At 36.3% G+C, this 72,089-nt stretch overlaps 3 protein-coding genes and 1 pseudogene across 9 annotated transcripts; 2 read left to right on the top strand and 2 right to left on the bottom strand.

Annotated features, from left to right (window-relative positions):
- Positions 1-14,476: 14,476 nt before the first annotated feature.
- LOC140771258 (dihydrolipoyllysine-residue acetyltransferase component 2 of pyruvate dehydrogenase complex, mitochondrial-like) lies at positions 14,477-26,933 on the bottom strand. The gene is made up of 20 exons (XM_073112721.1): positions 26,855-26,933; positions 26,670-26,747; positions 25,365-25,467; positions 22,549-22,682; positions 22,360-22,457; positions 22,245-22,285; positions 19,830-19,885; positions 19,663-19,737; positions 19,479-19,571; positions 18,334-18,573; positions 18,149-18,221; positions 16,703-16,791; positions 16,531-16,616; positions 16,332-16,407; positions 15,905-15,972; positions 15,734-15,800; positions 15,566-15,661; positions 15,390-15,492; positions 14,919-15,008; positions 14,477-14,824 (listed from the first exon to the last, which is right to left on the bottom strand). Exons 2-20 carry the CDS (start codon positions 26,706-26,708, stop codon positions 14,754-14,756), a joined length of 1,698 nt encoding a protein of 565 aa, XP_072968822.1. The 5' UTR covers positions 26,709-26,747; positions 26,855-26,933; the 3' UTR covers positions 14,477-14,753.
- An 11,989-nt stretch (positions 26,934-38,922) lies between these two features.
- LOC140770334 (conserved oligomeric Golgi complex subunit 7) lies at positions 38,923-53,562 on the top strand. The gene is made up of 10 exons (XM_073111483.1): positions 38,923-39,279; positions 40,023-40,112; positions 40,240-40,359; positions 40,451-40,552; positions 40,680-40,927; positions 44,923-45,068; positions 48,017-48,215; positions 48,385-49,042; positions 52,337-52,669; positions 52,999-53,562. The coding sequence occupies exons 1-10, from the start codon at positions 38,992-38,994 to the stop codon at positions 53,278-53,280; spliced, it is 2,466 nt and encodes an 821-aa protein (XP_072967584.1). The 5' UTR covers positions 38,923-38,991; the 3' UTR covers positions 53,281-53,562.
- Positions 53,563-55,083: 1,521 nt separating this feature from the next.
- Positions 55,084-57,286, top strand: LOC140769893 (ATP-dependent zinc metalloprotease FTSH 2, chloroplastic-like; annotated as a pseudogene).
- A 1,151-nt stretch (positions 57,287-58,437) lies between these two features.
- Positions 58,438-65,882, bottom strand: LOC140770298 (uncharacterized). Of its 7 annotated transcripts, none has more exons than XM_073111413.1 (5): positions 62,989-65,882; positions 62,437-62,506; positions 61,341-61,533; positions 60,675-60,753; positions 58,438-59,200 (listed from the first exon to the last, which is right to left on the bottom strand). In XM_073111413.1, exon 1 carries the CDS (start codon positions 65,738-65,740, stop codon positions 63,521-63,523), a length of 2,220 nt encoding a protein of 739 aa, XP_072967514.1. In that variant the 5' UTR covers positions 65,741-65,882; the 3' UTR covers positions 58,438-59,200; positions 60,675-60,753; positions 61,341-61,533; positions 62,437-62,506; positions 62,989-63,520. The 7 variants fall into 7 exon arrangements, with proteins under 7 accessions (XP_072967514.1, XP_072967517.1, XP_072967516.1 ...); XM_073111416.1 differs by lacking the exon at positions 60,675-60,753 and having other exon boundaries at positions 58,438-58,892; positions 59,029-59,200; positions 61,398-61,533; XM_073111415.1 differs by lacking the exon at positions 60,675-60,753 and having other exon boundaries at positions 61,398-61,541.
- Positions 65,883-72,089: the final 6,207 nt, after the last annotated feature.

The following is a 72,089-nucleotide window of genomic DNA, read 5'->3' as shown; positions in this document are numbered from 1 at the left end:
CTGATTCTCCCGCTGAGAGCGGTGATGATTTAGAGAGAGTGAGATATGGGCTTACGACTGGGGTCCTTAGTCTGATGGCCACAGACAACCGGTCACATGTAGTATCGCCATACACGTGTAGGTGACATTACCGCTAGAGGTGTATATATCCCCCCCTCGATGTATGAGATGATGGATGATTGTTTCTTAAGAGTATTCACCCTGTGTGGTGAATAGCTCGGTGAGCGATGATAAGTATGGTTAATGCTTTGGTAGACCTGAGATGACTAAACTGCTATTTTATTGCTATGCATAAACATATAAAACCTATGATTGAGATGTGTACGAATAAGATATTGTATCAAGCTTATTATCTGTATGAACTTATCATGATACGTTTAGGAACTAGCATGTTCTAGGATAGTGATTAGTAATCTTTATCAATTGCATTGACTTAGTAAATTGTGGTAAGCCATTTAAATAAACATATCGTTATCGTTAGCAAATATAGACATACATTGGATATACACATGTGATGTCATTATTTTAGATTGTATGGATCCTATTCGCTAGGCTGTAAGCTCACCCCTCGTGGCGGTATTATTTCAGAGCTAGGGGACGCAGGTGCGGGTAGCGAGGAGTAGCTGCTTTTCCTTTTTAGTACGTATGTTATATTAAGCCCCTGCGAGGGTGTGATGATGACGTTGTATTTTTGGGCTTTAGCATAGTATTTTGGATGTATATTTGGAAGGCTTGTTGTGGCCTGTGAAACTTGTATCCGGACTCTTTTAGTTGAGTTTATTTATGGTGAAATTGTGCTGTTGTGTGCCTTGTGAAATCCTTGTACTGATAGGTCATGTGATGCACTGCGTGGAAAGATTTACTCACGCGGTTTACACGTGTATTTGGAGGTTTAGGTATTTCAGTACCCTTATAGGAAACGGATCCAAAATCCTAGAAATAAGCTTCCTTTGCGGGGTAATGAATTATTCTGGGAATGTATATTCTGCTCCAGAAATCTTTATGGAATGTAACAATAATCTTAATTAGAGAAACTTCATAGTGGTTAAGTAATTATTCAGTAAAATTACAACACCTCTATTGAAAAGTATACCTTCCTGTACAGGTTCATCAGGCTGCGATCATCGAATGGTAGATAACCAGCGAGCAGTTCGAAAAGAATCACTCTACAAGACCATAAAGCAGCAGCTGCGCCCACATATGCTTCTCTGAATTCATCTATCAGCATTATTCCTCCGATATTGTTGACAACCGATGAGCAAAATGAATGAAATAATCTGCACAAAAAGATGAGTAGTACTGTAAGCATGTTATCAAGATGACCGATCAATAAACAAATAAGCAATAGCAAATAATTTCATGATACTCAAAACTGAAATTTTACCAAGAGAAGCACAGAGCTGTAAATGGTCGAAAGATTTTTGAAAAAAAGAAAAAGAAAAGAAAAACCAACGGACACCAAGAATAATAACTAATTATATCTGTATAAGTATTACTTGTCTGATGAACCTTGAATCTTAAGATGTTTTACATACATATAAGCACAATGCATTCAGCTATTAGTACTTTTCTGTTTATATATTTTTTCTAATTTTATGGCAGATTTTTGTATATACCAACTATAATAGTGTCCAGATCACACATATATGTCCATCTCCTAGAAAAACATTATAAAGACATAAACCAATATGACTAGTAGATGCATTTGGATTCAGAAATAAGGTAAAGTACACATATATGTCCATCTCCTAAAAAACCGGCATAAAGACATAAACCAAGGAAATACCTATAAAAAAAGGTGATGAGGTCTTGGCAGGCACACAGTGACGATAGTGAAAGCGTTAGGCAACGGTGGCGGTGAGGCTTAGGGTAGATGGGGAAGAGTTCCGACGAGGGTGAGGGGGTTGGAGAGATTTGGACAAAGATGAGGTGTATGTGGGAGGCACCCGGACAGAGACGGAGATAGGGGTGGGAACCGAGAGGTATCGCGATTGGAGAGATTTAGAGAGAGGAGGTGTGGAGGCATAGCAAACGGACGCCGACAAACTCTCGGGATAGACAGTAGGTGGAGGCGCAATGAGGTGACTGGACTTCTGGAGAGTGAGGAGGCAGGCAGCGGCGGCCGAAGAGATTGGACAGAGAGGAGGCAGACTCAGCAAAATTTTTTGCCCTTTTGGTGAGATAAGGCGGCTGGAGAGTGGAGAGTGGAGAGAACTGATTTAGATTTTAGAGTTAAATTACCTTATATATATGGGTTAACGGATTGGCGGGTTCACCTGACCCAATTTGACCCGATCCAACCCGTATACTTAAACGGGTTAAACGGGTCAAAATGGGGTCAGCCATATAAACCCGAACACGACCTGATTATTAAATGTGTTAGGCAAGTAAAGATTTGCCACCCCTACCACTCACTAACCAACCTCCTCTCCTCTTCTCCCTCTATTCCTCTCTTCTCCTTGCTCACAATAAGTGCCTCTGCTATGTAGACTTTGGCCATCGACCTTTTTCTTGTCGAAACCTAGTGTGTTGCTTCTAGTGCGAGCATCTCGATCACTAGAGTTTCTTCTGAAGGAGGACTTCAATGGACCAATTAGTTCCCGAGCTGGTGGATGAGGGGACAGTCTTCTCTCGCCTCCTCCAACTGCGAAGAAGACTTATTTCAAGCTCTATTGCTCTCCAATGGTGACTTTATTTTGAAACTTCGATCCGTTGAGCAAGGTGCATCTAAAGTATCTCTTTCCTTTTGCACTTGGATCACTCTTTGTAACCTCCCTCTAGGTTTTTGGAGAGGGAAGGTTGTCTCGGGGATAGATGGAACTGTCGGGTTCCCTATGAGGATCTCTCCTACGATCCTAAGCAGGTTTAAGCGACTATCAATGGCTTCGGACACCCAATTGACATCCTTATCACCGGCTTGATATAGGTGTCTTCCCAATAGACTAGTATTTTTTTTAAAAAAAAAAGTTAAGTTAAAAGACTAAGAATACAATTTGGAGTCAGCCCAAGCAAGATTATGATGACATGCCAACAAAGCCTAACAATGTGGCTGACCTTATCAACCTATCAGCAACAAAATTTGAAGATCTATCAATTAAAAAAAAAAGATAAATGCCTAACCTTAGTTGACTCCCACAAAATCTCTTTTATTAGCTACTCCATATCAGAAAGTAAAGTCATATTTCCATTCAAAATAGTCTCCACATCATTGGCGTTAATTTTAATAGTAATATCAAGTAATCCCCGCCTTTTTTTGCTTCCTGGACAGCTCGTAAAATAGACTTGAATTCTTTAAAAACTTAGTTTGTTGAAATGAAACCCTACAATGACAAATCACCTGAAGATGTAGAAGTAGAGAAGTCAATTTCTACTGCACCAGAATGTTGACAAAAAGCCACATTTGTTTGAAATATACACTAGAACACCAAATTCTTTTTACACGGCTTGCTGGGCTGAAGAATTTGGGACTCTTTAGCTTGAAATTAATAAGATGAGCTAAAAGAGAGATGAGCTAGATCTTCTATTGGACAAGTTGGCCGACCATGCACCAAAGAGCACCGTTCCTTCCAAAGCCCCTAAATGGTAAAATCAGCAACTATTTTCTATTGCTTGTGTCCTTTTTTACAAGGATAATATAACAAAATCCCATAAGAATTGCTTTATACGTGGTCCACAAGGTATCCTCCAAATATTATTCCACCTTTCTAATGTTGATAATATGATAAATTTGATTATTATAAATGCCAATAATATAGAGATGATATTTTCATATTTCCTTGCTTTGCACAACATCATATCGGATCATCACAACTCTTATCCAACCTGATAAGAATATGAATCATTTCAAAAACTAAGTCATCGTTACACCAACTACCAATGCCTTTGTATCTCACATATCTTTAGGAGTTATAAAATTCACCAAACTTCATATTAGTAACTCCCAAATATACCAATAAAAATGTAAAAGAGCAAGATAAAGCCATATCTAAACATTATGCATCCTCATAAAAATTTAGTTGGTATCTGCTATCAATTGTCATATAATAATACTCGGCCGTAATTTCTTAAAGGCTTTACAAATCAATCTCAACATGATAGAACACACTAGAGTACATGTCAAAGGTAAAGTACCTTTATATTTGGCACACACCACTGATGTCCAAATAGTGTCATCATGGTGAGCAGCTAACATGCTCGTTTCATCCTCAATGCTAATTGTTAAAAATCTAATTTGCGTAAATCGAGTCCTCCCCACTCCTTTGGAGTACAAACTCGATCCCAACGCACCACAGAAAGCCCAAAAGAACACCCTCCCAAGAAAGTTATAATTAAACTTTTAAATCTTTCAAAGAATAGAAATATGAACATGGGTACAAAAGCACCACCCTACCAACCTTAGAAATGGGTCTTAGCTACCTGCACACAGCTAAAAAAGCTCTCATGGGCAAGCATGTTCTTAGTGTGCTCCGGGGTCGGTCAACACCATGGGTGAATATCATCAAGTCAAAGTATGGACATTTAAACTCATGGGAGGCGAGACCAACAACAAAATCATCGTGATTCTAGAGAGCAATCTATCATACTGCAAAGGAGCTGAGGGAGGGGTTCCAGAAGAGTATTAGCAACAAACAAGATACTAGTGTGCCGGAAGAGCTATGCGTGTCAGTGATCCCGTTCTGCCGCCTGCCAAGCGTTATGGACATGGGCAGCTTAATGGATTGTCCACGAGTAGTTGACCTCCTCATGAATGGTAGATGGTATGTAGATATGATTCGGGGCTGCTTTAATAGGGAAGTTGCCTTCGATATTGTCACGATGGAGATAGGTGGGGCGGAGGTGGATGACATCTGGGTTTGGGACCTGGAGGCCACCGGCGAGGCTAGAGAAAAATCGGTATACAACTACTTGAGAGGTGGAGAAAATCTAGAATGGGAAGGTTGGCCGACTTTGTGGAAGTTACCCCTGGCACCTCAAATCAAGGTTTTCCTATGGAAGCTCTTTTGGAATCAGGTTCCAACCCGTGAGCATCTTCACGAGATGAAGTGTGGTTGAAGCTTGAGTGTGAGATGTGTGGACTATTTCCAGAGACTGGAACTCATTTGTTCTACTGAGGTGTGGGCAAGCTTGGCTATGGAGATCAAGGAAACGAGGTGGCAAAGCTGGTTGGTGGGGTATAGACCCGACAAATGATACAAGGATCAAGTCTGCAATAGCGTCTACAATATGAGGAATTTGGAAGGAGAGGAATGCAAGGATTTTTCATGGTAAGCAGTCAACAACCAAGGTGATTGCTAGGAAAGCCACCTTACTGGCACAGGAGTACTAGATGGAGCTTGATGGAGTATAAAGACCAAAATAGCTAACAATCAAGGTGTGCTAGGAAAGGCCTCCAACAGGCTAGGTCAAAATCAATGTAGATGGATCTTTCAAGACGAGTGAGTGCCAGGGTGGTGCTGGGTTCATCATTTGTGATGAGGATGGGCAACTTCTTCATGCGGCTACAGACCCGATAAGAAGTGCCTTAGCAAGCTACTGCAAAGTATGGGCCATGCAAATGGGCTTGGAAGCGGCCTATGGTAGATGGGATAGAGTGATTGTGGAGTCAAATGCTCTAGCATTGATTAGAATATTTAGAGGAGAGGATAATGGCCCTTGTCGTTTGAGAGGAATCACTCAAAAATGTTTTACTATCTTATCTTCCTTCTGAAAGGTTAAATTTAGTCATACCTATCGAGAAGGAAATAAAGTAGCTGACTGGTCAGCGAAGTTAGGAATGAAATCAATTGTGGGAAGCTATTGGTGTAGGTCCGATAAGCTGCTGCTGGATTTGACAACAATTCTATATTTGGATAGGTTGGGGTCCGGTCGGACCCATGATGCAACAACTTGCTAAGTTCTCAGCTCTTGATATCAACAAAAAAAAGAACCTCAGAAATGTGTTTTGATCCCTACTTAGAAAGCCTGAGCTAGACTTTTCAATAATAGAATTAAAATTCATAGCTTTTAACTAACTACTACTAGTAGGAACACCCAAATATTTCTGTGGAAGTAGATTTTCAATCTAAAAGATTATGACAAATTAACAAATTGGGAGAGATATTATCCGCTTACCTCTGCCTCTATTGTGTAGAAAATCAATCTTTTACCTCTCCATTAGTAATGAATGAGTTGCAAAGTGATGACACACAAACCATAATCCATTTAATACACATACAAAATTAGAACCTGATGAAGAAAGGACCAACAAACCCAATCATAAGCCGACCTCAAATCCACCTCAAGAGTCGTTAAGGATTTAGTTTTCGATGCCGTCAGTTTATAGACTGCAATTTAGGCTTATTGTGATCAGCTTGTACCCATCTGATTGCCAAATGCCTCTTCCCTTGGCTAGACAGTTGTTGCTTCTCCATGGATTCAATTGATGGCATGGATCCAAGTGAGACTAGGGCAAACTATTACATGCAAATCCCTTCATCTTCTAGTGTTCCACTCACCACCTTCCAAGATCCACTCATCAGTCTCCATTGAAATCTTGTCTTGGAATCTATTACGGATCCAATTCTTAAGGAGATCATGGTAAACAATTGCAAAGGTAGAAAATTTTACGAGATCTCTCAAGTTACCTTTCCAAAAATTCTCTATTCAATTATTTGCCCCACCCCCCCCCCCCCCCCCCCCCCCTCCTCCACACACACAGTTTTCTTTCAAAAGGACAAGTTGATTGTGACCTAATAGGTGTTGGCAAATCAGTGCTTGATGAAAATGTGGTTGACTCTAATCATGCTCCAAGTTTTTGTTTTTCGTAACTCAACCTCTTGCCCCTTAGGTCTATCACAATTGGGCCTAACCCTTCTAGTCCTACTGCAATATAGATGTCGATCAAGCTCGACACGTCTAGCCCCCTACCCTTTAGACGCTTATCATGTTAAGCTAGGTGGCTTCAAGCCCATCCTCTTCTAATCCATTTAGATTGAGCCCTATCCTAGGTAGACAAGTCCATGGGAAGGTTGCTCAAGTCTACTCCAAAAGATCTTAGGTCTAAGCCCTAAACTTTAGGTCTTTTGTGGCCACTTCTAAGCTGAACTCTATTTTTTGTTAGAAGCCTTCTTTAGTCCTTTGCCCTATACTCTATTAATTTGTTAAGCATGGCAGCTAACAAAACATGGGAATCATCATCCCAAATTTTGAGCTTCAATAAGTTGAGGAGCCGCAAGACAGTCCTACTCATGGTTAACTGATTATTTGTTGTTCCTTTTGAGGTTTTATATATTTGAACTTTGCTTCTTAGAACATCATATGCTTGGGCTCATCTTATAAAAAGCACCACCTTAGAGACATTGTGTTTGACTCTAAATGCAATGCTCTTTGTATCTAAGAGTCCAAATTATCTTAACATTCAGAGAAAAAAAATTCACTTCTTGAGGACTAACTTGCTAGATTCTTGGACTTCTATCAATGTAGAGGGCTCTAAAAGTGGGATTCTCATTGGCTAGTTTTCTCACTCCTTTTTTAAGATCTCGAGGAGTGGCAGGCGTCTCTCTCTCTCTCTCACACACACACACACACACAATTCTTCTCAACCTGTCTTCCAAGATCAAGCAAAATGCTTAATACTAACATGTATGGTCCTATGGACTTGGACCTCAAGGCTACCTTCTCACACGAGCTTGCTTTCCCATCTCCGAATGAGAATTCCTTAGTGCATTTGTGATGATTTTAACTTTTCCTACACTAGCCAAGAAAAAAATAATATTTTCTTTTTTGGCCATGACGTTGACCTTTTCAACTCCTTGACAGATCAAAGCTTCTTTGATATTCCAATCAAAAGATCTGCACTCATAGCAACAAGCAACTTACCTTGATTCTATCCAAGCTTGATCGTTCCCTTATTTAGGTTCACTAAGACTTCGTCTTCTTTAATTCAGCTCTGGACACGCTTTGCAGCCCTGCATCTAATCATACTGTAATCAAGCTGGACATCAATGCTATCAAACCCAAGGTCTGGACTAGGCAAGCTAGTTTTGACTCTTTCATCAATAACTATTGAGTAGAAGCTCCCTTCTGCCTTAATCTCATGACTAACTTCATTTTGTTCCTTAATGATTATTGCAAATCTAGTTTTTATAGTATCAAAAAGTAGAACAGTAATCCCGTAGGACATCTCTACGACAAAGTTGAAAGATAAAGTTAGACTTTTGCCCCTTGAGGACTTCTTTACACCTCTTACAATAAAATTCTCTCTGATGAAGAAGTCTTTTTGGGTACGACGCTCAAGACAATCTAAGATAAAGGAAGATGATAATAATAGTAGGAGAAGAAGGAACCATATTTCCACCATTTCTTCGAACAATGTGGAATATAATAATTAAAAGAAAATTCTCACTCTCTTTAAAGATCACTATAAAAATTTTCTTCAAGCTTCATGGAAAACCCAATTTGCATATTCACCGAAATCTTCTATATAGGCTGCCCTCTATGGATCTGTAGTGTTTATGGCAACCATTCTGTGAAGAAGAAATCATAAAGAACAGTCCTCTATCTAACTACTAAGAAGGCCCTAGACTAGATAGTTTTTCTATCATCTTTTCACAGAGATATTGGGGCAAAATCAAACTCGACCTCTTCAAGTTTTTAGTAGTATTTGTAAATCAAATTATTCTCTCAAGTGGTGGGCTAAGGCCTTCATTGTTCTTATTTTGAAATTTAAAGAGGCAAGGCTAGTGGATGACTGCAGACTGATTAGCCTTATTAATTGCTCTTTTTAGGTCATCTCAAAGATGCTAGCCAATCATTGATGCGGATATCATTGATAGGATTTGATGGCATGTATACCAACGTAGGAGGTACTGATAGTTGATGATCCCTCTTATAGGAATTTGGTTATGATTTTGATTTATTTAGGGTGTTTTTTATTTTATTTCCTATGTAAGGTATTTTTTTGTTTAATTCTATTATAAGTCTATATATAGACCCGTTATATTATTTTTTTAGGTTAATGAGAGTTTATGCGATTTTGCTCTCTAGAGAATTTTGGTATAAAACCGTTTCTTAGGGTGGAGGTGTGAAACCCCATTCCTTCTCTTCTTATTTTCCTCTCCGATCTTTCTCTATCACGTTTTGCATCAATCATCTTGCTCCTTATATGAATGATCTGATTTTGCCTTCTTAGTCTAGTTTTATCAAACGCAAACATATATTGGCCCACAAGCTCATTCATTGGATAGCTAAAGCAAAATGCAAGAATTCTATTCTTAAAACTAGACTTCAATAAGGCATTTGTTGGTATTAATCATAACCTCTTCGTAAACCTCTTCACTACGAGAGGATTCCCTCCATTTGAGATCAAATGGATTTTCAGTGTTATTTTCTGCCACTAATACTTTGTTGGTCAATGGCAGAGTATCTGACTTGTTTGAGATGTTGGACCCTTATCCCTCATTCTTTTTATTCTTCTAGTTGATCTTATTTCCATAGTGAATTCCCTCCATAGCCATAATTCCATTCTCAAAGGATCAAACCTCTAATCAAATCTTTATCCTTTAGCATGTGGATGATGCAATTCTCTATAAAAAGTCAGTAACAACTCTCTAAGTTAATTCTCCATCTCTTTAAAATTGTCACAAGTTTGAAGATTAATTTTCCAAAATGATGCCTTTGTTCCACAGTTGACATATTCCTTAGCCTTACTCTCAAAGTGGACTCACTGTCGGTGGATGACTAGGAATCAGTCCTTAAATAGTTTAAGGACTTTAGGAGATTAAGGACATGTTCCTTACCTTAAGTCTGAAGGTCCATCAAGTTGCGAGATGGCTCAATTGCTCTATCTTTGTGGACTTTAGGAGATCAAGCCGAATGGACCTTATTACCATCTTCTCATTGCAAGAGGCAACCCTGGAGTAGATACAAGAGCTGAGATCTCAAATTCACCACCTCTCTTTCTCTCTCCAACCCCTGATAGGATTATCTAGCAATTCAATTCATAGGGTCTCTTTTCAGTCAAATCTTTCTATGACTTCATTAACTTCTCTAACCAGTGGTTTATAGTCCTTTCTATGATCAAATGGAAGATTTGGAAACAGCACAATGACAAAATCTTCAATTTTAAATCTCTAACTCTTGCGGGCTTTATACCCATATATATATATATATATGATCATTTCTTTGGAGGATTCTTTCACAACGGGATCTTATTATATATCCGAGGAAATGATTTGTTCAAGTACAATGAAGAATCTTGAATCTTGTTCCATTTGTTCGAACACATTAGTGCTTCAGAGTTATTCTTTTCCAATCTTTTTCCTTCTTCCTTCAAGAGAGGGTGTCTTTTTTTCAAGTGATTCAAGTGTACCATTCCAAATTTTGTTGTGATCAAATAATCTGTAGTATATTTTATCTAAACAAATAAAAAATAATGAGTTCGATTGAGCAGAATAAATTCTTATTAGTTGTTTTCTCATACCAGATCAACTAAATCATTGTCTGAACTGTAAGTTTCGCTATCATATTAACTCAAAATATACCTACTTGTTCGACGAATTTATGACCAATCTAGTCATCCTCGTAAACTAATTTACTCAAATAATCTACCCTCCCAACTTAATACCACAAGGACTCTATTTAGAATGCGCCAATTCCGTTCTCTGTCGATGCAAACGTGATGCAGGCGTTCGAACGCAGTCCTTGCGTTCGAATGCACCCTAGCAAAAATAGATTTTATTGATTCTACTTACTCAATTAGATAAATAGGCTTATTCCCATGAACCCAATGTCCCGCATGAAGCCAATATGGATCGAATTGTATCACTCCACCACACTTCTGACCACCTTGTCCTCAAGGTGTTCATGGTGGTTCCCAAACCTTATGTACTTGATTTGTCGAGTGTGCATCCTTTTCAGTTTGTCCATGCTCTTCCCACGATTGGTCCTCCATGTCGCCCTCTGGATCATCTTTGATCATCTTCTCCATGAGCATAATGGCAGCAGGTTGTTTGGCGCATTTGATTGGCCGAGTCTGTCCCGAATATGGCACACCCGAGGCTAGCGGTCTCGAGTTGCTCAATGGCGTTTGCTTCATGGTTGTTGACTCTAATATGGTCCGCTTTGGTAGGTGTATTGCCTTCAATTCTTGTATCTTTTCCTCCATCATTTATGCCACTAAGAAGGCCTCTAGCAAGGATGCAGGATGGGTAGCCTTAACTTCCGCTTGGATATCACGACGAAGCCCGGAGATGAAAGTACTTTTAAGAGCCGAGTCCAACTACCCATGGATTCTATTGCTGATTCTTTCGAACTCCTCTTGATAGGCTCTTACAGAAGTCTTTTGGGTTAGTTTCGTCAAGATGGCTTAGAAATCTTCATAGTTCGAAGGTCCGAAATGCATACAAAGCGCATCGACAAACTCCTCCCAAGTGGCAAAGGGGCGTGCGCGATGCGTTGCTTGATACCATCTCACCGCTACGTCTTCAAGGTGGAATGAGGCCAATAACACCTTTTGATGATTAGGTGTCCCTTGATATATGAAGAATTGCTCTACCCTATAAATCCAATCCAACGGGTCCCCACTGCTGAACTTAGGAAAATCAATTCAAACGATGCGGGGTTGTAGCATTTGGTCATGCTCGTTCTCACGTCCTCAGCAAAGCGGCTCTTGTTGTTGGACCCTTTGGCTGATGAGGGAGTTCCTACCACTCATCCCAAGGCTCCTCCTCTAGGTGTGGGGCCATAGGTTCCCTCGAGTGCAAGGGAGGTAAGTCGACGCGACGCCCGTGTGGTTCGTCGCGCTGTCGCCAAGGTGCCTCCAGGATCGGTCCTCGTCGATTCCCCTCTTTAGATAAGAGGGGTTCCTCATGTCTTCGATGATGCTCAGGGGTATGTCTTGGAAGGTATTCATTACTATCAGCAAGAGTGGCGTTGATCTCTAACAATGTTTGGGCCATAAGTGCTAGGGTTTGCGCGAGATCAGGTGGGTCTTCTGTTCGCCCTCGAGAACTCTGAGGGGATTGATATAGCCACGTAGTTCGTCTCCACACCTTGATCACCTACTTGCTTAGCTATCTTGGATCTTGTGGTAGCCATAATGGCCTAAGGAAAGTTGTTTCTGATACCAGTTATTACGAACCAGTCTAATCTTATCCGTAATTATTCTAAAACTTAGATCCTAGTTTAGTAGCCCTCCAATGGCTATATGAATGCTAGGGTTAGTTTGTGATGCGAAGGGGGAGAAGTTATTGTGGAAGAGGGAGGTTAGAGATTGGAAGAAGCCGACCAAAGACTTGGATAGTGAAAGAAGAGAGGTGGGAGAGAGCGTCAATGGCTAGAATCAAAAGAGAATGAGATGAGGCTAAAGCCAATTCCAATCCAGATAAAAAAAATCTCAATTAGAGTTTCCTCCACATATATATAGAGGCTTACCCTAAGGACTCTATAATTAACATAAAAACATTCCAGACAACCCTAACAATCCCTAACAACTTAACCCACACTTTTGTCGCGGTGAGTTCGAACACGCCCGATTGCATTCAAACGTGCCAATTTCGTTCTCTATGGATGCAAACGTGATGCAGGCGTTTAAACAGCCACGTTTGAACGCATCCGTTTCAGTTCGAATGCGCCAATTCCGTTCTCTGTCAATATGAACGTGACGTAGGAGTTCAAACCACCACATTCAAACGCGGTCCTTGCGTTCGAACGCGCCCTAGCAAAAATAGATTTTATTGATTCTACTTACTCAACTAGATTCCCATAAATCCAATATCCCGCGTGAAGCCAATATGGATCGAATCGTATCAAAATGCTGATTTTATCAATGATTAATTTCCATTAAATATACATATAAAGCATGAGAAGCTTATCCCTTAATTTATTATCCACTAATTAAAAAAATTAGAGATATTTATCATATTACAATCAAATAAACTAGAGAATAATATTAAATTCAAATCTGAATAAAATAAATACAAATCAAATATTCTCATCATTTCTCTTCTCATATATATATATATATATATATATATTATATATATATATATATATATATATATATATATATATATATATATATATATATATATATATATATATATATTTGTACATATTTCCCAACTAAAATGATGGTGAGATCATTATTTTATATCTTATATAAAATATTAATAAGTCTGGTATCTTACAACCTATATAAAATGCTGATGAGTTTTTCTGGTCTAGTGTAGCAGCGGCCCTTCAAAATGGAAAAAAGAAATATATCTATTCATTACAACTAGAGATTTGAAGCAAAAGGCATTTTAGTTTTTTTAATAGGCAGAAACAGGTCCGCTCCCATTGTCAAATTGCAATTTCAAATCTTTTTTTAACTACTTTAGCGCTAACAAATTTTAAAAAGACTATCATATTCTAAACAAAATATCATATATCACCTATATAATTTATACGCATCACCTATGCAAAATATACGGTCTAATTTTCAACAATATACTTATCAAGATTTCAAAAAAAAGAGTTAAGCATTACCTATATAATCTATAAGCATTGTCTATACAAAATATACATTTTAATTTTCAACAATATGCATATCAAAACTTTTTTAAAAAAAAACACTACATCACATATGTCATTTATACGTATCGTCTATACAAAATATACACTTCATCTATATAAAATTTAAAAATGTCACACATCACTTATGTAATATATACACATCATCTATACAAAATATACGATGTAATTTTCAATAATGTGCGCATCAAAATTTAGAAAAAAAAAATATGACGTATCACCTATATAATATATACACATCGTCTATACAAAATATACGATATAACTTTCAATGATGCATGCATTGAAATTTTAAAAAAAAATATCATACATCACTTATATAATTTATATACATCGCTTATACAAAAAGTATGCTTTACATTTTAATAATGTGTACATTGAGATTAAACAAGAAAGAGTAAATTAATCTAAATTAGTAAAAAAAAGACCTAAATTTGTTATTCGATAATAGAGAACATATTTCTACTAATTAAAAAACTGAACGGTATTTTGCTGCAAATCACCCCATTGCAACACATGCAATAAGATAGATGGCCTAATATTGGTATGCCTGACTCCTGACAGCAATATGGATTTTAACCCGCAGATATTATCACAGTATTTCAAAAATGCTTTTAGTTCCATTCAAGCAAGCAATTGACTTCTTTGCAGATGCTGCAAGATGCAAAGAATAATCTCAGTGCTGCAAGCTAGATGCACAAAGAAGCCCATTTTTCTAACTACGAAATATTATTCCAGACAGAAGAAATCTGAAAGAGTTTATTCCAACTGCAGAAAGGAAACGAAAAAATAAAGTTCTAACAAACTTAGGATTGGCTGCAATTTCAATATTATACTAAAGTATTAACTAGCCAATGCCATTTTAAGAATTTAGTCTATTAATATCAATGAAATCCAGTAAATAATAGGATTGAAGCTGAGGAAGTGACAAACAATGAATGCCAGCGGCTGTTATGAGCAACCATAAAAGTTGAAAGCTCGTGAAAAAAGTTACCACTTGCTTTATATTCACTTCCATCAGAAGGGAAGCAGAAAGTAGACTATAAAAAAAAAACTTGGTCAGCTCTCCTGGCTCTGACCTCTTGGATTTTTGGACCTCATTGATGCCGTGCCAAATAGAAAAGCAAAAGGTAACAAGAAAACAGAGAAAAGAGGAGCCTTATTTCACATATCCTACAAAAATGCCTGGATAGAGATTTCCTTTAGAGCAACATGGAGAGTGGACTCTCAATGTAGCCCTTAAATGCTTTCAACCACTCAGCACCAACGGCACCTAGCACACAGAGTAAATAGTCAGATCCAGAACCATAGATATAATAATTTAAGCTAAAGAAATAATCCATTTCATCCCTGCTTGCAGCACATACCATCAATAACACGGTGATCACAACTTAATGTGACTGACATGAATGAACCAAACTGAAACTGGTCTGGCCCAGGTATCACCCTCTTTTCAGCTGCTCCAAAAGCCAAATTCATTCTCAATAAGCACACATAGTAAATAAGTTTCCGGGTTAACATCTATATGTTGCAAATCCAATGTGAGCTAATGTTGGTGTCTCTGCTAGATGCACATTTAGCATCTCAGGAAAGCACCCGATCAGTACTAAAAATTAACCAGAATGCCAATCTTCTAAAACAGTTCGCATTTTAAGGCCCACTAAAACGCTCTTGAAGGAGTATGGAGCATCGAATGTAAAATCCTATGTTTAACTCCATGTATACTATACTATGAGGATACCGGATGAGAAAGATTGTAAATGGCACAACATGGAACGAAACTATATATCGAGAAATTTATCATCAATCAAGTGTAAATCAAATATCACAACTCTTACCAGAGCCAACAGCCAAAATGCCCGACTGAGGAGGATTTATAATTGCACAAAATTGCTTGATCCCAAAAGGACCTCCTAGATTTGATACAGTAAAAGTGCCTCCCTGCAAAATAACTCATCCCAGTTACTAAGTAAATAATTAATGCCATATTTATTGCATCCATATCAGAGCCTACCTCATAGTCTTCTGGCTTCAGACTGTTATCCTTGGCTTTCTGAGCCAGCATTTTCACTTCTTCTGCTATTGTAGAGAGTCCCTTTTTGTCTGTGTCCTGAAAAATTGCTGCTTCATGTCACAAAAATGCAGGACCTAGGAACATACATAAACTAGTTCCGGTAGCTACCCTGATTACTGGCACAAACAAACCATGATCTGTTTGTACGGCAACATTTATATTAACATTGTGGTACCTGGATTAGAAACCACAAAACCATATCAAAAGAAATATCATAGTTCTATATTACCTTTTGGGAAACAAGTTCTCGTTCATTTATTAAAAATCATAATAACTTACTGACGGATGAAATCATTCATCCAAGAGCTGTTACACTGAGGAACTCTTCGGAGAGCCAAAGCAGCAGCCTGTTGATTTAGTAAACTTAGATTACACATCATTGGAGAAGTCAATCCAAACAAGCAAAATAAATAATAATAGCCAAAATCTGGTTATTCAGTGCCAACAACGAAAGACTACTTGCAAGATATATGTGTTTATTTAGCTAAAACTTGACAAGCTTAAAATCACTCAGAAGCAACTTGGTTGGCCAATGTAGATCACAAAAGCTGCAAACTTTTCAGCAACAGTCCTAACTTTATCTTCGATATAAACCAATGAAAGCATATATATAAAGTATCCAAGGGCCCATATTAGATGCCATAGCCTCAGATCACACAGGGAGCAACACAAAAATTAAAACCATAATAAGTTAAAAGACACTAACCTTTATGACAAGATCGTTTACAGATATCCTTTTCCCACCCGAAGCTTCTTGTAAAGAATTTAGCTGGCTCCTCAACCTAAATTCCATTGAAACTATTAATCTAACTTCATTAGTAGCTGATTCTCAACTTAGTTTGAAATCTGTGACAATCCCTATACAAACTTTGATGGGAAGAGTGAGAGTTAATGGAAGAACTCACTCCATGAGTTTGTCAACACGTGTGTCAACTGTCAAATAGTAGTGGGGAATAGTTTGTTTGGATAGTAACAGGCGTGATGCTGTAACCTGCAAACAAGAAAAATCATACCCTTAACAAGATTTCAGAACCAAATAATACAGGTACTCGGACACTCATGGTATTGTAGTTTTACTTTTCTTATCTGAGTATTTGGAATATCCAAATAATCTAATGCTGGAGATGCAACTGAATCCTTTGCCTTGGAACCCTTTGTCGCAGAGGCTTCATTAAGCAGAAATGTACCATCAGAGGAAAGGATTGAAATAATTAAGTCTAAAAAACAGCATTAAAAAACCTAATGTGAGTGGGATATTGACTAGAAAGATGAGAAGCAATGGAAGAACGATGATACCACTGGAGATCCTTCCATGAGCCTCTTCAGGGCCAGTTTGGATAAGCCCAAATTCCGATAGAACTCTATAGGAATTTAGCTTTCCTAAGGAAAATTTAGAGGGACAGAAAATTTCCCTATGTGAGTGTTTGGATAATTTTTTCAAGGGAAGTTTTTTCATAGGAAACACCCCTTTCAAAAGGAAAACAAAATCCACTCTTTCTGGATTTTTTTCCCTACACTATCCCTCACCTTCTCCCTCTCTCTCCCTCTTCCTCTCCTATGACCACTCTCTTCTCTCCTTTACCTCCTCAACCCACCACCACCACTTCCTCTTCTTCCACTACCCATCACCAACTCCTCCTCCACCTACAACCACCACCACCACCACCACCTCCTCCACCTACTCATTCTCAGCCACTACCCCCACCACCCCCTTCCTTCTCCTCTGCTCAATACCTCTTTCCCCTCCTCTGCCCATGACCACCACCACCTCCTCCTCATCCATCAATATTTTTCCTACAAAATTTCCTAAACTATCCAAATTCCAAACATGATAAATTAAATCAATCTGAGAAAAAAAAACACATAGGATCCTTTAATTGCACTTTTTAATTCCTATGCAAAATTTTCCTAATTTACCCAAACAGGCCCTTAGAGGTAGGAATGTGTTCGTTTCTTGTGCATATTTAATGCATCTAGATTTCAGACAAAACTAGATCATTCTTCAAACTAGGATAATGCAAAAAAGGCTAGAATATTGGCCCTAGGTCTTGCATTTACAGGAAAACAATCCTCGCAGAAATGTTCAAGCCAACTTCCAAATTTTCTAAAATTGAGGCACTCTAAAAATATGTACTCTAAAAAAATGAAAGAAATATGCATTTTGAAGCTGACCTAACATGTTCATTCAATTGCGAGGAAAAATGGCTTCTTTTACATGCTTGTAACATGAGGAAAGAGAATACTCTAGGTTTGTAGTTGGCCAAAAAAAAAGTAGTTATTTTTATCTTTCTGCTACCCTTTTCCTTCAAATTTACTGCAGATATTGATCACTTGATATTAGAATGATGAATATCATGCTCATTCGCTACTACTTCAAAGTCAGTAAAAGTTTAAAACCAATAGCATATTCTTTGTTACCTCATGGCAATATTGTGCTCCCTGTATTGTTCTCATACTCAGATTAGATATTACCAAATAAAAGTGTTTTTTTCAGAGAAACTTCCATGTACTCTAGTAGCATACCTAAGTAATCCTCAATATCTGCCTTCAAAATACGCCCTTCAGGACCTGTACCTTTGATACTTGAAAGGGACACCTGTTTGAATGAAAAAAGCCATAAGAAGTAAAGATTAAATGCTTTCAGTAAAGAATTCACTAGAAGATACCTGGTTAAATGTTGACCATTACTAAAACAGTCAAGCACTTACATTATTATCTTCTGCCAACTTTCTTGCAAGAGGACTAGAGAAAATACGATCTCCATAACGAGAAGTTTCTTCAGTCTTCATAACTTTTGGCTCAGGAGCTTTAATGGGCTCTGGCTCCTCTTCTTTTGGTGCAGTAAACTTAGGTGGAGCCTTTACTTCAGCAGGGGAAGCAGATGCTGAAGAATCATAATCCTTAAACTTTGCAATATCATCCTCTTCTTCCACAGTTATGACAATAATCTAATCAGGAAATTAAAAAAAATACCATAATGATTAAATTCACATAGTAAAAGGTTAATCATTCTGCATCAATGAATCGCTTACTGCTATACAGTGATGTTGCAATACAGAATGCAATAAATTAACAGCTGAATATATTTACCTCACCAGGCTGCAATTATAAGGTAAGGTAGCCAGTAGTTAAATGATTTTCTAGATTGATCCTTACACTCATATATTCTTGACTATTTGTTAATCATTTCCAACTTCATTATTCCAAAAGGAGCTAAATAGGACAAGTAATCAGTAAATAAGGGATAGCAGGATTAATATTTTGCAAGTAACCCTCCTAGTAAATATGCAGTTAATGTGGAGGAAGGAACATTGCAAGAACATCAAGTCAATATCATCAAAGTGATCTACTAAATACTGACATAAAAAAGGTGACAGAACAAATATTAAGGAGGCCATTGGCAAAGGACACATCTTCATCAAGGATACAGAGATAATTGGCAACTCATCTTTATGATGGGGCCTACGATGTCAAAACAAGCTACAGCTGAAAACAAGTTGCAACTTGCAAGCTAAATCAAACCAGGTCTGGGCATGAGTTTTGAAGTACAATAAGTTACTTTTTTATGAATTTAACTAAGCATAAATGATAAATTCAAGACATTTGAATTTTGGGCAACACAATGGGTCCTGCAGTATGATCTAACAAGAGACAAGACAATGACTTGAAATTATCATTAGAGAGTATCACATCATCTAGCTCATTTTATCTGAATCTATGAATACCGGAATAAATAAATAAAAAACTCTATCAAATGAGAAGCAGACATAACATTCTAACATTCTAAAACGAGCTGGAAGATGTTAGACAAAAATTAGCCTAGGAATAATTTCTATATGGATAAAATAAGTACCTCACCAACTTTAATTTCTTTAGCTCCATCTCCATGTATAATCTTAGCAATATAGCCTTCCTCCATGCATTCCATTTCCACGGTAGCTTTATCCTAATCAAACATAATATTCTCGAATTTCTTAGAGATTGCCTCATAGATTTACTAAATAAGCACTCATCATATGAGATTGTGAAGAACATACTGTTTCAACTTCACAAAGAACTTCACCAGGAGAGACCTTGTCTCCTTCCTTCTTCAGCCATCTTGCAATGTTTCCCTATAAGCAGTTCAAAAAGGAACTATTTTTTAAACCTCAGCAATAATAGGATGCAAACCTAAAATTTGATCGGTATAGAGAACAGATGACACCTCAGTCATTGTAGGTGAAAGAGACGGCATCCCAATAGCTTGATGTGGTGGAAGATCTGGAACCATGGATTGAATATATTAAGAGGATCAGTGTAGGCATCACCACTTTGTTATTGTTAGGTATAGTTAGAAGCAACTATTATGCAGAATTGCCGACAACCAAATCAATCAATTGCAACACTGGTGAAAGAGAAAATATGATGAAGAGAGCCTTTAGAATTAGATCTCCAAGAAGTTGAAATACTAAAATATATAGCTAGGTTTCCTAGACTTTTCTGCTTGATTGATGAATTAATGTTATACTTGGATACAAGGATGGCCGTGCCGGCCGACCGGCACTTGCCGTGCCAATAGAGGCACGGCACTTGGCACAAGGTGTGCCAGTGGCACACCCCCGTGTCTAGCCGTGCCGACTGGCATGCGTGCGGTGCCGATCCGTGCCGATCCGTGCCGCCCGTCACAGCCTCGTGCCGATCATGTGCGAATGTAGAGACTTTTTTTTTTTAATTTTCTATTTCTATCAATTTTTATCAAATCAACCTTACTTATTTTCTTAACAAACATGATATGACATGTAGAACCCATTTTTAAACTTTTTCTTATTTTCATTAATTAACTTTTGTCATTTGTCATTTTTGAAATAACAACTTATTTATCATTTTTTAAAATTGGAATGACAATTCATTTGCTAGACCTAGACAACCACAAAGCCGAATTTATCAAAGACAGAAGAAAGAAAAGAGACCATCTCAAGTTCAATATGATTATAGTCAGATGAGAGAAGGACTTGAGTCTATAAGTAGCAAAATATTAGGAGAGGTGTGCCCACAGGATGATATAAGTTCATCATCATTATCATCATATCAATCACACCCACCAGAGCCACAACACCATTATTATACTCCATATTCATAATCTGCAAATGCTTATAGTGTGCTTTCGTCTGTGCCAGTCGTTCTCGTGTATATTTAATATCCATATCATATCATCAAAAAATTATAAAATTTTTATTTCTATGAAAACTATGTGAGACGTTATAACGAGCAGTATGATCAGTGGATAAGTTTTGAAGAATATCGACAGTATTTAACGCAACATTCCTGTGTTATTCTTGTGCTAACAAATGAAGTCTTTGATCATCCTCGTCATTCTACGTTCAACTAGATATTAGTTTTAATTATTCAACTATTATCAATTAGGTATTAAATGTTATTATGTGTTCAATTATATTATGGAGTATTCAATCATATTATGTGTTGAATAATATTTATATTCAACTGTTGTTTATCTTTAATAAAATAGGTTATTTATAAAAATAATTTAAAGATAAAACATTATAATATAGATTTTAAATTTTAATACATATACTTAGACAAAAAAAATTAAAGATTGACATACCAAAGACCCAAAAACATCTCTAAATATCCTAAAAAATTTATTAAAAATATTATAGGGAGCGTGCCACTAGCATGGGGGGAGGGGCGTGCCGTGCCGATGGTGGCACAGCACGGTACGTGCCACTGGCACGGGCATCATTGCTTGGATATACATCGACCATTCATGGATCATTCTGGATTTTTAGTTTAACCATCTAAGAACTTTGTATACACCAATCCATGATTTCCAACTTCCAATAGTTTGTTTACCGTCCTCATACTAAACTTCAACAACCTGACACCTTAGCCTACTCATAGCACAGAAGAAGCCCTAACAACTAAAATGGTAAGCCTATAAGAAGCACAAAAGAACACATATAGATATTTCATAGCTTTAACGTGACATGCACAGTACAGGATATAGTACACATGGATAATTTTAAATATATTTGTGATGTATGCATTATTTACCTTAACATTTATCTTTCTTTGGTACTATTTATGATGAAGCAATAGATACATGCAAGTAGATCAATATTTAATTTGTCTTCATTTTTGTCATTTGTAAGAAGCATACCAACAATACCTGCAGAGGATCTAAGAGAAAAGGCACAACATAAACAAGGCAGAAGCAAGACAAATCTGGCAAATTACATTCAGAAAATCAGATCTCAACATCCTTTCTTAGGTAACATTGAGCTTCCAACAGTTGACATTAGGTTGGCAACAGGTTGAAAGTTTAAACAATTTGGTTGCCCATTTTCTTCCTTGCGAAGCAATTCCCATGTGTGAGGAATTTCAGAGGGTTTCTCCAAACCCACACAAGTTAAAGATGCAAAAAAGTGAGTCTCCATCCACTTGTTTGCATTATGGTTTTCACAGCAAGTCATTGACTTAATCACCTGCCTACTTTTGCTTTCGAGGCATTGCATGCCAATTCTCAACTAAGTTCCATCATGGAGCCATTTTCACATTTGAGTTGTGCAGTAGACACAATAAGTCAATTGTTTTAGTCAGGTAAGAGGGGAGGGAAATATACCTGCATCACTAGAAAAACATTTCCTCTGATCTACCTGCATACTATTAAAAGAACGAAAATTAAAAAAGATGTTGCTAATATAAGGAAATAATATAAATAAACAATATTAACAAACCGTGAGAAAGAGTTGTTGAACCCAGTGCTACCCAGTAGAATACGAGTCCCAGATGCGTTTCTAGAAGGACTGGTTTTGATTACTCCTGAGAAAGACACCTGAAGAATATGACAAGATTTTCATGGTCAGGTCAGGCCACTAGATATGATGGTAAAGGCATCATTTTACAGTTTATTGCAAGTTTATAACCTTGAAGACGTCAAATTCTTTCACAAAACTACTGTGTCGGCAACCCTCTTTTTTAATCTGAAAACCTCGTGCAGTAGAGCAGGACTCCCTATCTCTGCTTCCCACATGTCCATGTTGATGGCACCTTGACATATCTATAAAGAACCAAAAGAAGATATAATGACCATCACTAAAAAATATCCAATCTTTAAAAAATCTATAAAAGAAAAAAAAAACTCTCATCAAGTTTCTGATGTCATTACAACATAATTTGTGAATGCATCACCAGCAAGATGTACCAACATATAATGAGGAGCGTAACTTGGATAGTATTTGCACTAGCCGAATAGAGATAATAAATTTCATGCATTATGCCACAGATTTATATTTTGAATTAAAAAATTTCCTATTGTAGATTAATGGACCAAACAACATCCACAGATTATAAATGTATCTGCACTTCTACTATAACAACAGTCATATCACGCATTCACATCAAACACCAAAGCATCCACAATTCCACATGTTCTAATGATTATGCTAAGCTAATCTTCAAGACCAGCATTCTTGCGGACCTGTATCCAATTTTTGATAAATATAGATTTAACAGGAAAAAATGAAATATCAAATTGAAGTGCTGATGGCAGTACAGTATTTCCAACTGGTTCTGGAGAAGAACAATATCAGATAAGTTGCAAAATATGGTGCAAACACTTAATTGCATAGACAGAAAAGAGACTAACAAATAGAATCAAAGATAAGAGTACAAGTATCCATCTATTACTGTGATTATGCTAAACCAAACAAAGTAGCACCAAAGATGATAGACCAAGTAAATTTGGTAATGGCAGATGAATGGTTTGCTATATGTTTAATAAAAGGGATTTTTACATAATTGCTGCTGAGAACTTTTAAAATATCATAATTGCCACTAGATTTAAAATATCATCATGGAAATTTTGAAAGAAGCTCAATTATTTCAGTGCCGATTATGATATTTGTAAAGTTTTTGGTGCCAATTATCTAAAAATTCCTAAAAGAATATATGACAAGCTACAGATATTGTTCAAACACTGAAATGAAAATACAGAAAAGCAATTGTAAAGGTACCTAGAAAATATTGATACAGATACAAAATTTGTATACAACACAAAACAGATACATTGACATGATAAATTTTGAAAGCAAAGATAACAAATGCTGGGGATACGTTATGTATACATGATATCTATATTTTATAATATTTAATACAGGACTAAGTGCAAATAAAATATATACCTATGATTGCTTGTATTTTATTATAAGCACATCCCTAGCTCATCAAAATCAAAGCATTTGATCCGTAAATTATCAGTTCCCAAATTACGAGTTTCTTGTGGCACAAAACCTTAGTACCAGATTCCTTCAAATTCATAAATCATCCCAATAGTATATTCTTAGGGTAAAGTTTCATAATTTCATTACAAATGGAACTCTCCAAACTAACAAAATTTCTAATTTGACTTACATTTGAACTTTTAAAAATATCTAAGAAGTATCCTAGAAATATCCACTTTCTAGTTTTATTTGAAAAACTAGGATACGTAAAGTAACAATTCGCCACATATTTATATGTATCCAACAAGTATCATATCCAATATGGTATCTGATATGATATGGCTAGAGTTTAGAAGAATCCATACTTCCTAAGGTATAACCAAGGTTCTTGATAGCTGATATTAGTATCAGGCTATTCTTAAAACATAAGGCCTTGTGTGCTAGCAGTTCAGGAACCCCCTCTGAACTGCTTCAGGATTCCCTAACCTTAATTCAATAACCAAATATCTTTTTATCTTTTTCATATCTAACCGAGTTTATTCTCCAAAAAATCAAGACTACGATATGAGATTAACTAATTAAGTTCGGGGCTTAGCCTCAAACCAAACAAGACCTAAATTCTCAGAAAATAGTATAAATGTAAAAAAAAATCCTAAGAGTCCATAATCCTACTTCCCAACATTATAATTACAAGATTTTGGTTCCATCAAGTTATTCATCAAGAAAAATCTCATCAACAAGTTCAACAAATATAGATACAACATAAGACAAATAAGATAATAAGGCAAATCTTGAAAATCAATAATATAATTTGCAGGTCTACCTATGTACTTACATGTGCTTATATTTTATAAATATGAAAACATTTGTCCAGTAATTGTGACAGTATGCAACTATCCATGAAGTATCCAATAGTTTTCTCCAATACGATATGCTAAATGGGAAGTCTTTGTAACTCAGATATCACTAAGAAAGTTCTAAAAAAAATGTAGACTAGGTATTGGATTGTAATTATAAAATATCAAAAGTATATGCATATGGTCAGCATAACATGTCATGTGATTCATGTCTACGGTCTACCAGATATTTACAAAGTTTGCTTTTGATGGATAATCATGTTAATCAAGAAACAGATACCATCTTCAGATGGTGCATAACCATGTCAGACAGCACATGCAGATGTTAGTATGCGCAACCATGTATATTACAAACTTTTTTCAACCTGCTGTAAATGAAACACCTGAATTCTGTTCATGTGGCTGGTCATTCACTCAGGCATCATTGTCACGGAACTATGGAAACACTATTCAATCAAAGAATTCTTGAAACCCTGGTTTTGAAAATTCAATAACTATTCATCCAAAATGAACTTGGGAACTCATACAATCAACAAAGCCCGTAAATCTATTTGTGTCATAATTTAACAGAAATAATATGATGAGAGGTAAATAAGCACCTACTACCTCAGAATCCATTTAGAAATTTAAAATTATGTAGTATATTAGAAGGAAAATGTGTACCATGATTGCCATCTCCTCTTCCGATATATGGGCTAGCATCTTTTGAAAAATAACGAGCAAAACCAACAGGCTCATATTTTAGTATATTCTGAGCACTTCTCAACTGCATAATTAGAAAGTCAATAACAAAGTGCAGACAGAGAAAAGCAAAGCTACTTTGCGAAAGAATAAACTGCATATATGAAAAAGAAACAAAACAAATCAAAATCAAATGGTAAGGTCCTCCATACAAGTTTCAATATAAACATGAACAACAAGTCTGCAAGTAGGCTTCCAATAGACCAATATAATACTGCAAATAATAGAAATAATCATTCATTCCTAGTCACGCTTCAAGTCTAAAGAAAATCCATGAATTTGAGTGGATTCTTGCTTTACTACTGTCAATTTCCTATGAAATTGGAGCAAGGCAACGTAATGCAACGCAGAAAAGAAGGCAATTATAAAACTCAGTAGGTCAGAACGATCTTTCTGTACTTCAGATTGCAAGGACAATAATAGACATTTCAGATTCAGAGTGTCCAATTCAACGTGATCAACAAAATTGCATTTTGTAATTTTCACCGATCTATTTATCGTCTGTCTCAGTGGTATACTGTACTTTAACCCATTAAAATTTTTCTCTTGACCAATCATCACTAGGAGATGGCTATTTTCTTAACATGATCACAAAATATGAAAACAGAAGACATAACCATACATAATTAGAAAGCCATGGTGATAATACTTTCTAAACTTTTTTCTTCTTGAACGAAAATCCAAGTTTATAGATTTATGTTACACAGCATTGGGCAATATCTCTCCAGACCTATTCCCATATTATATTATGTACATCTTGAGTGTGTTGCTTAAAGTATTTGACTTTCAACTTATCTTGATAGTTTTAAATCAAGGACTCGGAAAATGCATAATGTGCCAATGCTAATCTGAACCTAACATATACATCAACATTTTGGCAAGACGAAGTCAAGTATACAATTTAAAACAACATAAGAACAATAATAATAAATGCGGAAAAAAATACTACTGATTGTAAACTACAACATGTTGATGACATTATTCCTTATCTTTTTCTTGCAAATCAAATAGAAGTGGAAAACCAAGCCAAATTGTCTCCATTTATAAATAAAAAAGAGAATCAGACCCAACAATTATGACGCCATAAATTATTCTCATGCGTGAACAAATGTTAAGAGCTCCATACAAATCCAGACCGGATGAGAGGAAGAATGAACTTATCCGAAATGGCACAAACTTATTCAAGAGTGATACAAGAAAGCTAGAAACGGAAATCAGAGGAAATACCTTGCGGGAATGGCGAAGCAACTGGGCAGCGCGCGTCATGATCGGATCCGATCTAATTACTGCTTCCAATCCTAGCCGCTGCGACAAAAGGACACCAAAAGGAAAACTAATCAGATACCATCGAATTCGTCTATCCGAGAAGCAAGGAGAGAGTTATAGTGAAGAGTTAGAGAGAGATAGAGAACCTAACTAACGATAGTGGGAGAGAAAGAAGGGAAGGTAGGGAAGTTGGAGAGAGAGAGCGAGGAGAGGAGGAGAGGGGGGGGGGGCTTTGTTTTGGAATTATATTTAGAGAGAGAAGACGAGCTTTTGACCAAACTAGCCCTCTCTCAAACTTTTTTTTACGGAAATGGAACACCCCTAGACTTAATAACAAAACGGGTAAATTACACATAAGATGTTGGTAACATTAGCATTTTACTTTTATAGAAATATTAATAAGTTTAATATTTATATCTATAAGTTGACAAAATTAAATACTAATCTTATCAACTAGTTATATATACAATACTAAATTTATCAGTAGTTTATTTTAAAAAATTTAACTAAAATGCTAATAGATTCAACTAAGTCTGACTCTCTTTTTTCCACACATAAAATATTCATTAGATCGGCAAGCCAAACTTGTCAACATTTCCTCTTCTTAGATAAAACGTTAATAAATGTAGAGTCTTGAAGCCATGTTATCTGAAGAAGGTTTATAACGACTAGTGACTCCTTTTGAAACCCAACTCCATTAAATTTATTAAATTTGATTTACAATTTTTCTTTCTTATAATTCAAAATTTTGAACCAGGAGGTGATGAGATTTTAATAATTTTGATAGATTTGGATGGATTTTGTATTATATCCGTTGACGTTTTAAGTCAAGTAATAATATAATTAAGAGAAATTTGCATATAACACTATATCTTTTAATAAAATTATGGTTTTGGTATCATCCCCTTAGGCTAAGGTTTGATCTCTTCCAATTCTCTGATCTGGACTAGATCTGGCACAGAACTTTATAATAAGATCCCAAAAGATGCCGTTGTTGGATCGACGTGAAATTTGGATATGTTGTAGCCTAGAAAACAGCTTTCTAGCAAATTAAGTTTCAAGTGAATCGGATATGGGGATCTCCAGATATCGTCCGATTAGTGAACGAACATCAGGGTGGTCTGTTTAGGATCCGTGGATGGAGGCACGAGATCCTAGGTGATGGTGGTTGGAGACGGACCAACGATTGTGGGGTGGCACCGGTGAAAAGTGGTGATGGAAAGGTTATGGTTAATGGAAGGGTTAAGGCAAGTGTTAGATAGATTGGAAGAAGGGGAGGAGAGGGCCGTTCCTAAGGGTCTAGGGTGATTGACCGGTCGAGGGAGGTTAGAAGCAGCATTGCTGGGGATTGAGAGAACGAGAGTGAAGAAGACGAAAGAGGTAAAGCACACTCTCACAACCACATTCACAACCGCGTTCGAACGCACTCCACCCGTGTTCGAACGCGACATATAGAAAACTTATTTTTCTATGAAATAAACATTAAAACAAGAATAAAAGACACCCCTAAAGTGTATCCATGCTCGAGACGTCCTTGGTGAAGTCCGAATCGTATTAGGTTTATATCCTACAGTTTTACTATTTACAAATAGAGCCCTATGATTTAGCAAATTTATGCAAAAAATATCTTGCCGTCATACTAAGATTATTTAGACATTTTAAAAATAAGGGCATATTTGTTATTTTAAAAATAAAATATTTCTACTTAATAGAATGTTTTGACAGTGTTAGTTCAAATCTAACCCAAGGTGTTTTTTGTATATATTCTCTAAATTAAAGGGTCGGATTTGTAGATAGTAAAAATATATGGTGTAAATCACAATTACGTTATATACAAATTTTCCTATAATTAATTTCTCACTTTATTTAAATTACCCAAATCTCAAAATTAACTCTCTTCTCCTAAACCTCAGCCTCATCTCAACACTGGATTTTGACATAGTGAGGTATAGCAAGGGGCGAAGCTCCCTCTCTTTTGTAGGGAGCTTGTGCGCTACTCCTCCTCCTTGGTAGTTTCAGCCATAGGGTGTGAGGTATAGTGAGGGGCGGAGCTCCCTCTCTTTTGTAGTGAGTAGGGGTGGCAATCGGGTTGGGTTAAGCAGGTTTGGATCGGGTCGGGTTAAGCAGGTTTGGATCGGGTCGGGTCAACATCACCTTAACATGAACACGACCCAATTATTAACCAGGTTAACATTTAATAGACACAAACACAACATGTTTATTAAACGGGTAACACAACACAACCCGTGTAACCCGTTTAATAAATGGATAGGGTTAACACGGCACGACCTGTGTAACCCGTTTAATAAACTAGCCGTATTAACACGACCCAAATAATACAGTAATATTTATTTATTTACTATTTTACCCTATATAAAAATTAATATTTACTAATTTACCCTATATAAATAATACATTATACAATAATCTCTTTTCAACTCAAAATTAATACATAAAAATAATAATTCTACGTATTAAGCCATTAACCATGCATTCAATCCTAACACAAATACAATCTATTATACAATAAACTCTCAATTAACACACAAATCCTAACATATTCTTCTAATTATAGTAGTAACAAATCCTGTGGTGGCGGCGAGATCAGAGATGGCTGTAGCGGTGGCGAGATTTGGCTATGGTGGCAATGAGATCGAAGACGGTTGCAGTGGTGGTAAGATCGGAGACGACTGCGGTGGCCTTTGTCTCCACCACCGGGGAGAGAGAAGGATTTCGGGTATGGCCTTTAGTGGCAAGATCGGAGACGGCTGAGAGAGAAGGATTTCGAGTAAATCTCCCCTTCCCTCCTAGCTTCCTACGACGAGGCCTCCGTCTCTACCGCCACCGCCGCCGCCATCGCCATCATTGCCCTCTCCGTCTCCACCATCACTACCCTCTCGGTCGCTGAATAGGGTTGGGTATGTTTAGGTGGTGGAGAAGGAGGACGACGAGGAGTGGAGGAGGTGAGAAGGATGATGACGAGGAGTGGAGAAGGGTTGGTGGGAAGTGGCTGGTGAGACTTGAGAGTTAGGGTTAAAAGTTTAATATTTATATAGTGGGGTTGACGAGTTGGTGGGTTGACTCGATCTAACCCATATATTTAAACGGGTTAAATGGGTCAATTGCATAAACCCGAACACAACCCGATTATTAATTCGGTTAGACGGGTTGACCCGTTTACGCCTCGAACCCAATTAGACTAAACCCAAATTCGATTAAGAGCCGGGTTATCGTGTCAGATTATTGGGTTAGAGATTTATGGATATTTCGGTGCTTTCCTTATCAGAATCTAACATGTGTAAGCTATTTGTGCCCATCAGGGCTTGTCATTATTTTCCTTTCACGATTTGCTTATGTATTTGCTGCTCTCTTAGTTTACTTATCTTATCTCTTTACGTGTTGTCTATCTGTAGTGATTATATGTGTTCGCATAAGTGATTTTTGTTATAGCTTCCTCTTAGTGCCTTAGAAGATTATTAATATTTGGATTTGTAGTAGTCGCGGTAGAACCATTGGACACTTAGCCTTTTCCATCAGTGGATCATCAAGGTTGTGTGTATTGTAATATTCTCTTTGTGCCTTTTGGGCTTGTTATAATATATTTTATAGATGTTTACTAAGTTGTGGAGCTTGTTCATAGGTCATCGCTCAATCTTCCCCTTTGTGCTATATATCAAGCTGTATTAATTTCATTGGAATTAATAAAGTTCTTCACCTATGAGTTTTTCCCCTAAGAAAAACTTCTTATTCTACTACATCTTAATTGATGCCAAAAGACCAATTAGATTAGTAGATAAATCTTGCTCTATCAATAGTCTGACCAGCTACATGAGGCATCCACTACACCCCCTTTAAGCTAATTGATCAATGGACAAAAGCTTGCACCCAAGTTTGACTGATGTCCCTTGAAGTGCACATCATGACCATTACTTTAGAAGTTAATTGTCAATTTTCCAAAGTTGAAATTGACATAACTGATCTTGCTAAGGCCTTGAAAGAACTAAATATTAAGCACAATATTTGCTTCTTGAGGGGCCACGAATGTAGGTCCAAGATAAAGGAGTATCCTTGGATCCGAAGCACCATTCCATAAAATATTTCAGTCGCTCTAAAGGTCATGCCATCACTAATTGTCATATCAAACCCAATGGATGGCTCTACCTCGAATCTAATCCATCAAACCATTTTCTCATTGAGGCAGTTGTGAATAAATCTACTAACAATGATAAAACGGGTCGATTGCTTCAGAAATAAGCATGTAAGGAGATCTCGACATGAACCTCCTTATCCATCTCCACATCTTCGATAGCATCCACCTCTAGTCAAACATTTCTATCAGTTTTGGCTCAACCTCAATCTCACATGGTTCCTCCACTAGCATGATAAGGTTGATCTTGCATATTTGTGACCTGGGGCAAACTATTTGTCACAATAAAACATAGGACCTTCACCGCTCATTTCTTGACTTGAGTTACTATTAAATGGTATGTAGGAGGCTACTGTTGTCCTTTTAAGGGTTCGTTTCATTGTAGGATTAAATAAGAGGGAATAAGCCATCCTTAGGCTTATCTTAAGAGATAATATATCCCCTAAGATTACTGATCTCATATTATAATTTTAATATACTATTTTGTTTACACAAGATTATATATAACTAAATAAAATTACATTATTATCCTCGATAAAAAAAATTAGAAACATTAATTATTATTTTAAACTATTGTTGATTATCTTAAACTTAAATTAGATCATTAAATTTCATTAAATTATATTATGTAATTATAAAAATTAATCACATTCAATTAAAAATAATTTGAATTAAAACCAAAAGTAATACAAATAATAGAATAAGTTAATATAAAAATGTTTAATAAAAAATCTTAAAGTATTTTAATATAGCAATACTTTAAATAAATATAAAATATAAAATACTAATAAAAAGATAAAAAATAAAAATAAAATTTGAGTAGTTAAGATTATTAGTTTGTTATTTATATGTCTAAATTTATTATTTCTTATATAAGGGTAATATAGTAATAAGATCATTATTCCTCCACTTGTAATATATCATCCCACCCCTAGATAGGTTGTTATATCCCCTCTTTTAGAGGATATGGTATTCGATCTGGACTCCTAATCTCATCTATTAATTTCGTAACAAACGTGAGATTGTGTGGAACCTATGGGATAGTTAATCCAATCTCATCTTTATATCTTTTAAATAAATACACCCTAACTATCATGAGTAACAAGGTACATATCTCCCCGTGGGTGGTTGAGCCATCCTTGCATATTCGTCATGATTATAGGTAGCAGACCCAACCCTTTGCATGTCCGTTGTCGTCCAAGGTGTCTTCCCTTTAATCATGAATGTTAGAAGCTTCTCCTTCACTACCTAAGCTGTGTGGAAGACATCCACATGAGAATGCGAACAAGCTGCCTTCACCTTGACTTGAATATCATGGTAGAGTTCACTAGTAAAACTACTCTAGAGAGTGGAGTATGACCACTCTTGAACTTGATTGGATATCCTCTCAAACTCATTTTGTAGGCATGAACAGAAAATGGTTTGGTATGAGTTTTGAGAGGATAACTTCAAAATCTTCGTATTAGAATATCATAAATGCTGACAAATAGCCATTGCGAACTCATTCCATGCTTGAAACGAATAATTCCATTGTGTTGATTGGAACCACTTAATCATAATGTCATCTAGATAGAAGGAGGTTAGCAACACCAATGTGTCTTAGTATGAGAAAAAGTGCTCTACATGATAAACTCAATCAAATAAAACTCCTCTGCTGAATTTTGAGAAATCCAACTACATGGTGCAGTCTTGGATCAATGGTCCACGAGTGTCACCACATTCAAAGTTTCTTCTACTATGGTAGGGCTTCTCTGTTGCCTTCTGATACGGTCACCATGGATCATAGTTGTCAACTGATGGATTGTGCATAGGGTAGTGTAAATCTAGGGGTGAACGATATTTGCCTATGGATATCCCAATTACTCATAGATTGAGTGTGGGTATCAATAACGTAGGTAGTGGGAATCCCATGGATGGGATGGTCATGTCTATATGCATAGATGGTTGTGAAGGAGGTGTATATGGTTGTGCATCAGCGTGGCTGCAACAGTCATGCCCCGATAACCTAATCATCTATCCGAATTTATTATTGTCTTCATCTCAAGGAGAACTCAAGTATTCTCCATTAAGACTATCTTCAAATCAATGAAAGTTGAATACATCATGGACACAGAGATAGGGCCACGGTCGATGACATATCATCTTGTGTACCCTTGATCTTGAATTTTGTTAATAAATTAGGACATTAATGGATTTGAATCAATAGTGCTTCTTCTTACTACTATGGTATGCATTGGTTGAGAACCTTGCTCTATTACCAACGTTACACCCTAGATGTATTACAACCTTTGAATGAGGTTTGTAGGGTATCAACTCTAGTTGGATAGAGAAGGCCAAGAGCAAGCAAAGGGTTTGATGTGGTTGGCACAGCTGGTGAGCAGGGCATGCACATGAGTTGAGAGAGACCACTAAGCTTGGGCCTAGCGAAGTCTCAGGCATGAGTTGGTGTTGAGGCCAACCATGTGTAAGGTTGGACAAGAGAGGGAAGAGAGGAGGCCAAGGCACACCAAACTCGTGGCTGCATGTGGGTTGGTTGCATCACGCAAGATAGGGGCTCTAGGGTTTTGTCGAAGGCGAGAGAGAAAGAGAGATTAGAATAAATTAGATTCAAGCCTAATTGACTTAGCTTCTCTTCACATATTATATATCTAGACTAACTAGCTGACTCGGCTAGGACTGACTAAATTAAATGATAAATTTGTTCGGACTAAACCATACATAGACCCAAGTTAGTATGATAATTAAATGATTAACCTAAAATACAATAAGCAAAGGACTCATACTTAAAATACCAATAGACTTGGACTAACTAGGACTTAGACTCGAGCAGAACTATAACCTAGACATCCACACACATTCATCAATTGACTTCAAGGAGATCTTGATTCTAGCTTTCAAAAATAAGAATAGTCAGAATCATTTAGAAGAGGATGTTGAATAGTGGATTGGTCTTTTCTATATAAATTCATATCTTAAGGATCTCTTAAAGATAAAAGAAACATGCTCTAATATTAATCAATACTTTTGAGGAAGCTAGGATCCTTACCATCTACATATCTCCTCTTCCAAGACCCTCACTCTATTGACTTGCCTCTAGCAAACCTAAGCATCTAACCTACACCTTCCATTATTCAGGTGGAAAATTTTCCATCTCAGCTCTCCCCTTCATTAGATCTTCGCTAGTAGTATCGACTGAAAAGTTTCTTACTGATTTTCCTAATTTGAGAACCTATCATGTAAGTTCACAATGTGTCAAGTTTGAAGCTAGGGCCTCATTATCAATTGTTGTCAATGAAGATCATCTATAGAATATCTCTCTATGTAATGATGATCTTGAGAGACAAGCCCGTGACTCCCCTAAGGCAACGCTAGCGTCTTAGACCTTCATGAGATCCTAATTGCTCGAGTTGTTGCTCTGGAAGACTCCTTCTCTTGTAGGAAATCATCTCCTACTATTGCTCTCTCTAAGGATGAATAAGATGTTATTGCTGATGATCCTATGAAGAAAGGGCATTTACAGGGATCTACTTGAGCTTAGAAGGCTAGAGCGTTTGGAGCTGCTAAACAAGTGTTACACAAAAGAAACTCTATTAGGGTGAAAGCCTCAAATCCCTATGTCAAGAAACAACTGAAACAATGAGAAAGCTCATATATTATTAATGTTGGCCTAAAGTGATTTCTTAATGTCAATCATCTCCTAAAATTGTAGAGTGCTATCTAAAAAGGACACGCTCAACCACTGTAATGATACAATCTAGTTACACTCTTCTATTTTGTTTCTTTTGTATGTAACTAGAATTAGCTTTAAAAAAGTCTTGTCTTTCATTCACAAGTTCATAGGTGACTAGCAAGGCTTGGCCGTAGCAAGTTGAGGGCTAGAGTGTGGCATTCTTATGGCTTGGAACCATATATAGTTAAGGTATCTGTCTTCAATGCTAGCTTTTAGTTGATTCAAAGAGTCATCACTTTTAAACATATGGATTCTTGGATCCTCTCAAACTTCTATGCTAGCTCTAATTATGTTGCTTGCAAATTTCTGTAGTTTGAGCTATCTAAGCTATTTATTTTAAATGTGTTTGTGTGTGTTATTAGTGATTTTAATGTGATTTTCTCATCGGATGATAAAAAAGGTGGTGCACTATTTAAGCTTAATCCAAAGGTGAGAGATTTTGGATCTGGACTATGTTGGATAGGGCTATGGCCTCTAATTCCTACCTTCAGCTATGCCCCTAGAGTGCAATCAAGCATTTGGACCGCACTAGATCCGATCATGCTCCTTTATTGTTTAATTTAGTCATGAATGGCCCTTGAGTTTTTCAGGTTCTTTGACTTGAGCTTTTCTGATATGACTCTAAAGAATTCTATAATTTGGTTAATAATATCTAAATTTGTGATGCTAATCTCTCAAATCATTTGCATAATACCTCTGTTTTGCTAAATCATACTTGTTATAATTTGATGTATTGAAATTTATTTAATTTGGGCAAGATTGAGAATAGAGTCGATGCTTTGCCTGCCCATATTGCTAGACTGGAATTTAAGGGCAATGATATAGGCTTGAATCCTACAGAGTCTACGAATATCCAAATTACTTATCATAAGCATTTGCCTTTGCTATAACAAAATCAACTATAAGTGGCTAGCTAAAACTCACTACTACTAGTTCAAGGATGGAGGCAGGAACAGTAAGTTCTTCCATATTAATACCCTTATTAGACATAGGCAAAATCAAGTTTTTTGTATTCTCGGTCATCTTGTGTTTTTCTAACTTTTATAAGAATTTGTGGATTGATTTGAGTCAATTGGATGATCCCAACCTATGGCATCATTCGCTTGCTATCGATTCTACCTACGATGATAATCTCGCTAGACTATTTTTCACCAAGGAAATTGGGGATACCCTTTGGTCCATGTCTTTGAGTAAAGCGTCTAACCCTAATAGTGGTTTTCACATTTAATTTTTTGATAATTATTGGAATTTAGATAGGCCAATAGTCTATCAAACTTTTGCCCTATTCCACTCTAACATTGTCATGCCTACTTATTGGAGCAAGATTCTTATCACTTTTATTTCTAAAACTCCCAACTCATTGGTGGTGAGTGATTACCAACCCATATCTTTGTGTAATGTTGTGTATCATCTAATGAATAATGGTTAATCCGATGAATGGCTTTCTTCCCAACTTAGTGAGCCTTGAGTAGTTCACTTTTATAACATGTCGGTCAATTGTCGATAATAATGTGCTCATTTAAGAGATCATTCACATAATTAATCGGGGAATCAACTTAGTGAGCCTTGAGTAGTTCACTTTTGTAACATGTTGGTCAATTGTCAATAATACTGTGCTCACTTAAGGAATCATTCACATAATTGATTGGGGAATCATACTAATCTATTTTAATTGTGAAGTTGGATATAGAAAAAGCCTATAATACGCTAGATTAGAGTGTTATATCTCTAGTTCTTGCTGTTGGAGTGGCCGGTAGTGGTTCTCATGGCTATGGAGTATTCCTTATTAGTCCTCCATCTCGTGGTGGTTAGGGTAGAGGCATCCAATTGTGAAGGGGAGGGTTCATCACCACGGGTTCCATTGTGCACCAATAAAAGCTTGCATGAAGACCTCCATGGCCTCTTGCATGGCCCACTACAATCCCTCAAGATAATCATCATTTGGACCAAATGTGAATGTCTCAGGAATCTAGGGGGTGAAGCAATCCTTGGTGAGGTAGGACTCAAATCGATCTTCTCGAGTACCACTACTTCTGCCGTCTCGGAGGCGCCTTCGTGCAGTCACTAAGCCATGGATCCGGTGGTCGTCATGGTGGTTTGAGGATTTATTACTCTGATACCAATAATGTGAACTCAATCTTGAAGAGTAGATCTAGGTTAATCATAGAAATACTAGTATGCATAGTCTGAGGAGAATATTCACCAAATATTGCACCTAGTAATGATTTGAAATGTTATAAAAAGACATTTTAGAACAAAAGTTAGGCAAGCTAGACATAAGATAGTATAGAAGGTAACTTATTTAAAAAATTGAGTAGTACCAATGTATAATTTTATATTCCATTATATTAGATTGTGTTTCATATAATAAGGAATAATGTATAGGTTGGACAATATTAGTTATATTTATTGTATCTTTGATGGTTTATCATGGCTTATGTTGGTCCTATTAGATTACGTAGTAGTTTAGAATAATTTTTCTGGATTTAGATATTGATATGTTAATATGTTTATTTGGATGATAACATAATTTATTTTAAGATGGATAATATGACCATAAGTGTATCTGGTGCATGATGACTCTATCCATCCTATCTTATGCGTAGCGTGTGCCATGGGGGCACGTGGGCGTGCACATGCCCATCAAGCAAGGGAGTGATGATCATCCTTAAAATCTATGCTTTGATACTATCTAAAATGTCAGTTTGATTTAAAATTACGCTCGATGTTGATTTTTACGAGTCGGATATTGATTGGTTGAGATAAATGTCTAGGTTATAATGTTGAGATTTTTAGGTTTTGATACTTTGTGATGTTAATAGAAATGATTGGAGATACAAGTATATTGAAAATTTATCAGAGATATTAATGAATAGGAAGAAGTAATCATGCATTTTATACTATAGAGAATATATGCTGATACGTTATAACCTTTGGAATATAAGGTTGGAGATAAATATATATTCATTGATGAAGCGTAGAAAGTTGTAAACATGTAGAGATTTTTTTATTATATATACATAAGGATTATTGCAAATAGATTTGAGGTTATTATAAACAAATGTAGCAGATTTTTGGATGACTAGATAATTTTGGAATTGATCTAAAGGATAAGAACTTTAGAGTAAGATAATCGTGTGTTTTCAGTAATAAATTTTAGTTACAAATATGTGGACTTAACTTTATTTATGATTATTAGGTGATATTAATGATATTATAGAAAGATTTTGATGATGCTATAAGATTAAATTGCTCGGTATATGCGGTGGACTTTGGAGGATGTGATAAAATATTAAGTTAAAACTCTTAAGGAATTATGAGGTTTAAGTGATTTAATAATTACAAATTAGAAATAAGATATGATGGTATTTAGTCATAGATGTTAAATTGACATATTGTGTGTTTTAACATGTCACTTGTTTTGAGGATACTATTTGGAGAAATAACTAGATAAAGTTATTCATAGAGCCTATAGTTACGATCCTTTATTATGATTGATATATTATTTGAAAGTTGCGTTAATTGCTCCATAAAACAGTATTGAAGAGAAAACGAAGAACTACTATTATATATGGAAAGCATACTAATGAATGTTTATTATTCAACTAGATGATAGACAAATAATGATGTATAGGAAGTGATCATAGTTGAAACACCCATCTCTAAAATTCATGTGTTCTTCACATGGAATAATTCATGTGACTCACATGACCTGTCAGTATAATATTCTCACAAAGTATCTAAGATAGATCTAAAATACCATAATAATTTAAGCAAATAATTTAGATTTATAATTATTATAGGCTTCAAGAAGCCTCGAGGAATACATATTCATATACAAACTTAAAACATAAAAACCCTCGCAAAGGCTAAAGTTCAACTAGGAAGAAAAATATAAGTAACAATGATAAGAAAATAAATTTGCTACTCCTCAATGTTAGTATCCTCCGTATTTAACTCTGAAATGTTTCTATCAAAAAGGTGGTGAGTATATGGTATAGCAAGTATAATTTAATAATAATCTATGAAAAGAATCTCAAGTGCAAAGAAAATAAAAAATGACTCTGCCTCACCAAATCGAAAACCAAGTGAATTTTCAGTGCTTATAACCCTTTTTTATATGAAAAATACTTTCTAGAAAAAGAATATCATCCAAATACCCACATGGACAGGGCAGAGAGGAACAATTCCCTATGCTTCTAAATTATTCTAAAAGGAAAATCAAATTCCAACGTATCTGCCATCTAAACAAGCTCCTGGACGGGCCGGGCCTTTGGCCCGAAACCAGAAGTTGACCGTCCGATCCATTTGACGATGCTCTCCTCCCCTCTTCACCACCATCTCTCTCCAGTTCAAAGACGAACACAGATAGAGAGAGAAAGAGAATAGAGAGGGAGAAGAGAGCAATGGTGGTGGTGGATCTAGGCGAATTCGCAGAGGAGGGTTTTGATCCGAAGAGATGGATCAATACTGCGCTGGGTTCGCGCCACCCTCAGGATACAATTGATCGCTTCCTCTCCGACTTGGAGGAGAGCCTTCGCGCCTCCGCCGACGACATCTCCGACGCGCTCGAGAAGGAGAGCGCCGACGCCCTCCGCCGCGTCCCCCTCGCTTGCCGCGACGTCCTCCGCCTTCGCGACGACGCCCTTGCCCTCCGATCCCTTGTCGCCTCCATCCTCACCACCCTTAAAGAGGTTTGGTCACTATCAATTTCTGGGTTTTTAGCTTCTTAGAATCCGATTTGGGTTTTGTTACCTTTTCCTTCTGCCTTGGCTTGGGAAATCGAAAGATCTTTGCTGTGATTAAATGCCAGTTCGATTCTTTCGGTTGATTGGTTTCATGATCTCGCCACTCTCTAGTAGGTATTACCACATTCCTCTCCATTTCTTTTGCTTCAACCCGATGAGAATTCTCGCGTTTGATTGATTTGGTTTGTTTAATTGTATCTGGGTTTTGTAAGATTTCGCGCCTAGATTTTTTACTTACAGTTATCTTGTTTACCTTTCTGACTCATTCAGTCCTTTTGCACTTTTATTCGCTCGTTCATCAATGTATGAGTGGAAGTATTACGATAGGAATAGCTGAGTTGTTTTGGATGAGATCTACTCAGACCAAGGTTCTATTGATCGAGTATTGATAGCATCCGTTGATAAAATGCTACATAATGAAGTTAAAAGGAAACTGGTTTTGAATGCTAGATTTCGATCTTACCATTTTATTTGACTCAGATAACTTCAATACTTTAAATATGTCTATTTGAAGTTCTATGTAATGGTTTTATTTTCTGAGGTTTGTTCGTTTAATTCTTTTTAACTGTTTCGATCTACATAACATTATCAGTTATGATCCTGGTGACTGGAGATTGTTCCATCCATATAATATTTGCAAATTACTAGCTCTGATTTTTTGATGTAGCTTCCTGTATTCCTTATGGCAGGCAGAGGGAACATCTGCAGAGTCAATTGCTGCCCTTGCTAGAATTGATACTGTTAAACAACGTATGGAAGCAGCGTATGCAACATTGCAGGTACAACTTTTTCCAGATAATGTTCTTTTATGAGGTGGATGAGTGTGAAAAAGTGGTATTTTAATTTTTAAATTTCTCAGAGAAAGTTGATTATGTAACATTCTCTTAATTTCTGGGGGCTGAACAGGATGCTGCAGGATTGACCCAGTTGAGTGCAAGTGTTGAGGATGTATTTGCAAGTGGAGATCTTCCTCGAGCGGCAGAAACCCTTGCCACTATGAGACATTGCTTATCAGCTATCGGTGAGGTACCATCTTCTTATCTTTGTGTTGTACTGAGTTAGTGAGGCACACTTATTTGTTAGATATAGTTGTTGAAAAAAAGAAACTTGTGTCCAGGTTGCAGAGTTTGCTAATGTGAGAAAGCAGCTTGAAGTCTTAGAAGATAGGCTAGATGAGATGGTCCTACCTCGTTTGGTGGATGCTCTTTCAAATCGCAAGGTTTTTTTCTCTTCCATTTGTTCCCTTCTCTGTGTACACATTTGGAACTTTTGGTGGCTGAAAGTGATCTTTTATGCAATTAATGGCTACTAATTTACCATAATACATTCTAAATTATCATATAAAGGTTGATGCTGTTCAAGATTTACGTCGAATACTTATTCGTATTGGGAGGTTCAATTCACTAGAGCTACAGTATACCAAGATGCACATCAAGCCTCTAAAAAAACTGTGGGAGGACTTTGATTCCAGACAAAGAGCTAGTAAGCTAGAGGTGGAGAAGAGTGGTGAAACTATGACCTCCAATTCATTTTCCAGCTGGTTGCCAAGTTTTTATGATGAGATTCTACTCTACCTTGAACAAGAATGGAAGTGGTACGATAATTACATCTCCTTTTCCTTTTCTTCCAATTTTTGAATTTTAGTAAGCTGCATGTAAGTTTTGAAGTGACCTTTTTCTGCATTCATCATTGCATATGTGTATAATTCAACTTATGCAAGGAAGTTTCATATCCAGTGGATTTATTTGATATTATTCTGTTACATAACTTCTGTAGCTAAGCTCCTAGATTTGATACTTAAATATAGAGGGTAAAATTCTGTGATAGTACATCCATCATTAGGCATAAATTACCAAGAATTAAGAATCATGCACATTTGCTTTGACATTCCATTCATTGCAGTTGTGGAAGTGCGTGAATCTGTAGTTCTGTACTTCCAGATTTTAAATTACTAGGTCAAGGTATATGGTTGAAATTACCCTTTTCTTACAACCTATAAATGTAATATGCAAAGAGAAAAATAATGTTAGTTATTTTTTCTCATAATATTGAATTGTATTATCATGTACTTGCATTATCATTTTGACCTGTTATGATATTTTTGTGGTATTGTGCACACTTTGATTTTCTATCAAGAATAGATTATGCATTCGTGTGTACTTATATTATAAGTTAGCAAAATATTTCTTTAGATGTATTTATACTCTAATTTTTTTATCTAATATTTTCCGGTATCCTAAACATGTCGTGTCCTATTTTATCAAGATCTGTTATATCCTCATGTCCGTATCGCGTCGTATCCATGTTTCATATGCGTGTCCGTACTTCTTAAGTTATAAAACATCTATTTTATTAAAGTTATTAGAATAGTCAAGTAGAATTAGACAAATCATGAAGGCATGAGTCTCATATAATAGATGATTGAATTATTAAATACATGCATTAGTTGACAATAGTTAACCGAACTAAATAAATAATAGTGAAAAGCGTTGACAAAATATCTAATTCTGCATTGAGTGATATTGGGGATCAAAGGCTTCATCAATTGGCACAATAATACATAAGAATGCTATGTCAAATATCGTTGATAATCTTCAAAACTCATAACAACATTGGTAACGCTCGTTGAGGTGCCTTACATGCTCTCTGTAGATATCTAGAGGGTTCACTTCTTGTATAACATGTGAAGGATAGTGAATGTACGCATGAACGACTGACATAACAGTCTTGATGTTGAATGACAAGCATAAAGTATTGCTTATTTCTACAGATAACACCTCTCTGAGAAGGACGTGACAAGGATCCATGTGTAACCCTCTCATCATTACTATCATTTTTAGACCGTCTTATCATTGTCATCACTATACTATGTCTAGATTAGGGCATATGACTATAGGAAAGGGAAGAGGCGTCACACTCTCCTAATGGGACATCCTCAATTGCATCTATAAGGGATCAACTGGTCGTGAAGAGGATTTAGCTCACCAACACTCCGAAATCCAACATTGTCTTAGCCAACACTAAAATGTCCATCATTTACTCAAAAGGTCTGACACTTTGACTCTAGCTTTGACTACCATGACTTTGACCTTACATGAGACACCGAAACTTCTAACTTGAGTCTTCATGATATTTTATTTGAGCATCACTATATACATTGCATGTTAAGGCTTCTCTTTGCATGTGCACGAGCAGTCTCAGTCCCTCCTAACATACTTTACAACAAGTCTTTCCACATTTGTCACTTAAGTGTTCTTAGCAATAAATCTATAGCATTGAGGTGGATTAACAACCTACATTCATTCCGTCGTGGGATCCTCCTCTAGGTACTTCTCCACAATTCCCTTTGCATGTCAGGGCTCAATGCTTAACCCATGTTATTGTATTGTGTTTATTATGCTTCTAAAATAAATATGATTTTTTTGGGGGAGATAGGATTCTTAGGTCAACTATATTTATTAATTTATATTTATGAAGAATAGAAGTCCCAAGTCAAAGTCAAAAACCAAAAAACTAGAGTTTTACTAGGTTTACAAACCTGATTAAGAATCAAACTTTGGAAATTGAAACTAAGTAGGAAATGGAGATTCAAATACTACTTTAACTATAAAAATTGAACTCAAGTTAAGTGAGTCAAAATTCGAGTAATTGTAGAAAACCAAAAGTTGAGTAAGAGTAAGAAAAGGAAATATGATAAACACACTGACATGTTTTTTTAACGTAGAAAACCTCTCACATAGAAAGGAAAAAACGATTTACTCACCCAAAACCGATTGATCTATTCTACTAATCAATAGAAAGAAGACTTATTTACAATCCTTCCCGACACTTCAATGTTATAGTGTTTAAGTAACCTCTTGAATAGGAACCACCTGACTAACTATCCTTGTGAAGTAGAAAGTCTCTCTTTAGTAAGCACCCGAGCTACGGCTTAACTCCCAATTCTCATGGCAGTGTGGTGGTAGATTTGGATATAGACAACATTGGTTCAACTTCTATGATTCTTTTGGTTCATCCTCTATTGAAGAATATGCACTCAAACACATGTTGATGGCTCTCCGCACAATAGGTATGAAATATACTTTGTGAAGGATCCTAAAACTCATAGATGATTTTTATAAAGTTTTCTTGAGTTGGATCTTCCTCTAGACCTCTGAATTACTTATATAGAGGTGAGGAATATTTTTACTTCAAATTAGAAGAGTCTATTAAAGGAAGAAAAGTTTGAATGGGTTCCTAAAATCATGTTTCCTAACCTGTGTATGCTAACCAGACATTGTTTAAGTGCTATTCAGATACCAATTAAAATTTCTTAAAAGTTCTGTTCCCATCGTCTAATTCATAGAATATATATCATAAATACTTAGTAATGTATTTTGATCATACATAATTCATAGATTATATATCATTAATACTTAGTGTTTTATGTCCACAATTTTGCTATTACAACATTTGGCAAGGTTTCAAAATTCGATATTAGGATCGAGATTAGCCATTAGAAAAAATGATATGTATCGACTGTATTTGTCATATTGGCTGCTCGTATCGGATTGGACTAATTTTAATTATATAGAATTCTAAATATTATTTAAAATGCAGAAAAATTTATAAAAATAAAAGAAAAATATGAAAATAAAAATAGTCATATATGAAGCCTAAAAATTAAAGAAAAAATTCACTCAAAACTATAATAAATTTCCGACTTGAATTTTATAATTTTTATACTCGTAAATGACTATTACAGAACAATAGTGAAGAAAAAGATCTCTCTTCACTGATATTCTATAACAGTAAGAAAAGAAGAGTTAAAAAGTGGGCGAGAAGGAAGGAAAAAAATAAAAAACTCATTCGAGTTTACCAAAGTGTAGACTAACCAAAGGGGCTCACTAGAATGGCTACTAAATGAACTCGGTGAAGTGTGAGAGTGAGAGAAGAGTGTGTGCGAGAGATATTTACTCTTTGTTGTTCTATAGTAGTAAGAAAAGAGGAGTTAAAAAGTGGATGAGAAAGAAGGAAAAAAATAAAAAAAACTCATCCGAGTTTATCAAAGTGTGGACTAGCCAAAGGGGCTCATCGGAACGGCTACCAAATGAACTCAGTGAAGTGTAAGAGTGAGAGGACAGTGTGTGTGAGAAATAGAGAGTAAAAACTAAAAATTTAAAAAGAAAACAGTTAATAACATTAATTATTAATGTCTCATAGGTTAGATATATTTTAGATTCGACCGATTCGGCCAAAATTGGCCGATACTAGCTGAAACCGGTCCGATCGGGATTGATTATGGCTGATCCCAATCTGGTTAGGGATAAAGTACCGTTTGGTTACTAAATCTGGTTAGTGTTTCCTAACCAAGTTGAAAGAAAGTTTTATACTGGTAGCAAACACCACTTTGATGCTTTTCTTGCAGAAAACAGAATAGTTGTTCTATATCTTTATATCTTAATGTTGATTAATTCTTTTTTCAATGTCAATCTTATATTATTTTCATCTTCTTAAATATAGAAGAGTCCCTACTTTAATACTGGTAATGTTAGACATTGAAACATGCAATTCGATGAAGTTACTTGCTAATAAATGTGATACTTGTAGGTGTATAAGTGCATTCCCTGATGATTACAAGTCTCTTGTTCCAAAACTACTTGTTGAGACCATGACTGAACTGAGTGCATCTTTCATTAGCCGAGTGAACCTTGCAACAGGGGATGTTGTTCCTGAAACCAAAATGCTTGCAAAAGGTTATCCAAAAACTTATTTCTCTCTTTATATCAATGAACTAATGCTTTTCCATAACTTGGTTTTCGTTTTTACTCCAACGGTAATTATATCTTCAGGTGTTTGTAATTATGTCTTTGGTATTTCGACATTAGCTCATTTGTGTACACTAGTTCTGTGCTTTCTTAATTGTTTTAGGCTACTCATTATCTAAGATCATGTACACTTCTTTTGTGGAGAAAAAAGTTCAACCATTAGTAGATCCAATTCTTGCGGCTTGTTGGCATGAGAAATCTCTGCAGAGGGGTTCATGCTTCCTTGCACAGTCATCGCGCTGATGATAAAGGAGGGGCATTGATTTTAGTCTGAATCATTGTAAGATTTTGCAGCTTGTTGCCAATGACCAATGTTAATCTCATTCTGTGGAATTTTCCTTTAAGTGAAAATTTGTTGTGCAATTCTACCAAGCTAATGATGTACTAAATTTTTCACAAGTAATGTCTAAATCAATATCATTGAAATTCTATTAATTAAGGTAGTTTAAGTGCTCATATTAACTCTTGCAGCTAATTGCTCTTATTTCTATATATTTGATCATAAATCTAATCTTTCTAATTTGTAATCTTTGATTTTATTTTCTATTATCCTAACTTCGACTATCCCTCTTTTAGTATAGTCAGTGCCTAGTTTGTGCCTTCAACAACAAAAACACCAATGGAACATTGTAGGTTATCTGTCACTTAGTACTGTACTTGGAAATTCCATTATTCCTTTAAAACAACAAGATCAGTTTCCTAGGAACCTATTATAAGCTTTATCTAATTCAATGAGAAGCATATTGATCTAATTGGTTTAGGAGATATTGGACAAAACATTTAGTAAATAACAAGTTCTATTGTTGCTAAACGTGGCATAATGCCAAATATATATATCTAGAAATCTCATCATATGTAATCTTTGTTGAATCACTTTTAAATGAAGGTCTACTGCCTGATGCATCATTAGTTACAAGTTACTTTGGAATGCCTTTTTTGTTCTTAATTTTTGTCAGTAGGTACTAATATTTCTCCTGCCAATTTGAAATTATTCTAAATAAGGTAGTCATTTACATCATATTGGACAAAACATTTACGTCAAAATATTTTGGTTGTTTCGGTTCTAGTTTCTGTGTCGATTTCAGATTTCTTTTGATTAATATTCTTCTTTATTTTATTTTTCAATACATTACGCAAGATCTAGTAGCATGAAAGCAATGAACTTGATATTGGGTTAGGTACAAGTTTGATTCACGTCAAATCCAGCTAGGAATGTAAAACATACTTTAAAAAAATTGTTGTTAGGATTGTTTTGGTTGGATACTAGTTTCAGGAAGTTTCAGATCGGACATGACCGAACTGCGAAACATTTCAGTGAAATGTCTCGGTTTCGGGTGACACTTCAAACCATGCTCCTAAGGACTTCCTAGCCTCAGAAAGAGTACATACAGATCCTTGAAATATTCCTATTTGTTTTCTTTTAAAACAACTTCCATTGCGCATACCCTTTTCTTTTCTACATATTTCTCATTTTCTCGAATCTTGATCCCATTTATGTTATGCACGTAAAATTTCCACTCTTTATTTCATTATTCTAGCAAGTATATATGTCTCTCTCGATCTTCATTCTTGATTCTATGATTATCATATGAGTGGATTTTGCCTTCATTTCTTACATTTCTTTAGCCTCGAGTGTGTACTTTTGCACTGATTACTTTTTAAAGGCATTATTAATCAATCATAACATTTTGTGTTCAGTTCTTGTATCATGCATCTCCTTTTCTTTATCACATCATTCTTGAACTGCATTCTTTCCACTAGGTTTGATATTTAGTTTTTCGGTCACATACTTTTTTTTTCTTCATCTTTCCTTTTCTTCATCTATCATGCTGTATTCCTACTTATCATTCTCTTTTATTAATTTCTTATCCTTTAAGTCTTTGATGGATTGTTTTATTGGCATCTTTCCAAAGTGAATATCTGACCCTTTTTAAATTTACTCTCTTTAAGATCGTTATGTATGTTTAGCCTCCCACCCATTTCTTCTGCCCTTTATTCACACAAAGTTTATCTCCTGCACCTGATCACCAATTTAGTGAATTTGACTACATCATTTAGTCAAATATGTCTATGCTTCCGTTTGCAATTCATTCTGACCAATCTGTCCAGAATGTGACAGTTGGGATAAGCCTGATTGACCTTTATGGATCTTATGTCTTTTTAGACTTTTTTACATGTTTTGTGGTATATTTGACTGCTTGGACAAGGTAGGACAAAGTAGAATATCTAGGAGATGTATATGTAAGTTGTCAGTTGGTTGTTTGCCCTGTTTTGCCCTGGATGTTGTTTGCTCTTGCTCAAAATTTGTCTCGTGGACATACAGGAGGTTAAAGTGGCCAAGTAGCATATTGTTTAATTGGTTGTGTACTTCAGCCTTGGGCTGCTAAGAATATTACTATGTGAACCAAGCCTGGCGCTACTGAAACTGTTACTCTAGTCTTGCTGTTTGCTAGTCTTCACTGCGATCATGCTGGCTTTGCTCGTGAGAAATTCAGCCTCAATGCAACTCTATTTCCCATTTTGAAATTCGTTTTACCGTGTTCAGTTGAAATCTACTTTATATCTTTCCCATGTATCAGGATCATATGTGAAATGTCATAAGAAATTTCTGAATGCCATATGAATTCCTTGCCATCAAAATTTTCAATTTTCCTAGTAGAAAGTTCTTTGATTTCTACATGATGGCATGTCATACATTTGCTATTGCATGGTTTTACTTTTCTTATGGTTCTTCATATGTTATTTATTATACTCTTGTCCATACATGGGCATTTATATCCTTCAAGGTCTTGGCCTTTTACTCCTTATGAGTCTACCTGAAATAGATGTAAGTTCTTAATATATTGTGGGCTTGCTTATTTACTCTGTGTATTCAGGTGTGATGGATATCCTGTCTGGTGACATGTCAAAAAGTACTAAGCTGCAGAATAAGCACCTTGAGGCCCTAATTGAACTGCATAACATGACTGGCACTTTTGCTAGAAACATCCAGCACTTATTTTCGGAATCTGATCTCGCAGTTCTACTAAGTACATTGAAATCTATATATTCCCCTTATGAATCATTTAAAGTAAGGTATGCTGTCTATTTTTAACTGAATTTGTTTTTATTCCTTGACTACAATAGATTTGGAGTTAAGATGCAGTATTTTACTTTGTAGGTGCATAAGTTTTTGAAAGAGAGGCCTGTATTTGAAAGTATAATCACTGTTAACTAGTTAATTCTACAATTGATGATTTTCCAGGTATGGACAAATGGAACGTGCTATCCTTTCCTCTGAGATCTCAGGAATAGATATCCGTGGAGCTGTTTCTCGCGGTGTGGGTGCACAGGGTATAGAGCTGAGTGAAACAGTCCGTAGGATGGAGGAATCCATTCCACAAATCATAGTCCTCCTTGAAGCAGCTGTTGAAAGATGCATTAGTTTTACTGCTGGCTCTGAGGCCGATGAACTCATGCTGGCCCTTGATGACATCATGCTGCAGTATATATCAAACTTGCAAGATACTCTAAAATCATTGAGAACAGTATGTGGAGTGGATAATGATGGCGCAAAAAAGGATGCAGGTTTAGATAGAAAAGAAGGAGCGCGTTTGGTGGATGTGGTATCTGAAGAGGAGGAATGGTCCATTGTCCAGGGTGCTTTGCAGATTCTTACCGTTGCAGATTGCCTAACCAGCAGAACATCAGTTTTTGAGGCTTCTTTACGAGCTACTCTGGCTAGAATTGGGACAAGCCTGTCCTTTTCTGTTTTTGGTTCAAGCTTGGACAAATCTCATGCAGTGACTACAGATGAGAATGTAGAACTGTCTCTTGCAGGAAGGGCAGCCCTTGATGTGGCAGCCCTGCACCTTACTGATGTTCCTGAAAAAGCTAAGAAGCTTTTTAATCTATTAGAGCAGGTAAATTTGACTATGTTTCAAGATCTTTTGCATGTAGTGTCTATTAATTGGCAGCTTTCTATTTGTGTCAGACATGTCAGCTAGTTCCATCCATGCTTTATGATGGTACTCGTGCATTCTTGATGTTAGATCAGATATGACCAGATGTGTGTACGATCCTAGTCCTGATGCATCTATATTTTGGACTTTGTCATATCTAGTACTTTTACATCTTAACTAATTGAAATTTGCACCCAAATTATTAATATAGAATGTCTAAACTACTAGTTTTTTTTTTCCCTTCCATCAATTTTTGTATAGCTTTAAAATTTACTCTTTGTAGAAAATATCTCCCATATTGTGTGCTCATACCTAAGAAAACAAGATATACAAACAAGTTTCCAAGTATCAAGATCAGGATCTAAATTGGGATTCGGATGACCGCCTGTAAAGACAATACGTATTGGTCGTATCAGTTTCATTGGCCTTCTGTATCGGCCAATACAATATTAGACTTCTTTTAAACTACATAAAATTGTAAAAAAATTTAAAAGGTGCAAGAAAACTTTTAAAACTTTAGAAAAGGTGACAGAAAAATAAGAAAATAAGAATTACTCATATATGAAGTCAAAAAAAAAAAAATTATCACTCAAAATCATTATGAATTCTGAGTTGAATCTAGTAAATTTCTATGCTATATATTATCACTACAGAAGTGAAAGGAAGAAGAGATCTCTCTCTTCACTATTTTTCTACAATATTAAGAAAGGGAGAGTTAAACAATATGAAAGAAAGAGAGAGAATAGAAATGGGGAAAAAAATAAATAAAAAAGAAAAAAATATTCAGTCAAGTTTAATAAAGTGTGGAGTAGTTGGAGGAGCTCATTGGATCAATTGCCGTGGGAGCTTGCTTGTTTGATCGTCGGATGAGTTCAGTGAATTATGAAGGGGTAGGAGGAGATTATGTGTTTGTGAGAAAGTAAAAGGTAAAAATTTTAAAAGAAAGCAGTTGAGAACATCAAATACTGATGTCATCTAGGTCGGATTCATTTTAGATATTTAAGAAAACCTGTTTTGGCCAATTTCAGCCTATACCAGTCCGAAATTGGTCACTAGACTGGGTTTGGGTTAAGATCACAATCTGTTTCATAAAAAAAAACCTTGAATTTATAAGTGGGCCTTGACGCCTTACTTATTACCCCATATCAATCCCTATAAACCTTTTTCTATTTCTGCCACCGTCCTTGTTGCTCATTTGCATTCATACCTTTGGAACACTATCATTTGTCATAACCTGTGTGGTCACTTTACTGTTTGTAAATGTAATTATATAATTCAAGTGTTGGAAAGTGTTTAAAATAATCTTGTTTTTCTTGATTTTTGCATCGGATTGATCGTCTATTGTCATATAGTTCGTTGTTATGCTTAGTCGTTTATTATCCTACCAGATATTATCATATATGCAGCCATATAATTTTACCCTTTTGATTTATACATGCTACTCAGATTGTTCTCTTTGATTTATACATGCTACTCAGATTGTTCTCTTTGATTTATACATGCTACTCAGATTGTTCTCTTTGATTTATACATGCTACTCAGATTGTTCTTCTTTGTTGTTTCTGTTCTTACTAGTTGTTCTTTTCACTTTATTTAAGAACTACACATTATTTCATCTGTATAGATTGCCTATTTAATTTCTGAAATATGTTCATATGTCATGTCATATCTGTTTGGGGCTGTCAGATATCTAAGAGTCATCCATTTGTAACTACTACTGTCACTATATCAATAATATCCTTGGTTAACTTGCAGCATATTTCCTTACAAATGCTAAGGCTCTCATGTACTTAAACAGTACTCAGTCTGTCTCATGCTATTACATTAGTTTGAAGGTGGACTTTAAACATATACTCAATGATGTCTGACCTTTGTGATCACGTAAATTATTATGGACAAAAATTGTGTTTGAATGCATTTCTATCCTGTTTTAAATGTACTGATAATTTGCTCATCACACATTTCAGTTAAACCGTTTCCTTGTCTATCTCTTCATGACAGTTGTGGATAGGAATATCTCCCAAAATATTGTTTATTTTCTGATAGGTTTTTATTATGTTCTTGTAGAGAAAGTAGGATGAGTGAATAGCTGAAGTTTTAACAGTAAAAGGATCTTTTAAGTTATCCTGAAACGCATAAGACGAAAGCTAGAATTTTTTTTTGTTGATATCTCATGCCTATTATATACTAGACTAGTAGTCTTACTGTTGATGTTATGTTTTAATTGGTTGAAGTTAATACTGATAGACACTGCTATAAATCATAGTGAGAGTCCGAGGGATGTGGATTCGTTGTGGGTGGACTCTATCTGAGTTTGTCTGGACAACCCATCCTAAGTGTGCCAGCTCATCAGTCACATCCATCGGATGGCCACAATTGCACTCTCTTTGATCTGTTGGGTGATAAGTATTTTATTTCAAGCATGATTGTGGCCTCTAGATGTGTGCTGTCAATGCGTTGGCATACATCCAACGGTGTGGCTTAATTGACCTAGATCAGTCCGGCCCCCACTAAAGCTGCTCTTGAGTTTACAGCTTTAAAGTTAAATCCGCAAGAGTCAGTTGATAATGGTAGAGGAGCCATTTAACATCCATATCTAATAAGGGACTATCGTAGCATGGTAGAGTTTAGTTGAAAGGCTGAATTATCAAACTCACCATAATGGATCTTCTTTATTTACAATTTGGTGTTGTCATTTAAGATGATATGATTGACGTAGATTGCTTCCAATGACACATAATAGCACTGGTAATGCATCAAGTGTATGTGAGGAAGATGGTGGATGGCATTGATTACACCTATTTTCCTCCATGCCTCTCTTAGATCACTTTATCAGAGAACTTTGCAGTTAAATCACTTTCTTAGATAACTTTGCAATTAAATTACTTTTTTAGAGAACTTTGCAGTTTTAATTAAGTTGTGCTTATTTAAGTGGAATAGGGGAATTAAGTGTAGGATGCGTGAGAACTATAATTTGTTTCAGAACCACTTATTTTTGTCATGAATGTAGAAATATTATTTTTGCAAGTTAAAGAGCTTTGGCTTTTTGTCTCAACAAAATGAAAAAAAAAGAGGCTTTAGCTTTTGCTGGTAGTAATAATTTTACATAGTGCACATGGAGACACAACCAGTATTCCTGTATAGACAGTTTGGGTGCTACTGTCCTATTAATTTGTCATTCTCTAATGCATTAATTAGAACAAAGGCTCCCCCTTTTATTTTCCCTGTTTTGAATATCTCTTTGTTGTCGTGCAGTCAAAGGACCCAAGATTTCATGCACTGCCCCTCACATCTCAAAGGGTTGCAGCATTTTCTGACACAGTAAATGAACTTGTATATGATGTGCTTATATCCAAAGTAAGGCAGCGTCTAAGTGATGTTGCCCGATTACCAATCTGGTCTTCTGTGGAGGAGCCAAGTTCTCTTCCTCTTCCAAGTTTCAGTGCATACCCACAAACGTATGTGACCAGTGTTGGCGAATATCTTCTCACTTTACCTCAGCAGTTGGAGCCATTGGCGGAAGGCATCTCCGGTAATGAGACCAGTAATGAGGAAGCTCAGTTTTTTGCTACTGAATGGATGTTTAAGGTAATATTATATATATATGGATTTTGTTCTTCTGGGTTGATGTTCTTATAGAAACATGGGTTTGACATTGGAGTCTATGTGAGCTTGAAACTCTTAAAATTCTTGCCACCTATTTTTCCTGATCATAATTCATGCTCATGTGCAGACATACAGAAATATATCTTCTCTCCTTCCTTTTGCATCTCCTTGCTGATTTATCTGAGGGTGTTTATTAGCTTTCTCTAGGCTTTGAAATTTTGAGAGCTTGTTGTTGATTATTTTCTTTCATGGTCATCATACCCGAATAACTGTTGTTTGGTGTTATTCATATTTGTTTTTTATGATATTAGGTGGCTGAAGGTGCAACAGCTCTTTTCATGGAGCAGCTACGAGGAATTCATTTCATTACTGATCGCGGGGCTCAACAGCTCTCTGCTGATATTGAGTACTTGAGCAATGTTCTTTCTGCACTTTCAATGCCGATCCCTCAATTCCTCTCTACGTTCCACACTTGCCTGTCAACCCCAAGAGACCAAATACGAGATCTTCTTAGAACCGATGGGGGAAACCAGCTTGACCTCCCAACTGCTCATCTTGTGTGCAAGATCCGCCGGATTACTTTAGATCAGTGATTTTGTTGTTTAATTTTGGTCTGCAGAAGTTTTATCATTAAAAGGACACTCTGGAGATATGAAGCAGAGCACTTCTCTGTGCTGTTGCAATATTGATTTATTAATAGGATGTCCTATAAGTTCTGGGCTCTTTGTCATATGTCTGTTGGAATTCATACAGCTTGAAGATATTTTAACTCTAGAATGTATTTTACTGGTTCAGATGATGTTGGATCAGATGAGATGTTCAGAGCTACAGGGAAGGCATTGAGTTCAAAGTTAAAAGGAGAAAAGTTTCAGTAATCTACAATTGTCTGATTTATTTATATCTGCATGAATTCCTGAAATCCAAGGTTTATAGTTAATGAAGTACCCAAGAGTGTCTCTTTACCCTGTAAATTATTAATTTTGATATCTGACCAAGTACAATTTATACTTGCCATTTCTTTTGTTCCTTTTTTATTCAAAATTTTAATTTGTGTCTGTTTGCATATCATATCATAATTAGTTTTATTGTGAAGAACCTCAGAGGCTGTATTGTTTATCATCTTTCTGGTCACCCAGATATATTCAATTGCAATTTGCAAGCCTTGTTGTTGGACTAAATTTTCCCTCTAGTCAAAATTTATTGTCAACCATTTCCTAAAGTTACTAGTATACCTGCTCAGCCTATGATCATCTACGATGTTTAACTAGCATTTTGCATGAAAATGGATGGCCACAATATGATTGAATACTAGAAGAGGGAGACAAGTGTGCCTTAAATAACCTCCACTTATTAAATTAACTTTTAAAAGCAAAAGTTAACAGCCTCGGCTTTAGGGAGTTGGCTTTCATGGGCGACCTTTTAAAAAACACAGCCTCCCAACTAGGTTGGGCAGAGGGAGGATTTTTCCAATTACTAGATATGTGAAAACTGAGATGTAAACCACTTGCAAAGCATATGTATACTGTATTCAAAGCTAGTAAAAGAATTTAGAAGAGAGGAAATAAAGCTAGTAAAAGAATTTATATTTTAGTTGCTTTTGGTTTCAGACCTTGTATTTGGTGTATTTGTTTTCTAGTCCTTAACTTATGTATATTAGTCATTGCTTATGTGGAAGTGTGCTATTAGTAAAGTCAATATGTAATGAAAATAAATAAATAAATAAATATTGGGTCTATGTGAAAATTGCAACCAATGGAGGGGGTCCGATCTACCCACCTATTTTATATTTTATATTTTTTTTTTATTGACCCTTACAAACTTCAAGCTCATCATCTTGTTCCTGATTTTTGTTTTGACCAGTAACCCAGCAAGTTTTTAAGCAGAGGTTGACTATATAAATTAACTATAATTGCCTCCACCCATGAAACCTTCTCGACTTGATAATTGACTTCAGACGATCCCTTGTTAGAACAAGGGTTAAACATTAAAGATGACTGCACGCATGATGCCATTTCTTGATTTTCGACTTAACCACAAGTGAAGGTTGACTGACTGCTTCATCTATATCAAGAAGATTGAATATGTTGTATAGCATTAGAATCATATATATCCGCATGGAAGGAACAGTAAGGACAGATGGAGCTTGTGGACCTTTATATATGCAATATGTTCTATTGACATACTTTCATAGCGTAAAAGTTTAACGTGAGTTCTTGGTAGTTCCTACAACTGTTCCTCCTACAAATTTGTCTGGATTTGGCTCAAATTTCGCTAGTTAGATTATATCTTTAGAAGATTAACAAAAGGCATGATAATTGATTACTGTTGTTATGTGTTCAAGTTGATGTTGGGAAGAAGATCCAATATTACTTCTTTGTCTTTTAAGTATCAATCTAATGGAGTTATGTCTTTTAAGATCAACCTTAACTCCAGGCCATGATGCTGTTCAAAAGGTTACCCTTATCCCACGTGGGCAGGCACGTCGTACTTACTTGGTTTATGCCAGAGGATCATCCAACTTTGATCTCTAAGCAACAAAGAATTGTTGGTGGACTTGAAGGAAGAGCTGACGACGAGATTATATATATATATATATATATATATATATATATATATATATATATGAAGGAATGTCCATAGATAAAGTTTAGAGCTCACCCAAACCGCTGTTTTGTTGCAGTGGATGGTATGACGGACTAGTAGGTGAGCATACATATTATTGGAACGGCAAGTATGACCTAACCTAATAGAGAGTGTGAGGGAGATTAGCTCCATGTGAAGGAACGGTTGAGCTTGTCAGTCGATCATTGTATCATGACTGTAACCCGATAATCAGAAAAGATCCACTTTGCCAAGTCCTCGCGAGCCTAATAGAGTAGTTTGATGGCTTCCCCAATGGCCCAGGAGATTATACCTGGGGAGCCTATAGTGACTTGCAACAGACCACCGGGTTAGCCCCAGACAGGTAATTGCAATCCAATTAAACATTTATAAATCCTTGGCATATTTGATGAGCATGAATTATTCTCAAGAACATCTTTTGCTTCTTTATTGGCCTTCATAGGTAATAAACAACAAATGACCATGGTGGGTCACAAATATTAAATCTTATTTTCTTTGCTTTGGCATATTCATAGGCTGTTTAACTGATAAGTTCCCAAAAATGCTATCAGTTGGTTATTGGATTTTCCAAGTTGAATTATGTAAGTTTTCTCTTTTAAAAATGGCAAGCTCTAACATGAAACATACTGCAATTCAGCATACCTAATGTTTAAATGGAGTTGATAACATCTTAAACGACAAAGAACAACAACATCATCATCATCATCATATATCATTATTTGCTGATAGTTATAGCACATATGACAGCTTGATTTAATATAATGTCCTTCACCAAATTAACTAGTGTCATGTCTTCTGTTACTAATTCCTCTTTCCGCAGTTTTAATCTTCTTATCCCTGAAAGAACCCTCTACATCAGAAAAATCACTTCTCTGTACCAGTGCATTATGCAGCATCATTTGGACATTGTAAAAACCACTCAGTTGATAATTAGTTGTCATCTATCATTGGTACCCACCCTAAACTTGTGTTTAGATACAGCCTGTTTTTACTATAAGCTCTTCTAATTTATACTAACCATGCTCATCTAAACTCAATTTTTGCATATGTATGAGAAGTTGATGCATGCAATTCAACAGAAATTTATGCTAAAAAGTGTTTTGTAAAATAATAATCAAATCTGCACTCCCCAAGTTAAAGCTTTTTAAACTGAGTCATAATTGAGCTTCAATAGCTTGGAAATTGGAAGAAAGAAATACTTTAAGTATCAACCTTACAAAGTTACAAATATAAGATTCCTTTTTCACATGAAAAGTGTTCTACACTTACGTACAGGAATTTTCCAAGAAATCATAATGAAGATAAAAAGTGTAACCATCAGAGCAATTAAAAAAATAAGCTTTAGAAATGCTCAAGAATCAATTCTTGGTCATATTGGACTATTTCTTGTTATGCTTTCATTCCTATTGTTTTAACACTACAAGGAGGATATTAATTTTCTGCAGATGGTGACCACATTTGGTATGTCCGATGTCAGTCCATGGTCATTTATGGACTCATCGGTACAGAGTGCAGATGTTTTCATGAGGATGATAGGCGAGAAATTCAATGTCACAGAAACTTGTTGAGGACTGTAATGCTGATGTGAAGCAAATCTCAGACAGTGCTTATGAGATTGCGCAATGCCCATATTGGGAACAACCGAGAAGCAACTGACTGGATCGTGGAAGTGCTCATCGAGAAGGAAACATTGACAGGTGCTGAATTCCGAGCAATTCTTTCTAAATTTGTGGAGATCCCTACTGAGAACCGGGTTCCTCAATCCACCCTTGCTGCTCTCCCTCCTTGAGCTTAGCTGAGATGTCCGTTGTGAAATTATATAATTTTTTTTTTATTATTACTCATAAGTGTGAAGATTAAATATGGGTTAATTAAAAGATTAACTCTTCCTAGATATAAAGGTACTTAGACTTTAGACTTTACCAAATGTTTAGCTAATATAGTAAGCTGCCTAATATAGGCTTCAAGCTATGTGTATTGCCGAACAATTGCTTTAAACTAAACGCCGTCAAAACCTGCTCTAAGTCGTCGCGCTATCGAGCTGCTCTTTCAAATCAACTGTACTGTTGAGCCATTAAGCTAAGTTAGCAAATTATCAAATCAATTTCTCCACAATATTGTTTAGAGTTGGAGTCAAACCCATAACCTCTTTAGTGGAAAGTAGCTATCACCTCTAGTAGAGTTGGTCGGTGAAATAGTATAGTTAATGTTCATGCTTAAAATTTTGTGTTCATTATTAATCCCTTGCACCATGGCTGGATGTTTGATGTACAATCTGTATGAGATTTAATTGGTGCGGAAGTGTAACAATAATTACTTTTGTTACTACCTATCATCAAAGTTATTGGACGAAGATTAGAGCCTGTTGTGCACCAGTGGAAGAAACTTAGACCCAGACACGCTGCTCACAATGTGATTCATGAAAGTTAGCACAAAATATAAAGAATATTCAATAAATGAAAGATGGAGGAGTTAAGTGTTACGTATGCTACGCTGCTATTATAGTTTAATAGAAATATAAATGAAAGATGGGATTCTAACCCTGAAACTGCCTTTAATCAACTGAGCGTTATCCTGTCGTTAAAGAACACAGACAGTTTGTAAGCCGATTTTGTGCAAACTATCCTTGTTTAGACCTCCTTTTTCAATTATTATTCTATGACTTCATGGGATCAGTTACAACTGCAACCCTGGGTTAAGACTGATGGAAATAAATCTGCTTTCAAACCTTTGTTTCTTTAAATTCATCACAAACAATATTATAACTCCTGCATTTGTTTTGTTGAGAAAATCCTGATTTATATTTTTTAATGCCTCAAAACCACCCTGCTACTAATTTTCTTAAAACAGATCTTCTCATACAAAAATTTTCGAGCTTTCTTCTAATCTTATTTATCAAAAGCCTCATGTGGTTTGTCTTTAAATACTGGTATATTATGGTAGCTTTAACATGAGAAGATGAAGATGCAAAATGGAATTTGATATAAGGCCCCAACTCGTCTTATGCTAGCTAAAGATTAAAGAAACACATAGAGAAGCTGCTACAGGAACTTTTCTTCTTTTTGCTTCATGAAACAGCTAAGTGTTGAGCACACTATAAAGATGTAACACGAAACAATTATTCCTCTTAAGCTCAAATATTCAATTTAAGAATATTTATAAGCATCTGTAACAATTACTAGATATTTAAATCACAATATCAGTGAAAAGACCAACCTCTCCAACAAATATGTAAGAATCTCAAGAGACTGCACCAAGGCTGATGGTGCTCCATAGAAAAATGAAAGAATGTCCTGTTCAACTCTTCCAGTCTGAAGATGCTGTATCTGCATCTCTGTTCTTCCGTAAAGGTGAGCCTACACTGATAGGAACTGCAAAATGAAACACAGTCAATTAAGGCCTGAATCCATCAATGGAGATCTTGAAGCAGCAAACTCATATATATGCATCCATCATCATTGGAAGCCTCGGGTGGATCCGGTGACCGGCGAAAAAGAGTTTTGAGTGGGCCAGCAATGAACTCTCATTTTAGAGAGCGTGAAATATCCAAGATGCACGCCCCCATTTATTTTAGCAGCGGAGACTGACAAAATAAAAATGTGGTGCTTTTCAGTACCAGAGCACTAGAAGACTGGGCTCCATGTCACTCTTTTCATTCTTCTGCTGGAATAAATAGATTAAATAGAACGAGAGCAGTAAGTGAAGCTATTAGAAATTACTCCACTTGTAGCAAGATTCCCAGATTTCTGGTGACTGCATGGTGATAACACACTACACCTATATCCGATATAGTTTTCTGCAAATAGATTGTTACTGTGTTCGTTTAGTTATTCAGCTGGTCCTCCAATATCTCTGGAAAAGGATCACATCCTTCCTCATGATAAGGCAAACCTGGATTTGAAAGAAAATTATTTATTCAGCACATAATGCAAAAGGAGCTGTATGTTATGTGCAATAACTCAGATGCTTCACATACAAATAAATTATTAACAAAGAAATAAGCCGCAGAAGTTTTCAAGTCAGATGATCACCAAAGTCCACTGATCGATGCATGTTAATGAGTGATGAATATAGATCAAAGATCATCTCATTATTAGGCTATCAAAATGCAATATTGCTTTGCTTTTAATAACCTTAACATTTTGGGGACTCATAAAAGATGAAACAAAAGGATACCAAAAGAAAACCAGTACAAGTTCAAGGAAAATCTTCTGACAGGATATTATTAGTACACAGTTCAACTAATTCTATGTTGGAACCTCCTAAAAGACTTAAAGATGTCAAACATGACACGAAAGCAGATAATCTCAACAGGAAAAGATAAAAATAATGAAAAATAAACATCAATTTTAATTTATACAGTGCTAATGTGTAAAGTGAAATATATTGGTGTATAAAAGCATTGTCAAATTTTACATAACCTCCATCAATTTGTGGGTCCAAAGCCCATCGATGTCCAACCCAATAAAACTAGGCCAAAGCCCGACTCGACACAAAAGTCTATTAGATCGACTTTATTCAAGCCTTGTCCAAGCCCGACTCAGTTTGAGCCCGCAGTGTCCGACCTGTCCATTGAGATAGCTTATCCGCTCACAATTGACCGGCCCATATATATTATATTTAAATATCTTAAATTCTCATTTTAATTCCTTAAATTCCTTGCCACCTTCCTTAACGAAAGCACTTAATATGGAAAGCATGCAACACTTAAAAAAAAATTTTCAAATTTAATTATAGCATATGAAATAGTAAAAAGAAACTTTGATTCAAATGTTGATAGGTAAGATTGGAAAGTGGCCCATTTAATATTGTAAAAGAAATAAATATATGAGAGGCCATTTATACAATTTGGCCCCCTAAAAGAATTTATTTTATTTATAACGAGATTTTAAATCAATTGAGGCTTTAGCTTGGCTTGCCGCAATTGGGCCACCCAATAACATGAGCATGGACTTGAACTCGGTACGAAACTAACTTAGGATTGAATCAGGCAAATCCTTGTCCAGACCTAGTCTTGTTTTCTTTTTTTGGATCGAGCCAACCCTAACCCGGTCCATTAACATCCCTATTTATTTTTCTAACACATTGACCCCTTCAACAATGTAAAATCCACTAAATGTTTCTTTTGGCACATTAAATAGTTGAGGGGATCAAACTGTCAAAAAATAAATAAATAAGAGGGTATATATGAAAACGGGCAATAGTCAGGTGTTTATGTGTAATTAACCCTAAAGGAAATGAAATAATAAGCAGACAAAAATATTAGTGACAAAACTAAATCAAAAATGTCTAAAGAATTAGAAATTTGACATGTAAATCATATGTCCTTCCTTTGAGGAAAATAAGAATGACTTCCGTTATTTACATAGCAAGGTTTTGAAACTCGGTATTGAGATCGGAATTGACCGTCCAGAAAAACGATATATATTGGTCACATCAGCCGCCTGTATAAGATCAGATTATTTTTTAATAAAATAAAATTCTAAATATTATCTAAAAATATTGATAAATTTTAAAAAATTTAGAAAAATTATAAGAAATAAGAGAATAACAATTACTCATATATAAAGCTTAAAAATCTCTCTTCCTTCCTTTCTTCTTCCCTATCTCTCTTACTGTTGATCTGTTGTATCCCCCATTCTCTCCCTCACTCTCTCTTTCTTCCTTTTCTCTCTCCCTACTGCAACAAGCAGCTCTCTTTCTCCCTCACTCACTCTTTCTTTCTCTTTCCCTTTCTCTCTCATCCTGCAGCAGGCATGATAGGCGGCTGCTATAGTAGGGCGGCTATAGTTTTGAGTGGGATCAACCTTATCGGCTAATCCCGACCCGAAATAGATTGGGTATTAGTCGATACCCCAGCCAAAACCAGCCAACTGGCTATTTTTTGGCCTAACGGTAGCATAAGCACAACATAAATATATAAAATCTCTATCTCTACTACATTTGCCTGTGTTTATGTACATTAAATAACATAAAACTTGATTTGCATCATAAGGTTATACATAATTTCAAAGCTTTATAGAACAATTACCTTATGTTCATGAATAGGTATGATTGAAAAATGATTTACACTATAAAGTTGGCTTACATAAATTTCTACAATGCCATGAGATTCAACGGTCATAATACTGCCCTCCATACGATTGTTGTAAAGACAGTTCGTACGGCCGTTTATGCACCCGAATATGTGTTTCAGTCCTTATGCCACCACAGATAGGACTAACCTGCATAACTTATCAAGTTATAATCATATTATTTTTCTAGAAACAATAGATTCACGTAGAGAAGTGTATCTCTTGAATATCTATCTTCGAGAGCTACTAATTTCTTTTGAATTTCTAGTTGCAACTTTCTATGTTTATAATTTATGGTCATTTTAAATGTTGACTACGTATGCATATGCATGGGGATATGTGTTATTAAGTAACCACGGCCGCATTTTAGTACATTGCTCCAATACGGATTAAAGAGTTCTACTTTATATTTATATCCTCCGAGTTTTTGACCAATTTGTTATACCTGACAAATCTTATTACCACTCTAATATAGTTCTTAATGTATTTACCAAAGCACCATAGATTTTGCCAAGCATGCTGCCGCGTTCATTTGGTTGAAAAATAAGATAATTAATTTGTTATACCCATTTTTGATCCATGGTTTAGAGGAGAGTTATCCTTAGTTATGTTTTTTGTGTTTGGTTCTAGTAATAAGATAGAGGGTGTCATGGATAAGGAGGTATTTGGTTGTTAAAATATAAATAAGAAGGATTAACAACAATTATCAAAAATACCTTTGATGCTTTTAAAAGAGTCAGTGTAGGTGTTTTTTATTTTTAGGGGTATTTAGTAAATATCTATGTTAATGTTAAATATGGCTAGTCTCATCTCCTTTATTCCAACTCCAAGTTGGAATAGGAAGTAGATATAGCAAATTGGTCAAACAATAATAACTCTTTGGTACTTATAGCAAATTGGCCAAAATCTCTACATCCTCCTCTATATAATATTGTAATACTGCCATAGTATATTATGTGCATCCTAGTGTTCTCTATAGTTATGCAACAGAATCCCATGAGGCAGTTTACCACCAAATTGTGAAGAGCAAGATAGCGTGAAAGACAAACTCACTTGCTACACATGCACCCACATGTATATCTGGAATTGATGCTACCATATACTGAAATTAGATCAATAGTATCTGTAAAAATGAATAAAGAGTTTTGATTAGTAACAGAATTGAAGCATGTACAAATGGGACCCAAAGATTGAACTAATGTAACATGTATGCTTTTCCTCATGATCCTATACCAAATGGTACTCTCAATAAACTAGAAATGCAGATTGTTCCTTTGCAGGCAGAATTTCTGCTTTCACCAGTTTACAGAAAATGGAAAGATGCTGAGAAGACTTCCATATTTTCGACTCTTTCTCGTGGATCACTAGATATTGACCCAATCTGATAGAACATGTATGAACATGCAGTAATTTGGTGTTATAAATGAATTTAATGACTCATAGAAGATCATAAAAACACATTACAGTATCCACATGAGACGACTTTATCAGACCAATGGAAAATTAATGGAGTTCAAATGCATTTTGGATTGGAAAACAGTAGCTAGCCAGAATTGGAAGAGGAACCACCATTAAAATGAGATAAACAAATATAGTTAATCCTACCTATGTAGCATGAAAGCCTGCTGCCATCAATTAGCTGCTGCATCAATGATATCAGGAGAAGATAATCAAGATACAATGTGGACTTGAGAAATTCTTGGCAGGTCAGAAAACTATTGCAATCCAATGGAGCCACTCCAGTTTACTACATGAAGCTAGCCCTGCCATCCGAGTCTGGCAAAGAACAATGTAAGCTGTATCCTGTAAGATTAGATTTTGTGCCACTTGATTCCAGGAGAAAACAGCATCAGTGGTGTCTTTGTAATTTGGCCTCTGTAAGCTAAAGCACCACGTTGCAAGGCCACCTTACGAGGCCTTAAGACCACCTAAGTATTGGCCATATAAACATGGTTCAAGTGTAACCTAAGTTTTATCCTGACAGCTTAGATATCTGCCACTTGACTCTAGGAGAAAACAACCACACTGGTGTCCTTGTAGTTTAGCCTCTGTAAGCCAAAGCACAATGTAGCCAGGTCCCTTGGGATGTCATAAGAACACCCAAGAATTGGCCATATAAACATAGTTCAAGCATAATCTAACAACTCTGGTCACCTGAGGCAGCATCACCTATTGGGTGAGGAACCATACCCCTTCTTCTCATATCATTTTGTAAATCTAAGACTTCATCCACATTGCCCAACTTGTTGTACTTGCTTATCAGACAATTATAAACTGCTTCATCAGGAACAATACCTTCACTAATCATCTCTGCCAGCATTGCCCTTGCTTCTTGCATCCTATCAAAATTACAGAATCCCCATATAAGAGAAGTATAAGCATACAGATCGAGCTCAAGACCATTCTCAACCATTTTGTTCTTCAACATAAAGGCATCCTCAAGATTACCCTGCTTCAAATATCCATCTATCAGAGAAGTGTATGAAACTTTGTCTGGAGCCATACCCTTAACCACCATTTCATCAAACAGTTCTACTGCCTGTTGTAAGCAGCCATTTTTGCAAAGACCATCAACGAGGGCTGTGTAAGCCAATATATTAGGTTGCATACCCAAGTCTCTCATCTTATCAAAATGATAGATAGCTTCACGAACAGAACCTTCTTTACATAATCCGTCAACTAATGCACAGTATGTAACAATAGTCGGAACCAAGCCAGAATCCAGCATCTTGTGAAGCAGAAAAAGTGCTTCTGATGCTTTTCCTGTTTTGAAGCAAGCATCCATTATAGTAGTATAGATGACATGATTAGGTTTCAACCCATATTCATCCATCTCTTGGATCAAAATCTTAGCTTCATCAACCTTTCCGTCATTACATAGGCCCCAAATAAGGGTGCCATACATTGAGATATCAGGTTTCATTCCTTTATCCATCATTTCAGCTAGAAGACTCATTGCCCTCTCTACATTCTTATTCTTGAACTGACCATGAATAAGAGCAGTGTACATTAACTGGTTGGGAGCCAAACCAGCCCTCTCCATGACCCCAAACACCTCTTCTGCTTCCACAACCTTCCCTTCTCTACAGAGGCCATCAATCAAAGCTGTGTAGGTCACAACATTCAACTCTATTCTTCCCTGCACCATTTCATCGACCAGCATGAGTGCTTCCCTAAGATTTCCAGCCTTGCAGTTGCCATCAATCAGAGAAGTATAGGTGAACTCATTCGGCATCAAGCCTCTCATTCTCATGTCCACAAAAAACTTGATCGCCTCCTGCATCATACCTTCCTTGCAGAGGGCATCAATGAACGTACTAAAAGTGACCACATTAGGCTTAATACCGTTTTTCTTCATCTCACTAAGGTACTGGAATGCCTTGGGTAGCTTCCCAAACTTACAGAAACAATTGATTAGTGCATTGTAAGTTATAACATCTGGCATGCACCCAACCTCTCTCATCTCAACCAAAAGACGCTCAGCTTCCTCCAATACCCCGCATTTCCCATTGCCATCTATGAGAGAATTATAAGTGACCAAATCCGGGAGACAACCGAGCTCCTTCATCTTCCCAAAAACTCCAGTTGCAGCATCCAAATCCCCTTCCTTGCACAAGAAATCGATCATAATATTAAACGTAAACACCGTTGGAGCCATGTCCGAACCAATCACATCATCAAAAAACCTCTTTGACAGCTCCCCCCGCCCTGATCTCGTGAGCCCCTGCAGTAAATTGTTGCAAGATCGCAACTTTGGCAAAATTTTAAAGTCTCTCATCCTATAGAAGCATTCTGTTGCTTCCTCGAGAAATCCTAATTCCATCAAGACCCCAAAGAACGCATCAAAGACTCCGTGCCCTGAATTCTGGCACGCCCTCGCAGTGGCCCGGAGTATATCGATCAAATTGTCAAAAATAGGAGATGATCGGGTGGACAAGATGAGATCTTTGAGGATTTGATGGGCTTGGGAATACATCTGGCCGCGGAAGAGCACGTGGGCGGCGATGCAGCGGGACTCGGCGGTGTGGCAGAAGCCGGGCTGGCTACCAACCCAGACGAAGAAGCGGAAGGCAGAGTGTGGGTCCCGACGAAGGGAGCAGAGGACGCGGGAAACACGAAGAGGGGCTAAGGACGAGGAGAGGAGGCCGATGAGGCGGGGGTCGGACAATCGACCGCCGGCGACGAGTCCGGCAATAGGGTCGGAGTCCGCACCGATGCCTGGGTGGTGGGAAAATGTGCGGGAGGAGAAGAGTGCGGCAGCGGTGGCGGCGAGGGACAAGAGGAGGGGTTCGCTAGGGTTCCGGCGAGGGAGAAGAAGGTGGTGGGAGGTGAGGAGACCGCGGGTGAGCATAAGCATACTTCGACCCCCGTTAATACGAGGGGGACGAAGTTGCTCCGCGGCGATCTTTAGGTCGGGAAGCGGAGGAGGAGGAAGATGAACCCTTCCCCTTCTGCCATTGGAGCAGCTAGGGGCTCTTGGTAGGGTTTTGGGTTTTTAAACTGAGACTTATGATGGTGGGCTTCAACTTTGTAGAAAAGGCCACATAACCTTTATATATACATACATATATATATATACACTCCTTGTATTTTGATTTTATTATATGTATTTTACATGCAACCCACATTTTAGATAAAATCATCAAAAATACCCCAACATTAGTTTTTTAACCGAAGTTAATTATATACATTAGTTGAATTAACCGTAGATATAGAATAATTAAAATACCCTCGCTACGGAGCCAAAAAAAAAAAAAACATGGGACATGATTCAGAGTGTTTTTAATAATGGGCAATTTAGATACTTAAATTTTTTAATTTTAAAATGTATGAAATATTAGGTTAAATTTAACTCAATGTATTTTCGAGTATAAATTCATAATCAGGGTCAGAATAATAAATAGTGATAAGATATGGTGTAAATGATAATAAAAGCAAAATTCAAAGTGTTTTCGATCAATTTCCCTATTATTTATTACCACATAATAAGAAGGATATACAATTACCACGAGTTAATCAAGTCAGTTTTTTCGAATTAATATGACCCTATGTAAAGTTCTCATGTCGGTTTTTCTCAAAAATATCAAAGCCTAACAAATTTATATAATTAGGATAGATCTAAAATATTTTTCCCGCCAATTTCTATGTTGCTGCTAAAGCTAATATTATTAAAGCCCTTGTGACGAACAAAAAGACATTTCCTTTTAAATATTTAGAGGCCAAATTTATCCCAAACATCTTTTGATTAAAGACTATAATGATTTCCTCGAGTCTCAAAACAAGTGACCAATGATTTTTGTGAAGACCCTCTATGAGCGATTCTAGAGAGATTTTGGCATTTTCCTATCCTTCCTTATGGCCTAATGGGTGAGTGGAGCTTTGACTCAACCTTCCCTAAACCCACCCATGCCTTCGACCTGGTGGAGACTACTTCTTGGTCTACCTTTGGTATGGTCTTAGCGATAGTAGATACTATGAAGACAAGCGTGATGCCAAACCCTACTAATCCTTTAGAGAAGAGCCTTATTAAACCAATAGGAAGTCCCAGGTCTGTGGGCCCAAGTAGTGCTTGGGAATGCTCCCAACCTTCGTCATCTCCCAAAGAAGACTCGAACCATTTCGAGTCAAACTATGAGCATGATAAGTGATGATGCTTTTGAATAGGTGGATATCGATCTTGATTTGCCCAAGCAAAGTACTCAATTTGGTGTTTTGTATTGTATCAGACCTCCCCACATGGTAGTGAACCAGCCAAAGATTTTGATTCTAGTAGGACTCGTAAAGGCCTCTTGAGATGCGAGCTAGTGGCAGACATTGCAACTATTCCCAATCACCTAGGAATAAAACATCCATAAATAACTAAAAATGGGATGGTACCACATTAGGCAGAAGATGATCCAAAAAGAGAAGACATCCAAATTTACAAGCTTCTAAGGAGGTAATTTGCTCTAGGTTAGATTTTTTGACCTTCCTCTTAAGTAACGGAGACTAAATATCCTCGCTAATATTGTGGTGAAACTAGGTCTCTCCTTCAAGTTGATGAAACCACCATTACTTGAGCTAAAAGCAGGTATGCACATATGTGCATTGACTTAGACCTTTCTAAGCCGCTCCGAGAAGTCCTCTCAATTGGGATTGGGAACCATGGTGTCTCTATTAAATTTATATATGAAGATCAACTAAAGTTTTATTTTGCTTGTTGTTGTGTTGAGCATTAGGTGGCCGAGTGCCTTAATCTTTCTAAGAGAAAGGCTATGCAATATGACCATAAATTAGGGTTCTCTCAAAAGAAATAGAGGTCAACCAAAGGATAGAGAAAATAGGTTCTCGGTATAAGGTGCCCTAGTTTGGCCAGCTGGCCTGCTAGAGCTTTCTGGTGTCTTGTGCCCTTTGGATGTGAATGTAGGCCTGTCACTTGACCAGAGGATAAGTCTAAATCTTATAAGAGTTATCTACAAAGAGGCTCGAGGATTTAGGTAAGAAATATGTCAAATGGTCAAAAGCTCTAGACCAATTGAGTTTGGTTGGATCAGCTAGAGCTTTGGGTTGTTTCAGGCCCTTAAGAATGGAGACCGGGGTTGAAATTTTGTATTAAAGATATGATAAATCTTACATATATTTAATATATTTGTCATATCTTTATCATTCAAAATTTACTCTATATTATTTTAGATACGTTTAAAAGCTTATCCAATTATTTATAACTTTATATCTAATAAGGATCGTCAAATTCAATATTTAATTTGGTCAAATATGATGAAAGAAATAGCAGTTGAACTTTAAATAAGTCAGTAGAATAACTAAGTGTGTAAGTTAAAATTATATAGAGGTAAAGTGCAATTATTTTTCTTATATTTAGCTAACAATCTTTATTAGACCGTACCTTACCACTTAGGCTCAGACTTATGATGAACTATCTCATCTCAATACCATTTGGCATGCATACTTAATCAAGCCAAAGATGAGACTAGTCATCCCAAGGAAAGATAAGAGAATGGCCGGTTTATTGAGTGTGAAATAAGAGGCTATGAAGCGTAGGATTATAGAAGCAAAATCATCTAACATATTAGAAATCAGCCCTTGAAAGTACATGTAGTGAGAGTTTAGCTGCTATTGATGACACACATGCTCTTATATCCATTTTAATTAGCAAGCAAAATCTATATCACAATCGAAAATAAAATTTTACCTTAGAATGTGATGGTTGCTTGTTTTTTTTATCTTTATTTTGTATGTAAGAGATAGTTTGGAAGGGGTGATGGTAGATAGAAGATGAATGATATCTCTAGTCAATAGTGTGATAGTATCCAAAACTATTCTAAAGTACTGACTAACTATTTCACATCGATATTAAAAATATTCTTGAATGGAATGATTACTTATACTTTCTTTTATCAACTATACATAAACATAGTAATCTATTTTTAAAGTAGTGTGGCATATTTTGTTCACATAGGTTTTTCTTTTAAATGGCACACAAGTTCATGAAAAATATGAGTTTTAATCCAAAAACTCTTTTTTGCAATGACTTTGATGTACATAGCTTTACTTAAAAATTAAAATATGACAAACTTTAGATAGAATATGGACAATAATGTTCATTATCTCATAATCATCATCTTTAATTCTTCGTAAGGTATGATGGGATAAAGGATTTGCAAGAGGATAGAAAATAAGGAAAAGCGTAAGTTAATTGATTATTCTATCTAGTCACATCTTCAACAATAGAAAAACATATAAGTTATTTAATGGCAGTGAGTTTTGTTAGCTTTGTTAGCAATATGCACACCTCATATTCATTACTATCTTTATTAGGTTTTGCTCTTTGCAATGGCTAACTTTTTAATTTGATAAGAATTAAAGATTATGTAAATATATTTTTCCATAAAATTTCTGGAGTATTTATATTTTGTCAAATTCAAGAATAATAAATATAATTTTGAATTTGTTCAAAAGTTGTCAAATTCAAGAGTAATATATTACCATGGATTTATTTCATAGAATTATGGCCTCTTTGGCAACTTTGTAAAAGAAAAAGAATTAAAAGTAATATATTACTCTTGAATTTGACATGTTAACTATGAGAATACTTCAGTAATCTTAGAACCAAGTGTTTGGATGCTCATTGAAATTCTATAGAAACATATATTGCATAATCTTAATTACTTATTAAGTTAAAAATATTGCGTTGCAAAGAAAAAAGTAATGAAGATGGGATGATTCTAAGATGTGCTTAGTGTTAATAAAGCCAATAAAGATGTGTTAGACCGAAAAAAGAATATATTGATTGTATTGGATATTTCCAAATAAGATAAAAGATTGAAAGTTTATAATATTTATCATAATTATGATTGGCTAAGTATCACCAACCTAGATCTAGGTTCGGTCAAATTCACCTATTAAACAACTTATATATATATATATAGAATCAAACAACTTAGATATTCTTCGATTATAAATCTTTTTCCTATTAGGTCTTGCTTGGTTGAAGAATAAGATTACTCATCGATAGTGTTATACTCATCTTTTATCCATGGTTTAGAGGAGAGCTATAATTTTTGTGTTTAGTTGCAATATTAGGATAGAGATCCTCCCCATTATTTCAAATTTAAATTAAAATAAGAAAAATAATGATAAAGCGGTTTTGGTATCCACTTCATTAAATAAGACAACCTCCTTAATACAATTTCCCTACTGTAATCTATATTAATTCTCTGTCAGGAGCAATTATTAAAGATAAACCTAGATCAACGACTCATTTGCTAAAATTAATTTTAACCAAAATATAATCGACCATGCTAAATCCGAATTAGAACTAATCCTCTATTATGAGTTACTTATAACGACACTCTCAGGCCACCATTTGATTCATTAAAAATTGATTTACAGCAATGATACATGTTCCTGCAGCTCGGATGAGTATAATTATATATATCGCAACGACTATAAGGAAGAAGTCAAAAAGGAGCTTTTTCAGTCGCAAAAGAAGTAAGCACTCGAGGAATAGCACGGTTGGCTGGCTCCTAGGTGGCGAAGCAACCGATCCGCATGCTCCTCCCTCATTCTCAACTCAACCCCGTCCTTACGGTTAAGGTAACGACTTCGGACATGACTTCCTCTTTGATATAAATAACTAAACAAAGAATTTAATAATATATTAAAATAGATGAAAAGTAATCAATCTATTTGGGTCAGCCCAAAACCCAAATAAATGGACTGGTTTGCAAACTCAAAGACCACCAACTTAACCCACTAAGTTTGGACCCAGAGGTCAAATTATTTAATAAAGTCACTTGGGCCAAACTACACCCACAAGCTTGGGCTAGCCTACCTACAACCCAAGTTTGAGCTGAGTTGCTTGCAGCCGAAATCCATCACTTAGGTTAGGCTGCTCGTTGCCTAAACCCCACACTTGGGTTGGCTAATCGTAGCCCAAACCCACCACTTTGTTTGGACTGCCCGCAGCCTAACTGAGCCCGAGCTAGGCTAGGCAGCCCTCCCACACACCACACTTTACCACCTCTTTCCTCTCACCTGATAGAAGACCAACAAGGGGAAGGAGGTGGCTGCCGGCAATTGAGCCCAATGCACCAGCTAACACTCACAACGAGGACGGCACCCAAGGTGTGACTCAATTGGAGGCCGAGCAAGGAACCATCAACAAGGAGGGCTCCACGATAGGGGAAGGGGGTCATTAATGATCCCCACCATTGACACTCTAACCCATCACATCAAACTCACCCACACAACACACACAGTCCACATGAGGTGGCGTAAGGACGGCTAAGGTAGCCAATGGTGATCAAGTCCCCACGCCACGACCGTTGGCTAGAGAGATAAGTCACTTGACAAACCCAACAATGAGGGCACTGGAAGCTTCGTCTCGTGAAAAGGAAAGCTTCCGACCAAACGAGGAGAGGAGATAGCACCAATAGTGGCCGATCTCACCCCTAGAAGCCAACAGGAAGAGGTCACTTGGTGTGGCCTCTCCCAAAGGCGAGAAGAGCCCATGAAGGGCCGCAATCATGAGAGCTTCGCAAAGTAAAGCTCCCAAGACCAACATGGCGGTGACTCAAGGTCACTAGCCAGTTAATTGATCGATGAGACGAAAGAGGAAGGAGGGCGGGGAAAACACTACAGGGCTAAATTTAAGAGAAAAATAACTTCACATGATGAGAGAGGACTCACTAGCAAGCATCTCTACAGCGACAATAAGCTCCGGCGATGCTTTGACGCGGCTAGGAGCTAAAGGGGGAAGCGGCTATTGGGAGGGAGGGAAGGAAAGAAGGAAAAGAGGAAAAAAAAAAGGAAAAGAAGAGGGAGAGGGAAAAGAAGACAACGTGCATACCTCTCACGCGTGCTCAGTTTTTTTTTTTTTTTTTACTTTTTTTATGATGTTACAATAGTGAATGGTTGGAGTCCCCTTACTTATGATGTGGAAATTAAAATTGTTGATAAACCATCTAATATATGGAATAAAGTCAATTATAAGAAAATTAGTTGAAATAGCAAAAGGCAATAAATACTATTTTCTATTGTCTCTTCTAATGAATTTTTTCAGATATCTACTTACAAAGTAGCCAAGGATGCATGAAATTTCTTTGAGACTACTCATGAGGAAATATCTGCTGTCAAGTTGCCTAAGCTACAAAGGCTAATGACAAGATTTAAAAAACGAATTGGTGATAACAAAATTGTCAAGAAAA

Source organism: Typha angustifolia, chromosome 11, assembly GCF_048772165.1.
Source record: "Typha angustifolia cultivar Huaian chromosome 11, ASM4877216v1, whole genome shotgun sequence".
Lineage (NCBI taxonomy): Eukaryota > Viridiplantae > Streptophyta > Magnoliopsida > Poales > Typhaceae > Typha > Typha angustifolia.
The sequence above is the reverse complement of the archived record's forward strand: the minus strand, read 5'-3'. Positions and strand labels throughout refer to the sequence as shown.

What these genes read in the sequence shown, in the direction of transcription:
- LOC140771258 (XM_073112721.1), bottom strand. Translation starts at nt 26,708, where the DNA reads ATGACGCGCGCTGCCCAGTTGCTTCGCCATTCCCGCAAG. An exon ending in TTCTTTGTGAAGTTGAAACA is followed by an intron (nt 19,572 to 19,662) that starts GTATGTTCTTCA and finishes ATGTTTGATTAG; the next exon opens with GATAAAGCTACCGTGGAAAT. An exon ending in ATGAATGATTTCATCCGTCA is followed by an intron (nt 15,801 to 15,904) that starts GTAAGTTATTAT and finishes TTTCTAATCCAG; the next exon opens with GTACCACAATGTTAATATAA.
- LOC140770334 (XM_073111483.1), top strand. Translation starts at nt 38,992, where the DNA reads ATGGTGGTGGTGGATCTAGGCGAATTCGCAGAGGAGGGTTTTGATCCG. An exon ending in GCTTATCAGCTATCGGTGAG is followed by an intron (nt 40,360 to 40,450) that starts GTACCATCTTCT and finishes ACTTGTGTCCAG; the next exon opens with GTTGCAGAGTTTGCTAATGT. An exon ending in TTTTTAATCTATTAGAGCAG is followed by an intron (nt 49,043 to 52,336) that starts GTAAATTTGACT and finishes GTTGTCGTGCAG; the next exon opens with TCAAAGGACCCAAGATTTCA.
- LOC140770298 (XM_073111415.1), bottom strand. Translation starts at nt 65,740, where the DNA reads ATGCTTATGCTCACCCGCGGTCTCCTCACCTCCCACCACCTTCTTCTC.